Source organism: Ranitomeya imitator, chromosome 3 (assembly GCF_032444005.1).
Source record: "Ranitomeya imitator isolate aRanImi1 chromosome 3, aRanImi1.pri, whole genome shotgun sequence".
Classification (NCBI taxonomy): Eukaryota; Metazoa; Chordata; class Amphibia; order Anura; family Dendrobatidae; genus Ranitomeya; species Ranitomeya imitator.
The window spans coordinates 46,428,611-46,500,699 of record NC_091284.1 but is presented as its reverse complement, the minus strand read 5'-3'; positions in this window follow the sequence as shown (position 1 = coordinate 46,500,699).

Sequence of the window (72,089 nt, the reverse complement as noted above, 5' to 3'; positions counted from 1 at the left end):
CACAGCGGGGGAACAGCTGGCGGTGCTGAACACCACTAACACATTGGCTGGTGTTTATTTCTGTGCAGCTAGCATTTCCGGGCAAAAACTAGCGGTGTTTGAGCCCAGGGTCAGCAGGAGGAGTAGAGGAGCAGAGTGTTGGCCAAAGCCTAGTTGAACCAATTTCAAAGGTTACCTTTAACCCCCCCCTCAGGTGTTGCAAGGTACAAGAGCCACACCTTGAACAGCATTATTGATGCACAAGTCAAAGGTTGCTCTATTTAATTTTGCTCCTTGCACACGCTGAATTAAACACGTACACTATTTAGCCCATTATACTGTCAAACAGTAGTGGAGGCGTGACTACTAGTCTTTTTAAGGAGACGCAGCACAGGTGTACAAATTTACACCTAGGTGCTGTGCGCTGATTCCTTACCGTTGTTATTTGCAGTACAGGAAACTGCGCTCTTGTGTTATCCCTTGGCAATACCCTGTTAGTGCAGGCCGTCTCATGACCTCATTTCATGTTGGCCGGTGCGGTTAACGATGGCCATAAATCCCAGACCCACAGTGGCTTTTCCTAAAGTCACACTGCGGTGCTGGGATTCGTGGCCTTGTGCAGTAAATATGTTCGCCGCTCACACATGTCCTTACACCTGCTTCAGACTGGGCGGCCTCAGCTGATCCCTTATCGCATGCCGCGGCCATGAGGCCGCACAGTCAGAAGAAGGCGGAAGGAGGGGAGTGAAAACAGGGGAACATATGCACTGCTCGTGCCCATCAATCACACCCTCGCAGTCAAAATATATGAGACAACGGGGGGCGTTGTGTCGGGCAGGGGGGACGCACAGGCACAGCCAGCCAACCAATGATGTCAGGAGACGGGCAGCGCTAACAATGGGGGTGCTGCGTGTCATTAAAAAGGAAAGTCACACCTCAGGGACATTGTAATGGTCTGTAATGAGACACATTTTGTACTTGTTGAGTTCCACGTGTGCAAGGAGAAAAAGTCAGCCACCTTGTACAAATGCAGCAGTACTGCTGTACAAGGTGGCTGTTATACATAGAAACACCTGGGGGGGTGGGGGGCAGGCTCCCTTATATTTCAGTTCATGTTCCTGCGTGGCGTTTGCAGGAAACGTTGCAAGCTACACAGCAGGGGAACAGCTGGCGGTGCTGAACCCCACTAACACATTGGCTGGTGTTTTTCTCTGTGCAGCTAGCATGTCCGGGCAGAAACTGGCGTTGTTTTAGCCCAGGGTCAGCAGGAGGAGGAGAGGAGCAAAGTGTAGGCCGAAGCCTGCACTGGTGGCAGCTTTTGGTCAGTTGTGCCAGCGTGGCTTGTGCTGGACACGATGCCGACTACACAGCAGAGGAACAGCTGGCGGTGCTGAACCCCACTAACACATTGGCTGGTGTTTTTCTCTGTGCAGCTAGCATGTCCGGGCAGAAACTGGCGTTGTTTTAGCCCAGGGTCAGCAGGAGGAGGAGAGGAGCAAAGTGTAGGCCGAAGCCTGCACTGGTGGCAGCTTTTGGTCGGTTGTGCCAGCGTGGCTTGTGCTGGACACGATGCCGGCTACACAGCGGGGGAACAGCTGGCGGTGCTGAACACCACTAACACATTGGCTGGTGTTTTTCTCTGTGCAGCTAGCATTTCCGGGCAAAAACTAGCGGTGTTTGAGCCCAGGGTCAGCAGGAGGAGTAGAGGAGCAGAGTGTTGGCCAAAGCCTAGTTGAACCAATTTCAAAGGTTACCTTTAACCCCCCCCTCAGGTGTTGCAAGGTACAAGAGCCACACCTTGAACAGCATTATTGATGCACAAGTCAAAGGTTGCTCTATTTAATTTTGCTCCTTGCACACGCTGAATTAAACACGTACACTATTTAGCCCATTATACTGTCAAACAGTAGTGGAGGCGTGACTACTAGTCTTTTTAAGGAGACGCAGCACAGGTGTACAAATTTACACCTAGGTGCTGTGCGCTGATTCCTTACCGTTGTTATTTGCAGTACAGGAAACTGCGCTCTTGTGTTATCCCTTGGCAATACCCTGTTAGTGCAGGCCGTCTCATGACCTCATTTCATGTTGGCCGGTGCGGTTAACGATGGCCATAAATCCCAGACCCACAGTGGCTTTTCCTAAAGTCACACTGCGGTGCTGGGATTCGTGGCCTTGTGCAGTAAATATGTTCGCCGCTCACACATGTCCTTACACCTGCTTCAGACTGGGCGGCCTCAGCTGATCCCTTATCGCATGCCGCGGCCATGAGGCCGCACAGTCAGAAGAAGGCGGAAGGAGGGGAGTGAAAACAGGGGAACATATGCACTGCTCGTGCCCATCAATCACACCCTCGCAGTCAAAATATATGAGACAACGGGGGGCGTTGTGTCGGGCAGGGGGGACGCACAGGCACAGCCAGCCAACCAATGATGTCAGGAGACGGGCAGCGCTAACAATGGGGGTGCTGCGTGTCATTAAAAAGGAAAGTCACACCTCAGGGACATTGTAATGGTCTGTAATGAGACACATTTTGTACTTGTTGAGTTCCACGTGTGCAAGGAGAAAAAGTCAGCCACCTTGTACAAATGCAGCAGTACTGCTGTACAAGGTGGCTGTTATACATAGAAACACCTGGGGGGGTGGGGGGCAGGCTCCCTTATATTTCAGTTCATGTTCCTGCGTGGCGTTTGCAGGAAACGTTGCAAGCTACACAGCAGGGGAACAGCTGGCGGTGCTGAACCCCACTAACACATTGGCTGGTGTTTTTCTCTGTGCAGCTAGCATGTCCGGGCAGAAACTGGCGTTGTTTTAGCCCAGGGTCAGCAGGAGGAGGAGAGGAGCAAAGTGTAGGCCGAAGCCTGCACTGGTGGCAGCTTTTGGTCAGTTGTGCCAGCGTGGCTTGTGCTGGACACGATGCCGACTACACAGCAGAGGAACAGCTGGCGGTGCTGATCCCCACTAACACATTGGCTGGTGTTTTTCTCTGTGCAGCTAGCATGTCCGGGCAGAAACTGGCGTTGTTTTAGCCCAGGGTCAGCAGGAGGAGGAGAGGAGCAAAGTGTAGGCCGAAGCCTGCACTGGTGGCAGCTTTTGGTCGGTTGTGCCAGCGTGGCTTGTGCTGGACACGATGCCGGCTACACAGCGGGGGAACAGCTGGCGGTGCTGAACACCACTAACACATTGGCTGGTGTTTTTCTCTGTGCAGCTAGCATTTCCGGGCAAAAACTAGCGGTGTTTGAGCCCAGGGTCAGCAGGAGGAGTAGAGGAGCAGAGTGTTGGCCAAAGCCTAGTTGAACCAATTTCAAAGGTTACCTTTAACCCCCCCTCAGGTGTTACAAAGTACAAGAGCCACTCCTTCTGCAGCATTAATGCTGCACAAGTAAAAGGTTGCTCTATTAATTTTTCTACTTGCACAAGCTGAATGCAACACGTAAACTATTTAGCCCATTATACTGTTAATCAGTAGTGGAGGCGTGACTTGTCTTTTTAAAGAAAAGCAGCACAGGTGTCGAAAACAACACCTTTTTGCATGGGCGCAGCTTCCTGAGCGTTGTTAGTTGCTGTACAGGAGTCTGCGCTCTTGTGATCCTTTGGCCATGCGCTGTGAGCGCTTCCTGTCTTATGACCTCATTTCATGTTGGCCGTTGCGGTTAGCGATGGACATGAATCCCAGACCCACAGTGTGTTTTTAAAAAATCACACTGCGGTGCTGGGATTCGTGCCCTGGTGCACTAAATATGTTTGCCGCTCACACATGTCCTTACACCTGCTTCAGACTGGGCGGCCTCATCTGATCCCTTATCGCCTGCCGCGGCCATGAGGACACCCAGTCTGAAGAAGGCGGAAGGAGATGAGTGAACACAGGCAAACATATGCACTGCACATGCCCATCAATCACACCCTCGCTGTCCAAAAAAATAAGACACCGAGGGCCGTTGTTTCGAGCAGGGGAGATGCACAGGCGCAGCCAGCTAACCAATGATGTCAAAAGACGGGCAGCGCTAACAAGGGTGGTGCTGCGTGTCATTACAAAGGAAAGTCACACCTCAGGGACATTGTAATGGTCTCTAATGAGACACATTTTGTACGTGTTGAGTTCCACGTGGGCAAGGAGAAAAAGTCAGCCACCTTGTACAAATGCAGCAGTACTGCTGTACAAGGTGGCTGATATACATAGAAACACCTGTGGGTGGGGGGCAGGCTCCCTTCAATTTCAGTTCATGTGCCTGCGTGGCGTTTGCAGGTCACGTTGCAAGCTACACAGCAGGGGAACAGCTGGCGTTGCTGAACCCCACTGACACATTGACTGGTGTTTTTCTCTGTGCAGATTGCATGTCCGGGCAAAAACTAGCGGTGTTAGAGCCCAGGGTCAGCAGGAGGAGGAGGAGAGGAGCAAAGTGTAGGCCGAAGCCTGCACTGGTGGCAGCTTTTGGTCGGTTGTGCCAGCGTGGCTTGTGCTGGACACGATGCCGGCTACACAGCGGGGGAACAGCTGGCGGTGCTGAACCCCACTAACACATTGGCTGGTGTTTTTCTCTGTGCAGCTAGCATTTCCGGGCAAAAACTAGCGCTGTTTGAGCCCAGGGTCAGCAGGAGGAGTAGAGGAGCAGAGTGTAGGCCGAAGCCTAGTTGAACCAATTTCAAAGGTTACCTTTAACCCCCCCCTCAGGTGTTGCAAGGTACAAGAGCCACACCTTGTGCAGCATTAATGCTGCACAAGTAAAAGGTTGCTCTATTTGTTTTGCTCCTTGCACACGCTGACTAAAACACGTACACTATTTAGCCCATTATACTGTCAAACAGTTGTGGAGGCGTGACTTGTCTTTTTAACGAGACGCAGCACAGGTGTCAAAATTTGCACCTAGGTACTGGGCGCAGATTCCTGAGCGTTGTTATTTGCTGTACAGGAGTCTGCGCTATTGTGATCCCTTGGCCATGCGCTGTGAGCGCTTCCTGTCTTCTGACCTCATTTCATGTCGGCCGTTGCGGTTAGCGATGGACATGAATCCCAGACCCACAGTGTGTTTTCAAAAAATCACACTGCGTGGCTGGGATTCGTGGCCTTGTGCAGTAAATAGGTTTGCCGCTTACACATGTCCTTACACCTGCTCCAGACTGGGCGGCCTCAGCTGATCCCTTATCGCCTACCACGGCCAGGAGGCCGCACAGTCTGAAGAAGGCGGAAGGAGATGAGTTAAGACAGGCGAACATATGCACTGCTCGTGCCCATAAACCACACCCTCGCTGACAAAATAAATATGACAACGAGGGGCGTTGTTTCTAGCAGGGCGGATGCACAGGCGCAGCCAGCTAACCATGATGACAAAAGACGGGAAACGCTACCAAGGGGGGTGCTGCGTATCATTACAAAGGAAAGTCACACCTCAGGGACAGTGGAATGGTCTCAATGAGACACATTTTGTACGTGTTGAGTTCCACGTGGGCAAGGAGAAAAAGTCAGCCACCTTGTACAAATGCAGCAGTACTGCTGTACTAGGTGGCTGTTATACATAGAAACACCTGGGGGGGTGGGGCCAGGTTCCCTTTTAATTTCAGTTCCTGTGCCTGCATGGCGTTTGCAGGTCACGTTGCCGGCTACACAGCAGGGGAACAGCTGGCGTTGCTGAACCCCACTAACACATTGGCTGGTGTTTTTCTCTGTGCAGCTAGCACTTCCGGGCAAAAACTAGCGGTGTTTGAGCCCAGGGTCAGCAGGAGGAGGAGAGGAGCAGAGTGTAGGCCGAAGCCTGCACTGGTGGCAGCTTTTGTTCTGTTGTGCCAGCGTGGCTTGTGCTGGACACGTTGCCGACTACACAGCAGGGGAACAGCTGGCGGTGCTGAACCCCACTGACACATCACCTAGTGTTTTTTCTGTGTAGACAACACTTCCAGGTGGCAACTGACAGTGTTGAAACCCAGGGAATCAAAGAGGAGCAGAGTGTAGGCCGAAGCCTGCAGTGGAGCAAGTTGAAAGGGAACCTTTAACCCCCCCCCCCCCAGGCATTTGTTGCTGAAAGAGCCATCTTGTACAGCAGTAATACTGCACATGGAAAATGGTGGCTCCGAAAATTATGCTCCTTGCAAACGCTGAAGTACACACTCATATAATGTGTCCCCTCACACCGTCAAACCATCCCGGAAGTGGGACTTTCCTTTGTAATGTGACACAGCACAGCCGTCATTCCAACCCCCTTGGTGCCGGGCACCACCTCCTCAACGTTGTTTGGTTCTGTCACGGAGCCCGCACTGTAATGTTATCCCTTGGCCATGCACAGTTAGCGGTGCCCGTCTTCTGACATCATGTAGGTGTCAGGCTGGCAGTGCCTGTGCGTCCAAGCTGCCCGAGATCCAACCTTGCAGTGTCATCTAATGTAGTCCCACTGCGGGCCAGGGATCCATGGTCATGCGCAGTGCATATCATCGCCTCTCACTCACCTCCTTCCTGCTTCTTCAGACTGTGCGGCGTCACGGCCGTGGCATGCTATTAGGGATCAGCTGACGCCGCCTAGTCTGAAGAAGCGTGAAGAAGGGGAGTGAGAGGCTAGTATATGCACTGCGCATGGCCATGGATACCAGGCCCACTGTGGGATCACATTAGACGACACTGCGAGGTGTGATTTCGGGCAGCGTGGACGCACAGGCGCAGCCAGGACGACAACAAATGATGTCAGAGGACGGGCAGCGCAAACTGTGCATGGCCAAGGGATAACATAACAGCGCAGGGTCCATGACGGAATCAAACAACGCTAAGGAGGCAGCGCACGGTGCCAAGGGGGTAGCAATGACGGCTGTGCTGCGTCACATTACAAAGGAAAGTCCCACCTCCGGGACGGTTGGACGGTGTGAGGGGACACATTACATGAGTGTGTAGTTCAGCGTTTGCAAGGAGCATAATTTCAAGAGCGACCTTTCCCTTGTGCAGTATTAGTGCTGCACATGGTGGCTCTTTCAGTAACAAACGCCTAGGGGGGGGGGGACAGGTCCCCTTACATTTTAGTTGTGCCAGCGTGGCGTTCGCATGACACGTTGCCGGATACACAGCTGGGGATCAGCTGACGTTACTGAACCCCAATAACAGAGGAGCGACTGTTGACTGTGCACACAGCACTTCCAGGCACCAACTGGCGGTGTTAGAGCCCAGGGACAGCAGGAGGAGCAGATTGGAGGTATTGCCGCACACACAGCTGGGGATCAGCTGACGTTACTGAACCCCAATAACAGAGGAGCGACTGTTGACTGTGCACACAGCACTTCCAGGCACCAACTGGCGGTGTTAGAGCCCAGGGACAGCAGGAGGAGCAGAGGAACAGAGTGTAGGCCGAAGCCTGATTGGAGCAAGTTGAAAGGAAACCTTTAACCCCCCCCCCCCAAGACGTTTGTAGCTGAAAGAGCCATGTTGTGCAGCACTAAGGATGCAAAAGGAAAAGGTTGCTCTTTTAATTATGCTCCTTGCAAACACCGAAGTAAACACTAAAAATGTGTCCCTTTATACCGTTAAACCGTTCCGGAGGTGCGAATTTCCTTCGTAATGGGACACAGCACAGCTGTCATTCCTATCCCCTTGATGCCGTGCGCTGCCTCCTCAGCGTTGTTTTAAGCTGTCACGGAGCCTGCGCTGTTCTGTTAGCCCTTGGCCATGCCCAATTAGCGCTGCCTGTCTTCTGACATAATTTGGTGTCAGGCTGTCAGTGCCTGTGCGTCCACGCTGCTCCAGATCCCACCTCGCAGTCTCATCTAACGTAATCCCACTGCGGGCCTTGGAACCATGGGCATGCACAGTGCATAACCTCGACTCTCACTCCCCTCCTTCCCTCTTCTTCAGACTGTGCGGTGTCACGGCCGTGGCATGCTAGGGATCAGCTGACGGCGCACAGTCTAAAGAAGGCGGAGGGAAATGAGCGAGAGCCCGAGGGGAAGATATGCACTGCGCATGCCCATGGATCCCAGGCCCGCAGTGTGACTCAATCAGAAGACACTGCGAGGCGGGATCTCGGGCACCGCGGCCGCACAGGCGCAGCCAGCCTGACACCAAATTATGTCAGAAGACAGGCAGCGCAAATAGAGCATGCCCAAGGGATAACAGAACAGCGCAGGCTCCGTGACAGCTTAAAACAACGCTGAGGAGGCAGCGCATGGCACCAAGGGGGTTGGAATGACGGCTGTGCTGCGTCACATTACGAAGGAAAGTCCCAGCTCCGGGACGGTATAACGGTATCAGTGAACACATTTTATAAGTGTTAAGTTCTGCGTGTGCAAAGAGCTAAAAAAAAAGAGCTACCTTTTCCTTGTGCAGCATTACTGCTGCACAAGATGGCTCTTTCAGTAACAAACGACGGGGGGGGGGGGGACAGGTTCCCTTACATTTAGGTTGTTGTGCCAGCGTGGCGGTCGCAGGACACATTGCCGGCTACACAGCTGGGGATCAGCTGACGTTACTGAAACCCAATAACACTGGGTCGTATGTTTTTACTGTGCAGCCTGCACTTCTGAGCCGCAACTGGCGGTGTTGGAGCCCAGGAATAGCAGTTCAGGTGGTAGAAAGATGAACACAGCAGGAGACCTGGATGACACCCAATTACTTAATCAGGCAGAGGAGTGGCAAATTCCTGCGAGATCCAGGCCTGGTTCATTTTCAGGAAAGTAAGCCGGTCAACGTTATCGGAGGATAGTCGCATGCGACGGTCTGTTAGTACACCACCTGCGGCACTAAAGACACGTTCCGATAAGACACTAGCCGCAGGGCAAGCCAGCACCTCCAATGCATACTGGCATAGCTCTGGCCATGTATCCAGCTTAGAGACCCAAAACTTGAACGGGGAAGAGCCGTCTGGGAGTACAGTAAGAGGGCAAGCCATGTAGTCTGTCACCATCTGACGGAACCGTTGCCTCCTGCTGACTGGAGCCGCCGGTGATGGTGTAGACATTTGGGGCGGGCACACAAAAGTGTGCCAGAGTTGTGCCATACTGGGCTTGCCTTGGGCAGAGGCACTGCTTCTGCTCCCTCTTTGGGCAGAGCCTCCCCCACTGCCTCGACGCACTGAGCTGCTTTGTAAAGCACTAGCAGCACTCCTCTCAGTTGGACAGGAGAAGATGATGGAATTCACCAGTGTGTAGTGGTACTCCCGCAATTTACGCTCCCGGGTCAACGCAGGGATGAGGTTTTGGACGTTGTCCCGGTAGCGAGGATCGAGGAGGGTGAACACCCAATAATCAGGCATGTTGAGAATGTGGTCGATGCGGCGGTCGTTTCTCAGGCACTGCAGCATGAAATCCACCATGTGCTGCAGAGTGCCAACCGGCCCAGAAACGCTGTCCCCTGCTTGAGACATGATCTCTGCCCGCTCGTCATCACCCCACCCTCGCTGTACACACTGACCACTGGACAATTGTGTCGCTCCCTCCTCTGGACGGAGCTCTTCCTCCACCATTGACTCCTCCTCATCCTCCTCACAAATTGGCCCCTGCGTACCCCTTTGTGAGGAACCACGTGGCGCTGACTCTCCAGAAGCTGATGGAAAAGGTGACTCCTCATCCTCCACCTCTTCCACCACATCATCCCTTAACCCTTGCAAAGTTTGCTGAAGCAGGCAGATAAGGGGGACAGTCATGCTGACTAGTGCATCATCTGCACTTGCCATCCGCGTGGAATAATCAAAAGGACGCAAAACCTGGCAGACGTCCTTCATAGTGGCCCACTCTGTGGTTGTGAAGTCTGATCGGCGCTGACTGCGACTTCTTTGCGCCTGATGCAGCTGGTACTCCATAACTGCTTGCTGCTGCTCACACAACCGCTCCAACATATGTAACGTGGAATTCCACCGGGTAGGTAGGTCACATATGATGCGGTGTTCCGGAAGGCGGAATCGGCGCTGCAGAGCAGCAATGCGGGATCTGGCCAAGCTGGAACGCCGCAAGTGAGCACACTCTAGGCGGACCTTGTGCAGCAGGGCATCAAGATCCGGATAGTCCCTCAGAAAACTCTGCACAACCAAATTGAGCACATGTGCCAGACATGGGATGTGAGTGAGGTTGCCAAGGGCCAAAGCTGCCACCAGATTTCGGCCATTGTCACACACTACCATGCCTGGCTGGAGATTCGCTGGCAGTAACCACACATCGCTCTCCTGCTTTATGGCATTCCAGAGCTCCTGCGCTGTGTGGCTTCGATGCCCCAATGAAACTAGTTTCAAGACGGCCTGCTGACGTTTGGCCACGGCTGTGCTCATGTCGGTCATAGGTAAACGTTCACGGGTCCATGTGGGGGTGGACTGTGACGGATCCTGCAGAGAGGAATCAGAGGAACTGGTGTAAGAGGAGGAGTCGATGCGTACAGACTGGATTCCTGCAATCCTTGGAGTGGGCAGGACACGTCCTGCGCCACTCGCACGATCTGTACCTGGCTCAACAACATTAACCCAATGGGCAGTGAGGGAAACATATCGCCCCTGTCCATGCTGACTGGTCCACGCATCGGTGGTGAGGTGGACCTTGCTACTGACGGCGTTCAGTAGCGCATGTTTTATGTTTGCCTCAACATGCCTGTGCAGGGCAGGGACAGCCTGCCTGCTGAAGTAAAAGCGGCTGGGCACCTTGTACTGTGGGACTGCCAATGCCATCAAGTCACGGAAGCTGTCAGTCTCCACCAGCCTGAACGAGAGCATTTCCAGGGACAACAGTTTGGCAATGCCTGCATTCAGAGCCTGTGCTCGGGGGTGGTTGGCCGAGAATGCCCGCCTTTTCTCCCATGCCTGTACTACCGATGGCTGTAGAGTAGACTGGGAGTGTGAGGATGACTGGGAAGGTGGTGCTGTGGGTGGAATTACACAAGGTCTCTGGGAGGAAGCCAAACCAGCTGTGCGTGAGCTGGAGGAAGAGGCAACACGAGCTGAAGAGGTGGTAGCTGCCGCTGTTGGTTGGCCTACATCTTCAGTGTGTTTCTGTAACTCCACCGCGTGCCTGGTCCGCACATGTTTCCACATATTTGTGGTATTGAGGTTGCTGACATTTTTCCCTCTTTTTACTTTATGATGACACAGCTTGCATTTGACAAAACAAATGTCATCTGCAACTGTGTTAAAAAAGGACCAGGCACTGCAAGTCTTGGGAGCGCCCTTTTTGGCTTTGGAAAGAGACAGGCTCCTAACGGGTGCCAAAGTGGAGGCTACAGGCTCCGCAGTCTTCCCCCTCCCTCTCCCTCTTTGGCCCGTAAGAGGAAGCTCTTCCTCTGAGCTGCTCCCACCACCTTCCTGTTCCTCACGCCACGATGGGTCAAGGACCTCATCATCTCCACTACCCTCTGCCACCAACTGCTCCTCCTGGGTAGTCTCAGCAGCACAGTACGCACGAGAAAGCGGCACCTGAGTTTCATCATCAGATGCGTACTGCGCTGTGGTCACCGGAGGCACTGGCCCACCTGCCTCTTCAGAGTCAGAGAGAAAAAGGTGTTGGGCATCACTGCACACTGCCTCTTCTTCCATTTCTCCAATGCTGCTTGGCTGGCCCCCTGTTTCCAAGCCAAGAGATTCAGAGAACAGAAGTAGAGACGGCTCCTGTCCTGGGCTCTCTGACTGCCTGGCCAATTTGGCAGGTGGTGAAGAGACAGATGGCTGCTCTCCAGTGCTCTGTGCCTGAGAGGATGTGGCACTAACTGAAGTCGATGCCGAGGCGTTAGCTGCCATCCACCCGACAACGGCTTCAATTTGGTCTTCACGCAGCAGCGGTGCACGGCGCTCTCCGAAAAAGCTGCGCATGAAGGACTGTTCCCTGCTGAAACTGAGTGACGACGAGTCACCGGCGCCCGCAGCAGGCACAGAATCACCACGTCCTCTCCCTGCTCCTCTCCCTGCTCCGCGCCCACACCCACGTGCCTTACTCCCTGCCCTCTTCATCTTGGTTGACAGATAAAGATAAGCAGAAAAGTACTAAGGCCTTAGTGTGCTTATTCCTGTAATGCTCCTCCTAACAGGTGTAAGAAACACTAATGTTGTAAATTGTGGACTAAACTTTATTATTTTTCAAATGTGGCCTACACAAGTGTTAAGTTGTGTTTGGTGAACTTAACCTTTTTTTTGGTGCAGATCGGGCTACAGAGCTAGTTTAAATCACACGGAGACCGTGCAGACAGCCGTAAACGGCGCTGCAAGGCCAAAAAACCCTCCTCTAGGTTATCCTATATAGTGTTTTTCCACTATTTAGCTGGATACAAGTGGAAAGACACTAATAGGAATTTTTTTTTTCAAATTTTAAACTGGCTGCACTATTTGAAAAAAAGGAAATTGTTTTTCAAGGTATGAGGCAGTAACGCACCCTGAGCTGAATCCAACCGGCTATGGCTGCACACAGACTACAGGGCGAGCTGCGCTCACACAGAGACCGTGCAGACAGCCGTAAACGGCGCTGCAAGGCCCCAAAAAAAACCTCTAGGTTATCCTATGTAGTGTTTTTCCACAATTGAGCTGGAGACTGGTGGAAAGACACTAATAGGAATTTTTTTTTTTCTCAAATTTTAAACAGGCTGCACTATTTCAAAAAAAGGAAAATTTTTCTCAAGGTATGAGCCAGTAACGAACCCTGAGCTGAATCCAACCGGCTATGGCTGCACACAGACTACAGGGCGAGCTGGGCTCACACGGAGACCGTGCAGACAGCCGTAAACGGCGCTGCAAGGCCAAAAAACCCTCCTCTAGGTTATCCTATATAGTGTTTTTCCACTATTTAGCTGGATACGAGTGGAAAGACACTAATAGGAATTTTTTTTTTCAAATTTTAAACAGGCTGCACTATTTGAAAAAAAGGAAAATTTTTCTCAAGGTATGAGCCAGTAACGAACCCTGAGCTGAATCCAACCGGCTATGGCTGCACACAGACTACAGGGCGAGCTGGGCTCACACGGAGACCGTGCAGACAGCCGTAAACGGCGCTGCAAGGCCCAAAAAACCCCCTCTAGGTTATCCTATGTAGTGTTTTTCCACAATAGAGCTGGAGACTGGTGGAAAAACACTAATAGGAAATTTGAGAAAAAATGTGCAGCAGGCTGCACTAAGAGCAAAAAAGAACAACTGTGTGAGGCAGTGTGAACCCCCACTGAGCTGAATACAACCGGGTATATGGCTGCACACAGACTACAGAGTGAGCTGCACACACACACACACACAGAGACCTTGCAGAACGCTGTTAAAACAGCGCTGCAAGGCAAGAGCAAGGTGAACAGTGAAGAACACACAGCGTTTTGCTAAATTAGCCTTTGGAAAGGAAAATAAAGCAATTAGCAAGCTCAACTGGCCCTCAGTTAGAACACAGCGTCCTGTCCCTAACTGAAATCACAGCAGAGTGAGCGCAAAATGGCGGCAGCGCTTTTTTATAGTGCAGAGTGACATCATTTCAGCAGCCAATCCAAGTCTTGCCAGTACTTACATGCCCACCATGCTAAACAGGATGTGCCCACACTTTCATTCATTCCTCATTGGCTGCTGCGTTCAATTTGAATTCTGGGAACTTCCGATTCCGGTATCCGATACGCGGGAAGTATCGGAATTCAGTATCGGAATTCCGATACCGCAAATATCGGCCGATACCCGATACTTGCGGTATCGGAATGCTCAACACTACTGGTAACCCCATTATTGCTTGAAGTGATCTGTCCATCCCTAAGATCGATACACTATATGGACAAAAGTATAAGATACCTCCTCCACAATGCGACACATTTTATGACCTTCCATTTTAAATCCATAGACATTAATATTGAATTGGTTGTCCCTTTGCAAATATAATAGCTCCCACTCTTCTCGGATGTCTTTCTATAAGATTGGAAATGTGTGTGGGAATTTTTGCCCATTAATCAAGAAGAACATTTATCAAGTCAGAAACTGATGTTGGAGGAGAGGCCGGGATCACAGTCTCCATTCTAGTTCATCCAAAGGTGTTGGATGGGGCTGAGGTCAGAATTCTGTCCAGCCGGTCACGTTCTTCCACACTAAACTTCCCCATCTATGCCATTATGGACCCTGTGCACTGGACACAGTCATGGAGAACAGGAAAGAACTTTACCCAAACTGTTGTCACAAAGTTGGAAGCTACAATTGTCCACATTGTCTTAGAATGCTGAAGCAATAAGATATCCCTTAAATGGAATTAAGAGGCTGAGGCGGACTCGTGGTAAACAAGCCCATAGAATTATCCCTCATCCGCCAGCACAATGCAGTCAGGCAGGTAATGTTCTCCTGGAATCACCAAACCTAAACTCTTTCATCAGATGCCAGATACAGAAGTGTGGTCCGTCACTGCACAGAACACGGTTCCTCTAGTGTCCAGTGATGGTGGCTTTAGACCACTCCATCCAAACACTTGGGATTGTGTTTGGTGACATAAAGCTGCATGTAGCTGCTCGGCCTTGAAAATCCTTGTCATGAAGCTTCTAGTAAGGGCACAGTTTTAGTGTTGAAATTTTCAACTTTAAATAAGGTGGTTCCCAAACAGAATAGGTTCTTACTCTCCCTGGGTCAGGAGGAGGAAATCCGACTGTAGATCTGCTTGTGATTAATGTCATTAATGGGCATTATTGCCAGGATTTCACTGTTGCAGTCATGGTTTGGACTCTGCAGTTACAGGGTCAGCAGAGTGTTGGTGACTTTTCTGCTCTCGCTGCGGTTCCTTCCTTTTCTCAGTAATATCACTCACGGTTGATGGGGGAAGATTTGGGAAGGAAAAAATGCCATGAACTGACTTGTTGCACCAGTGTCTCCTATTGCAGGAGTGTGATGGTATCAGTGAGCTCTGCATCGCCGGCCGTTCTGTCAAGTGTTAGTAAAGGCTGACGGCCTTGCGTTGGCTGGATGTTACACATCAGGGGCCAAATGTTATACATCGGGGGCAATGGGGCTGAATGGTATTCACTGGGAGCAATGGGGCCTAATGTCATACACCGGCAGCCGGATGTTATATACCGGGGGCAATGGGGCTGAATGTTATACTTTGGGAGCATGGGACCTTATGTTATACACAAGGGGTGAGGGACCAGGTGTTATACAACCAGGGTCGAAGGGCTGGATGTTATACACCGAGGGGCCGGATGTTATGCACCAAAGACAATGGGGCCTACTGTTATAAACTGGGGTGAGGTGCTGGATTATATTCACTGGGGGCATTGGGGCCTAATGTTATACACAGCGGAGGCCAGATGTTATGCATCAGAAGCAATACGGCCTGATGTTATACATCGGGTGACGTAGGTGCCAGATGTTACACACCGGTGGGCATTGGGAGTGAATTAAATTAGATAATTAAGACATATGTCTCAATACATTTTTATATAATACAGCTAGATTTTTTTTGTTTTTCTGCCAAAGAAGGATGAAGAGATAAGAGTACAGTACACAATGTGTGTTGTGGAGGAGCTCCTGCTAATGTACCTGTAAACCTCCTCTTTATTCCCATATTACACTTGAGTGTAAGCTTTTACGTGCCCCACAGGCATTAAGTGTGATAAATGTTTGTAAACTGCAAATAACGAATAATAAGAAAGATTTTTGTTCAGAATCCTGGGGTTTAGTCATGGAAAAAGAATGTGGGGTTCTGGCCAAATATTGTATCTTCCTTGCACATGTTCCAATCATATACTGTAATCCTGACCTTCCACTGTGAATACGGGTTGAGGACACTGCGATCATGGAACGAGGCCAAACCGCATCATTTGTTCTCCCTCGCGTCACAACATGTCGAGGTTTTTAGTGCGGTTTTCGAATGAACTTGCCATAGTATCTCCCTGACAGCTATGCTGAACTTCCGTGATAGACTAGTCACTCAGTTCATGTCCTATACTATACTGCATAAACCCTCGACTTACGCTCTTCCTGAGAATGTGAGGTCAGACCTGTCACATCAAACCGAGAATGCTGAGCCAAAAACAGAACTGATGGGAATGGTGCCTGACCAGGTGCGGAGTGGACCATGCTTGTATTTGATTTTCTCAAGAGGACTACAAAAGTTTAAGAATTTAAGGTTGGCCATATACATTGGATATTACAATTGGAGCTTCCTTGTATGGATATTATACAGGTGACCCCAGAGTCAAGTGATCAGTTTTCCATGGATCATTTTCAGTCTGAATTCACATTTGGCCTTACTCCAACTTGCATATAAAATCAGCGAGTGCAATGCAGGAAAAACTTGCATTGCATTTGCACCAATGTTATTCAATGAGTCAATGCTCATCTACGAGTTTTTCCTCAGATGGAATCTGTATGAGAAAAATATCGGACGGGACTCCCCAATGTAAGTCAATGGGTGGAGAAATTTTTTTTACATATACATTTCCATTCTGTAGCTTACAACATTGTAAATGGTCGTGTAAATGATTGTGGAATGATAGTTGAAGAGAGCAAAATGCATTGCGCATGGATGTCATATGGCATTGTACACACATGACACTCGTCCTAATTTCCTGGCTGAAAATCGCAACGATTATTTGTACACAGATGTGAGCGAGGGTTTAGAATAAGAAAATCTAGTGATCTGAGTAACTTTGAATGGGGCATAGTTATCAGTAGGAATGAGCGGATCTGCCGAGATGTGAATCTGGAAAATTACGCAGATTTTACAGGGAAACTCAATTTGCAGTGAAATTATTCTCTGTGCATTGAATGTTCCTGGGATCTAGTTGGATATAAAATTGGTGTAAAAAAAGTAAATTCCCACCTTATGGCTCACCTGCCCCACCATCTCTGCAGCCCACTGACCAGTCTTCGTCCGTCTTCTCTCTTTTCCCCGTTGTGCACATACTCTTCGACCTCCTTTACTCTTGCCTTGGTTACCTGGCGTCTGCATGGAAAAGGCCTTTAAATGATGTCATTGTACGCTGTGCCCTCACTTGTCCACCCAGAAGATCTCTCCCAGTGCGAAGATTTTGAATTGAATGTGAGTGATGGGAGAATTGGAAAAAAAAAGGTGATGAAGGTTGGTCGGACATAATGCTAACACTGGCGCTGCAATTGAGACAAGCTATTCTGTCCACATGAGCCAATATCCAAGTGGAACCTATGCCACCATTAATTGTTATGGTTCTGATGGCCACAACAAGAACATCCAATGTTCTACTATGAGTTTCTCTAAGAAAGTGACCATTCAGTGTTTATGTTGCCTGTAATCCATATCCTTATTTATGTTCATTTCAGTCATGAATAGTGTTGAGCATTCCGATACTGCAAGTATCGGGTATCGGCCGATATTTGCTGTATCGAAATTCCGATACGGAGTTCCGATATTTTTGTGATATCGGAAATCAGAATCGGCGTGTGCGGTGCGTATGGTTCCCAGGGTCTGGAGGAGAGGAGACTCTCCTTCAGGCCCTGGGATCCATATTAATGTAAAAAATAAAGAAGAAAAATAAAAGATATGGATATACTCACCCCTCCGACGAACCCTGACTGTCACCGCTGCGAGCGTCTGCCTCCGTTCCTGAGACTTGCAGAGAGTGAAGGACCTTCGATGACGTCACGGTCACGTGAGCGGTCACCTGACCGCAACGTCATCGAAGGTCCTTCACTCTCTGCAGTTTCCTCTCCTTCAGACCCTGGGAACCATCCAGGATACCTTCTGATATTTGTGTCCCATTGACTTGTTGACTTGCATTGGTATCGGATATCTGTATCGGCGAGATCCAATATTTTGCCGGTATCGGCCGATACCATCCGATGCCGATACTTTCAAATATCGGAAGGTATCGCTCAACACTAGTCATGAAGTGTCCATCTATCAGCTTCATTCCAGAGATATGGACCTTTTTATTCAGTGCTAAGTCTTATCTGATCTGTTCATAAATCAGCTGAGAAAAGTTTAGAACAAGACCGTTTAAAGAGTTACAAACTGTTAGGGCTAGCGGAACGCACCAAATAATTAAATAGATATAATAAGGTGCGTTCGCAGCCCGGGGTCCACCGTGCAGAGATGCAACCTGCTGCTAAGTAATGACGGACTATATGGCGGTACAATGAGGATACACACATGGGTTAACTTCACCCTGTATGAAGAAAGCGATCCGTGTTAAGTCACAGGGTCACGGTACCGCACAGAGAGCGCAAGCAAGAAACCACAGAACTCTATCCCAGGACACAGGATTAGAGTTAGTGTAGACCTCTTGCGATCGACACCCCAATTGGGGTATCAGAGATAACTAATATGCACAGAAGTGCATGCTGTGTCACACTAGCGGATGCCACTAACCACCCAGACCTGGGTAAGGTAGGCGCTCTAAAAGCGCACGGCGCTGCACTGGCGGTCACAGCAGTTAGACGCTGTTTCGTGTGTTAAAGCTGTGAGTTCAGCCGGGCGCTAGATTGCAGCCATACACCTTACGCGAACAGTCATATACAAGGGATGGGTTTTTTAAGGAACGACTTGCACTCATCAACACACACACGATAACAATTGTATACTAGCGCATGGCCGTGCGGCCATGCAAACCTTTTATAGCTGCAGCAAGTACATGACCTTCCGAGAAGGACCAATGGGAGTCTGCCACAGAAGAAGAACACCTTTAGCACCTTCCTAGAGGACCAATGGGATTAGCTGCAGTATCTAAGCATGTGACCCCCGACCTCCAATGGGAGGTCATCCCGTGGGCATGCTCAGAAAGGGAAAATCTGGACTTAGTCCCAGAAAGACCTGCTCGCTGCTGAACATTGCTGGCTACAAGAACAGAGCCTGGAAGGGCAGCAGCAACCAGTCGTCCAGTATTATAATAATAATAATAATTTTTATTTATATAGCGCCAACATATTCCGCAGCGCTTTACAAATTATAGAGGGGACTTGTACAGACAATAGACATTACAGCATAACAGAAATACAGTTCAAAACAGATACCAGGAGGAATGAGGGCCCTGCTCGCAAGCTTACAAACTATGAGGAAAAGGGGAGACACGAGAGGTGGATGGTAACAATTGCTTTAGTTATTCGGACCGGCCATAGTGTAAGGCTCGGGTGTTCATGTAAAGCTGCATGAACCAGTTAACTGCCTAAGTATGTAGCAGTACAGACACAGTGGGCTATTAACTGCATAAAGTGAATGAGAACATGATGCGAGGAACCTGATAGTTTTTTTTTTTTTTTATAAATAGGCCACACAGGGATAGTTAGGTTAATGCATTGAGGCGGTAGGCCAGTCTGAACAAATGAGTTTTTAGGGTACGCTTAAAACTGTGGGGATTGGGGATTAATCGTATTAACCTAGGTAGTGCATTCCAAAGAATTGGCGCAGCACGTGTAAAGTCTTGGAGACGGGAGTGGGAGGTTCTGATTATTGAGGATGCTAACCTGAGGTCATTAGCGGAGCGGAGGGCACGGGTAGGGTGGTAGACTGAGACCAGGGAGGAGATGTAGGGTGGTGCTGAGCCATGGAGTGCTTTGTGGATGAGGGTAGTAGTTTTGTACTGGATTCTTGAGTGGATGTGTAACCAGTGTAATGACTGGCACAGGGTAGAGGCATCGGTGTAACGGTTGGTGAGGAATATGATCCTGGCAGCAGCATTCAGCACAGATTGGAGCGGGGAAAGTTTGGTAAGAGGGAGGCCGATTAGTAGAGAGTTACAATAGTCCAGACGAGAATGAATAAGTGAAACAGTCAGAGTTTTTGCAGAGTCAAAAGTAAGAAAAGGGCGAATTCTAGAAATGTTTTTGAGATGCAGGTAAGAAGAGCGAGCCAGTGATCGGATGTGGGGGGTAAATGAAAGGTCAGAATCAAGGATGACCCCAAGGCAGCGGGCATGTTGCTTTGGAGTAATGGTGGAACCGCACACGGAGATGGCAATGTCAGGCAAAGGTAGGTTAGTAGAGGGAGAGAACACGAGGAGTTCAGTTTTTGACAGGTTAAGTTTCAGATAGAGGGAGGACATGATGTTAGAGACAGCGGTAAGACAATCACTGGTGTTTTCTAAAAAGGTCGGTGTGATATCAGGAGAAGAAGTGTATAATTGGGTGTCGTCAGCATAGAGATGGTACTGGAAACCAAATCTACTGATTGTTTGTCCAATAGGGGCAGTATACAACGAGAAGAGGAGGGGGCCTAGGACTGATCCTTGAGGAACCCCAACAGTAAGGGGAAGGTGAGAGGAGGAGGAACCAGCAAAACATACAGTGAAGGATCGGTCAGAGAGATAGGAGGAGAACCAGGAGAGAATGGTGTCCTTGAGGCCGATGGAGCGGAGCATAGTGAGGAGGAGCTGATGATCCGCAGTATCGAAAGCTGCGGAGAGATCCAAGAGAATTATCATGGAGTAGTGACCATTAGATTTAGCTGTTAGTAGGTCATTAGAGACTTTAGTGAGGGCAGTTTCAGTAGAGTGTAAAGAGCGGCAGCCAGATTGAAGAGGGTCGAGAAGAGAGTTATCTGAGAGATAGCGGGTAAGACGGGAGTGGACCAGGCGTTCGAGGAGTTTAGAGATGAAGGGAAGATTAGAGACAGGTCTATAATTAGCGGCACAGTTTTGATCGAGGGATGGTTTTTTAAGTAATGGATGTATGATGGCATGCTTAAATGAGGAGGGAAAAATACCGGAAGTGAGGGAAAGGTTGAATATTTTTGTTAGGTGAGAGGTCATCCCGTGGGCATGCTCAGAAAGGGAAAATCTGGACTTAGTCCCAGAAAGACCTGCTCGCTGCTGAACATTGCTGGCTACGAGAACAGAGCCTGGAAGGGCAGCAGCAACCAGTCGTCCAGTATTAGCCTGAGCTAGACGCTAGGACCGACGTCTCCGCTGAGCAGACTCCACTGCGGCTGCAGAAGAATGGGAGACTGCAGCGGAGATGGTTCGAGATTTCCCCTGTGCAGAGGCGGGAACTCGACACCTAACACAAACTCTTCCAAAGGACTGTCAAAACCAGCTCACTGACAAACGCTCAGTTATCTCATTCTGCAGCCAATACAAAGGCTATAGAAGGCAACATTTTTAATGAAACCCAAATGCAATAATGATTTTTAGCCCTCCAAACACATGCATTTATAAAAAACAAAACTGTTCCCAAAGGTGGACAACCTGTTTCAGAACGCATAGGCACTTCTTTATACTTTACAATCATTTCTTTCTCAATATCAAAAATTGTCAATCTTGTGTAAATTAGTCCCATAGATGCACAAGGGGAGGTTACACTCTCTCGCACGCTTGACCGCCCACATTTACACTGGGAGTCAGCAAACTCTTGCTCTTAGGATTTCCATTAATTCCTATGGAAGGCAGTCCAATAACTACAGCATCTAATTAAAATATAAAAAGTTATTTTGATCTCTTTTAATATTACACCCAACATATCTATAAGATTTTTTAATAAGCATCTGCAAAATACAGTTCCTACTCTACGTCCCATGGTCGGCCTCAGAGTATGTCATCTGTACAGCATACAGAACTTTCCCTGAAATATTTACTATGGGAAGCAAAAGAGAGAAGAAATGTCTGCGCAGTGCTTAGACGTGGTGAAATATGGGAACTGAGATAAAATATGGCCTATGATGTCAACTGTTTTCTTAAAGAAATGTTCTTTTTGGCTCTCCTTCTTCCTCATGGCACAACATTAATTGAGTGATCGACTGCAAACACATTGACGTCACACAGTCCTAAAGAAAAAAGTTTCAGGCTCGCACTGTTCTTCAAAGCATGTTCTTTACGTATATGGGTACACGTTGTTAGGGCTAGCGGAACGCACCAAGTAATAGGGTGATAGACACGAGGTGCGTTCGCAGCACCGGGGTCCACCGTGCAGAGATACCTGCTGCAAGTAATGGCGGATGGACACTGAGCTCACACGTGGGTTAAACTTCACCCCGTGTGACATGAAATCGAGCTGTACACAGGGACTAAAACCCTAACTCAAAGTTGTGCTTGCTCTGGAACTCTTCTATGCTAACCGCACACATGGAGGAACCAAATGCTAAGCCAAGGCTAATTGCCCCCACTGACGCTAGCTGCCTGTCTGAGCGTACAGCCCCAAGGCTAATCAGACTCACACCACTTATATACAGTGTGTCAGAGTATCCACTGGCAACTGCCAAACACAAATGATACTTTCGCATGGCCGTGCAGCCATGCAAACCTTTTATAGCTGTAGCAGTTCAGGACCTTCCTAGTGGACCAATAGGAGCTACTACAGGACCTGAGCATGTGACCCCCAACCTCCAATAAGAGGTCTTCCCCTGGGCATGCTCAGGAGGGGAAAAGCAGGACTTAGTCCCAGGAGCGCCTGCCAAACAGCACTAGTTATAATGGCTGAACCTGGAAAGGCAGCAGTAACCAAACGTGCAGTATCTGTCCTGGGCGGGCACTGGGACTGACGTCTGTGCTGAGCATGCTCCACTGCGGCTGGGGAAGAGTGGGAGACCACAGCGGACATAGCTCGAAATTCCCCCTGTGCAGCTGCAGGAACACGACGCCTAACACACGTATGTCATATTTCTCTTAGTAATGCCAAATTCTATAGTTCTGTTTCTTTTGCTCAAAAATGCATGTTACATATTATTATAGTTGTGTACTACTAGTGCTAGTGCAGATCAATTCATGGGACCCAGTCCATAGGCTACATCAGTAGTCACTGAGAAAAAAAAAACACAAAAATTGAGCTAAACTAGAGTTGGTACACATGCAGAGGTTAAACGCATGTTCACAATGGCCACAAAACATTAAAACCTACAAGAGAAAAAAGTAAGCGAAACGCTGATGTAACTAAGTAAAAAAGCACAAAGGCATTTAAATAACACAGTTTTTAGTAATACTGTTTTTTGATCAAAAAATAGCACAAAAGCCATCCCACCTCGTCACGGTAACTCTGATCGGGACAGTCCTACACTGTCTAATATTAAAACCTTACCATGTGTCAATGTTGACCTCAGTGTGAATAAGGGCAGACAAAAAGGACTGGGCCCAACCGACTTTTTGTGTGTGAGAATGATATTACTGCAACGATCAGGACCCTGTGGCGCTGCACTCCCTCTGTCAGTTCTTGGCTACTGAGGTGCCAGGCCCTGTCTCTGTTACTCTTGTGTCCGCCACCCAGTGGGGCGTTGCACCCTGGTCTGTGTCCTGTGATTGCCACCCAGTGGGCCTTAGTACCCTGACTTGTGCCTTTGTGTAGCCACCCAGTGGGGCTTCATACCCTGGCCTATGTCTGCCACCCAATGGGGCATTGTACCCTGGCTTGTGTCCGTGTTTCTATGCCTTGGCCCATTCCTGACTCTGTCTTAGTCTAGTCCTGTTCCTATGTTTGTTTATATCCCTGTTTGGTTTGCTTTCTCTGCTGTGCATACACTGTGTCTTGCTTTGCTCTGCTTTCATCTCTGCTCTCTGCGACCTTGCATTGCTCCTTGCTCTGCACTCTCTGGCTTTGCTCTGCTTTCGGCTCTGCTCTCTGCGACCTTGCTTTGCTCCTTGCTCTGCATTTCATCACTTTGCTCTGCACTCTGTGGTTTTGCACTCAGCTCTGCACTCTGACTTTGCTCTGCTCTCAGCTCTGCACTCTGTGGCTTTGCTCTCAGCTCTGCTCTCTGTAGCTTTGCTCTGCACTCTGACTTTGCCCTGCTCTCAGCTCTGCACTCTGTGGCTTTTCTCCGCTCCTTGCGGTTCTACCTTGCTCTGCTTCTTGTGGTTCTTCCCTGCTCCACCTCCTGCATCTCTCCACTTGGCTCCGCCTCCTGCATCTCTGCTCTTGGCTTCGCCTTGTGCTCTTGGCTCTGCCTCCTGCATGTCCGCACTTGGCTCTGCCTCCTGCTCTTGGCTCTGTTTCCTGCGTTTCCGCACTTGGCTCCTGCTCTTGGCTCCGCCTCCTGCATTTCTGCACTTGGCTCCACCTCCTGCTCTTGGCTCTGCCTCCTATGTCTCTGCACTTGGCTCCGCCTCCAGCTCTTGGCTCCGCCTCCTGCATTTCCGTACTTGGCTCCACCTCCTGCTCTTGGCTCCACCTCCTGCATTTCTGTTCTTTGCTCTAGCTCCTGTGCTTTCGCTTTGCATCCGCTCTTGCGGTCTTTCTCTACCTATTCATAAGTCCTTCTGTCTGAACAGGTTCTTACCTGTTTTACATACCTGCCTGCAGACCGGTCCCTACCGGTTCTTCCAGTGTACCAGCCTTGTCCGCTAGTCCTGCTACAGCCAGCTGTACCTGCCTGCCAACCAGAGAGCCAGCCATGCCCGCCTGCTTGCCAGTGTCTCTGTTGTACCGATCTGCCTGCCTGTGTCCCAGCCGTGCCCACCTGTCTGCCAGAGTGCCAGCCGTGCCCGCCTGCCTGCCTATGTTCCGTTCTCCCAGTGGGATCAGCTGCCACAGCCAGACACCGCCCTGGAGTGGTACTTGATAGCTTCCTGCCGCACAAGCCTGACCTCACCATCAGAGGCTCCAGCGAACACCAAGGAAGCTACTCAGTTACGCCCCCAGTGGGGCCACACCCCCGCACGCCCACGCCAAGCAGTCTGGGCGCGAGGGTGACAACCTGTTTGTGCTTGACATTTTTATTAACACAAAAAAAGAAAGTCACATCATATTTCATAAGACAGAATTAAAAAAAAAACACAAAAATCTGTAATGATGAAGGTGAGGAATCTGTTGACTTCGTAAAAACATTAGTGAAACTTTTTTGCACTTTTGAATAACAACGAACTCCAAGAACTCTGCTGAGCCAGAGCGAGGACATTTTTTTTCACCCACTGCAGATTAAGAGATTTACTATATTTCACAAATCAACATATGCTTCTCATTTACTGAAATAGACCCAATCTGTGACGCAGGTAAAGTCATATTTTTTTCACTCAACAGACAGTAAATGAGACTTTCAGTTTTTGGTAAAAATGCCAATTTTCAGGGTTTTTTTTTACTATTATTTGGATTTGTCATTGGAGCGGTTTTAAGCATATTTTTTTTATTTCATTCGTCGTTGTAAGAACATTACCAGATTTGTAACATTTTAGAAATTTTATCATCTATGACTAAAAGCCTACATTGTTGAGCTTGTTTCACCAAACACCAAAGTAGACCCTATCTCCCAACTTGGAATCCCCCAATTAATGAGTGAGAACAGAGAGCAGATAAAGGGTTAATCACGTTTAAAGTAATCTCTAGCGTTGAGCAAAAAGATTTGTACGACCATAGTCCATGGGCCACTATGGTTGTCTATGGCTGCTAGACCAAAATCCTGTGAACTTCCACCTATGTGCCAGCATCGCTGTCACTTTTGATTAGAAGGCCAGTGCCACTTCATACATGTGTCACGCTGCAATGATGATGTTGTGTCAAGCCTACTAATCAGAAGAGCCACTGGGGTTCATGGCAGGTAGAAGAAGGTTTGTAGGACTCTGGTCTGGCAGCCACCAAGGCTACTAGACCAAGGTCCTTCAAATCTTTTTACTCAATTGTGGATATGTAATAACTAGTGTTGAGCGATACCTTCCGATATCGGAAAGTATCGGTATCGGTTGGGATCGGCCGATATTCAAAAAATATCGGATATCGCCGATATCGATACCCGATCCCAATGCAAGTCAATGGGACCAAAATATCGGAATTAAAATAAACCCTTTCTTTCCTTGTAGGTTCATTCTACATCAAGGAAAACAACTAAGAATAATGTAGGATGTATTGTGGGAGGTGGCGGAGACATTAAAGGCAATGAGGTTTAGCCCAATCAAATAGAATAGCATGTTTTTTTTTTTTTTTTAAGACGTTCGGAGTGAAAAAGATATTGAGTATGTAAATTTTTTTTTATTTTGTCAGATATTGATGTTTCACTATTCCATGCCCTTCCCCTTCTTTTTTTTCTTTTTTTTTTTTACTTTTCCCACACTTTCATCTTCATCATCATCAGCATCTTTGACATCAACTTCTTCTTCACCTTATTCATCTTCTTCTTCATCTTCTACCAATTTTTTTTTTTATTACATTCTTCATATTCATTTTATTCAACTATTATTATTCTTCCTATTCTACATATTCTTTTTATTCCACTGTTATTATTCTTCCTATTCTACTTCTTCATCATATTCTCATTTGTGACAGGCATTCCCGTAGTTGTTATCTATAAAAGTTGGAAGATTACACCTTCCGTTCTGCCAGTCACAAAAGTTACATTTGTCCGCGTTCAGTTTGGCCTGCAGCATCAGGCTTTATCCAGGGGCACCACGAGGAGGAACGGACTCACCCCCATACACTGCTTAGTCTTCTTCTGCATATAATTTAGATAATATCTTTTGCTCTGATATTAAGTCTTATGCTTAATGTTCTTCTGCTCTTTGTTCTGCAGCCTCTTGTTCTTCTGCTTCTCGGTCTTCCATGTCGTCGTCTCCAGGGTCGTCGTCTCCAGTGTCGTCATCTCCGCCGTCGTCGTCTCAGCCGTCGTCGTCTCCGCCGTCGTCGTCTCCGCCGTCGTCATCGGGGTGGTCTTCCGGGTCGTCGTCGTCGTCATCGGGGTGGTCTTCCGGGTCGTCGTCATTGGGGTGGTCTTCCGGGTCGTCGACTTTAGGGTCTTAAACTTGGAAATGTAGCAGAAGGTACAAGAAGGCTGAGAAAATGCCAAGAACCAGCTGATGGAACTGGAACTCGGATGGCTACCCGAAGGTTCAAGAGCCTATGGAACTACCGAGGACCAGCTGACGTTACTGGAACCCGGTTACTAAGCAGGAGGTACCCGTGCTAAAAAGCACTACCAAGGACCGCCTGGCGTTGGCGGAACTCGGATACCCAGAAGGAGGCACCTAAGCCAAAGGCTTTGCCCGGAACCAGCTGACGTTACTGGAACCAGGATGGGGAGCAGAAGGTACAAGAGCAAAAGACACTGCCGAGAACCAGCTGACGGTACTGGAACCCGGATGGGTAGCCGAAGGTCCAAGAGCCAATGGAACTACCGAGGACCAGCTGACGTTACTGGAACCCGGTTACTAAGCAGGAGGTACCCGTGCCTGAAAGCACTACCAAGGACCACCTGACGTTGGTGGAACTTGGATACCCAGAAGGAGGCACCTAAGCCAAAGGCTCTGCCCGGAACCAGCTGACGGTACTGGAACCAGGATGAGGAGCAGAAGGTACAAGAGCAAAAGACACTGCCGAGAACCAGCTGACAGTGCTGGAACCAGGTGGTGGACCCGAAGGCCCACAGGAGAGAACAGCTAGGCCGCGAGGCAGCCGCAGTTACCGAACCCCAACAGTCCTACAGGGGGAGCTGGGCCTACTGGCACTATAGAACCAGCCTTGACTACCAGTTCACGCAGCCCACATAGGAAGCTCCTAAACTGGAGGCACCCTGGAGTTGGCTAACCCGACCGCACCACGACGGGGCAAGCATAGGCGTCTCAGTGAGCTTGACACAACCCGGAAACAGCTGACGGTGCTGAAACCAGGTTTGGCACGAGGGAGTACCTGTGACAAGAACACTGCCGAGAACCAGCTAGCGGTGCTGGAACCCAGATGCGTTGCCCCAGTGTGCAAGAGCCAATGGCACGACCGAGGACCAGCTGGCGGTGCTGGAACCCGGTTACTAAGCTGTAGGTGCCCGCGCTTAAAAGCACTACCAAGGACCGCCTGACGTTGGCAGAACTCGGATACCCAGGAGGAGGCACCTAAGCCAAAGGCTCGGCCCGGAACCAGCTGACGGTGCTGGAACCAGGTGGTGGACCCCAAGGCCCACAGGAGAGGAGAGAACAGCTAGGCCGCGAGGCAGCCGCAGTTACCGAACCCCAACAGTCCTACAGGGGGAGCTGGGCCTACTGGCACTACAGAACCAGCCTTGACTACCAGTTCACGCAGCCCACATAGGAAGCTCCTAAACTGGAGGCACCCTGGAGTTGGCTAACCCGACTGCAACACGACGGGGCAAACATAGGCGTCTCAGCGAGTTTGACACACCCCGGAAACAGCTGACGGTGCTGAAACCAGGTTTGGCACGAGGGAGTACCTGTGACAAAAACACTGCCGAGAACCAGCTGGCGGTGCTGGAACCCAGATGCGTTGCCCCAGTGTGCAAGAGCCAATGGCACGACCGAGGACCAGCTGGCGGTGCTGGAACCCGGTTACTAAGCTGTAGGTGCCCGCGCTTAAAAGCACTACCAAGGACCGCCTGACGTTGGCGCAACTCGGATACCCAGGAGGAGGCACCTAAGCCAAAGGCTCGGCCTGGAACCAGCTGACGGTGCCGGAACCAGGTGGTGGACCCCAAGGCCCACAGGAGAGGAGAGAACAGCTAGGCCGCGAGGCAGCCGCAGTTACCGAACCCCAACAGTCCTACAGGGGGAGCTGGGCCTACTGGCACTACAGAACCAGCCTTGACTACCAGTTCACGCAGCCCACATAGGAAGCTCCTAAACTGGAGGCACCCTGGAGTTGGCTAACCCGACTGCAACACGACGGGGCAAACATAGGCGTCTCAGCGAGTTTGACACACCCCGGAAACAGCTGACGGTGCTGAAACCAGGTTTGGCACGAGGGAGTACCTGTGACAAAAACACTGCCGAGAACCAGCTGGCGGTGCTGGAACCCAGATGCGTTGCCCCAGTGTGCAAGAGCCAATGGCACGACCGAGGACCAGCTGGCGGTGCTGGAACCCGGTTACTAAGCTGTAGGTGCCCGCGCTTAAAAGCACTACCAAGGACCGCCTGACGTTGGCGGAACTCGGATACCCAGGAGGAGGCACCTAAGCCAAAGGCTCGGCCTGGAACCAGCTGACGGTGCCGGAACCAGGTGGTGGACCCCAAGGCCCACAGGAGAGGAGAGAACAGCTAGGCCGCGAGGCAGCCGCAGTTACCGAACCCCAACAGTCCTACAGGGGGAGCTGGGCCTACTGGCACTACAGAACCAGCCTTGACTACCAGTTCACGCAGCCCACATAGGAAGCTCCTAAACTGGAGGCACCCTGGAGTTGGCTAACCCGACCGCACCACGACGGGGCAAGCATAGGCGTCTCAGTGAGCTTGACACAACCCGGAAACAGCTGACGGTGCTGAAACCAGGCTTGGCACGAGGGAGTACCTGTGACAAGAACACTGCCGAGAACCAGCTGGCGGTGCTGGAACCCAGATGCGTTGCCCCAGTGTGCAAGAGCCAATGGCACGACCGAGGACCAGCTGGCGGTGCTGGAACCCGGTTACTAAGCTGTAGGTGCCCGCGCTTAAAAGCACTACCAAGGACCGCCTGACGTTGGCGGAACTCGGATACCCAGGAGGAGGCACCTAAGCCAAAGGCTCGGCCTGGAACCAGCTGACGGTGCCGGAACCAGGTGGTGGACCCCAAGGCCCACAGGAGAGGAGAGAACAGCTAGGCCGCGAGGCAGCCGCAGTTACCGAACCCCAACAGTCCTACAGGGGGAGCTGGGCCTACTGGCACTACAGAACCAGCCTTGACTACCAGTTCACGCAGCCCACATAGGAAGCTCCTAAACTGGAGGCACCCTGGAGTTGGCTAACCCGACCGCACCACGACGGGGCAAGCATAGGCGTCTCAGTGAGCTTGACACAACCCGGAAACAGCTGACGGTGCTGAAACCAGGCTTGGCACGAGGGAGTACCTGTGACAAGAACACTGCCGAGAACCAGCTGGCGGTGCTGGAACCCAGATGCGTTGCCCCAGTGTGCAAGAGCCAATGGCACGACCGAGGACCAGCTGGCGGTGCTGGAACCCGGTTACTAAGCTGTAGGTGCCCGCGCTTAAAAGCACTACCAAGGACCGCCTGACGTTGGCGGAACTCGGATACCCAGGAGGAGGCACCTAAGCCAAAGGCTCGGCCCGGAACCAGCTGACGGTGCTGGAACCAGGTGGTGGACCCCAAGGCCCACAGGAGAGGAGAGAACAGCTAGGCCGCGAGGCAGCCGCAGTTACCGAACCCCAACAGTCCTACAGGGGGAGCTGAGCCTACTGGCACTACAGAACCAGCCTTGACTACCAGTTCACGCAGCCCACATAGGAAGCTCCTAAACTGGAGGCACCCTGGAGTTGGCTAACCCGACTGCAACACGACGGGGCAAACATAGGCGTCTCAGCGAGTTTGACACACCCCGGAAACAGCTGACGGTGCTGAAACCAGGTTTGGCACGAGGGAGTACCTGTGACAAAAACACTGCCGAGAACCAGCTGGCGGTGCTGGAACCCAGATGCGTTGCCCCAGTGTGCAAGAGCCAATGGCACGACCGAGGACCAGCTGGCGGTGCTGGAACCCGGTTACTAAGCTGTAGGTGCCCGCGCTTAAAAGCACTACCAAGGACCGCCTGACGTTGGCGGAACTCGGATACCCAGGAGGAGGCACCTAAGCCAAAGGCTCGGCCCGGAACCAGCTGACGGTGCTGGAACCAGGTGGTGGACCCCAAGGCCCACAGGAGAGGAGAGAACAGCTAGGCCGCGAGGCAGCCGCAGTTACCGAACCCCAACAGTCCTACAGGGGGAGCTGGGCCTACTGGCACTACAGAACCAGCCTTGACTACCAGTTCACGCAGCCCACATAGGAAGCTCCTAAACTGGAGGCACCCTGGAGTTGGCTAACCCGACCGCACCACGACGGGGCAAGCATAGGCGTCTCAGCGAGCTTGACACAACCCGGAAACAGCTGACGGTGCTGAAACCAGGCTTGGCACGAGGGAGTACCTGTGACAAGAACACTGCCGAGAACCAGCTGGCGGTGCTGGAACCCAGATGCGTTGCCCCAGTGTGCAAGAGCCAATGGCACGACCGAGGACCAACTGGCGGTGCTGGAACCCGGTTACTAAGCTGTAGGTGCCCGCGCTTAAAAGCACTACCAAGGACCGCCTGACGTTGGCGGAACTCGGATACCCAGGAGGAGGCACCTAAGCCAAAGGCTCGGCCCGGAACCAGCTGACGGTGCTGGAACCAGGTGGTGGACCCCAAGGCCCACAGGAGAGGAGAGAACAGCTAGGCCGCGAGGCAGCCGCAGTTACCGAACCCCAACAGTCCTACAGGGAGAGCTGGGCCTACTGGCACTACAGAACCAGCCTTGACTACCAGTTCACGCAGCCCACATAGGAAGCTCCTAAACTGGAGGCACCCTGGAGTTGGCTAACCCGACCGCACCACGACGGGGCAAGCATAGGCGTCTCAGTGAGCTTGACACAACCCGGAAACAGCTGACGGTGCTGAAACCTGGCTTGGCACGAGGGAGTACCTGAGACAAGAACACTGCCGAGAACCAGCTGGCGGTGCTGGAACCCAGATGCGTTGCCTATTAGAGATTGTCTTCCTAGCGCCCAAACTAGCGGTGTTGGAGCTAAGGGTAAGCAGGGGGAGCAGAGTGTAGGCCGAAGCCTGCACTGGAGGCAGCTTTGTGTCTGCGTTGCGTTTGCAGGACACTTTGCCGGCTACACAGTGGGGGAAAAGCTGGCGTTGCTGAACCCCACTAACACAATGGCGTGTGTTTTTCTCTGTGCAGCTAGCACTTGCGGTCAAAAACTAGCGATGTTAGAGCCCGTGTTGAAGCAGGAGGAGGAGGAGAGGAGCAGAGTGTAGGCCGAAGCCTATTTGAACCAATTTCAAAGGAAACCTTTAACCCCCCCTCAGGTGTTACAAAGTACAAGAGACACACCTTGTGCAGTATTAATGCTGCACAAGTGAAAGGTTGCTCTATTAATTTGTCTACTTGCACACGCTGAATGAAAGACGTACACAATTTAGCCCATTCTACAGTCAAACTGTAGTGGATGCGTGACTTGGCTTTTTAAGGAGACGCAGCACAGGTGTCCCAAATAACGCCTTGGTGCTTGGCGCAGCTTCCTGAGCGTTGTTATTTGCTGTACAGGAGTCTGCGCTCTTGTGTTATCCCTTGGCAATGCCCTGTTAGAGCTGCCCGTCTTATGACCTCATTTCATGTTGGCCGGTGCGGTTAAAGATGGCCATAAATCCCAGACCCACAGTGCCTTTTCATAAAGTCACACTGCGGTGCTGTGATTCGTGGCCTTGAGCAGTAAATATTTTGGCCGCTCACACACGTCCTTACACCTGCTTCAGACTGGGCGGCCTCTGCTGATCCCTTCTCGCATGCCGCGGCCATGAGGCTGCACAGTCTGAAGAAGGCGGAAGGAGATGAGTTAAGACAGGTGAAGATATGCACTGCTCGTGCCCATCAATCACACCCTCGCAGTCAAAATAAGACAACGAGGAGCATTGTTTCAGGCAGGGCGGACGCACAGGCGCAACAAGCCAACCAATGATGTCAGAAGACGGGAAGCGCTACCAAGGGGGGTGCTGCGTATCATTAGAAAGGAAAGTCACACCTCAGGGACAGTGGAATGGTCTCAATGAGACACATTTTGTACGTTTTGAGTTCCACGTGGGCAAGGACAAAAAGTCAGCCACCTTGTACAAATGCAGCAGTACTGCTGTACAAGGTGGCTGTTATACATAGAAACACCTGGGGGTGGGGGGCAGGCTCCCTTCAATTTCAGTTCATGTGCCTGCGTGGCGTTTGCAGGACACGTTGCCAGCTACACAGCAGGGGAACAACTGGCGGTGCTGAACCCCACTAACACATTGGCTGGTGTTTTTCTCTGTGCAGCTAGCATGTCTGGGCAGAAACTGGCGTTGTTTGAGCCCAGGGTCAGCAGGAGGAGGAGAGGAGCAAAGTGTAGGCCGAAGCCTGCAATGGTGGCAGCTTTTGGTCAGTTGTGCCAGCGTGGCTTGTGCTGGACACGATGCCGACTACACAGCAGGGGAACAGCTGGCGGTGCTGAACCCCACTAACACATTGGCTGGTGTTTTTCTCTGTGCAGCTAGCATGTCCGGGCAGAAACTGGCGTTGTTTGAGCCCAGGGTCAGCAGGAGGAGGAGAGGAGCAAAGTGTAGGCCGAAGCCTGCACTGGTGGCAGCTTTTGGTCAGTTGTGCCAGCGTGGCTTGTGCTGGACACGTTGCCGACTACACAGCAGGGGAACAGCTGGCGTTGCTGAACCCCACTAACACATTGACTGGTGTTTTTCTCTGTGCAGCTAGCAGTTCCGGGCAAAAACTAGCGGTGTTTGAGCCCAGGGTCAGCAGGAGGAGTAGAGGAGCAGAGTGTAGGCCGAAGCCTAGTTGAACCAATTTCAAAGGTTACCTTTAACCCCCCCTCAGGTGTTGCAAGGTACAAGAGCCACACCTTGAACAGCATTAATGATGCACAAGTCAAAGGTTGCTCTATTTAATTTTGCTCCTTGCACACGCTGAATTAAACATGTACACTATTTAGCCCATTATACTGTAAAACAGTAGTGGAGGCGTGACTACTAGTCTTTTTAAGGAGACGCAGCACAGGTGTACAAATTTACACCTAGGTGCTGTGCGCAGATTCCTTACCGTTGTTATTTGCAGTACAGGAAACTGCGCTCTTGTGTTATCCCTTGGCAATACCCTGTTAGTGCAGGCCGTCTCATGACCTCATTTCATGTTGGCCGGTGCGGTTAACGATGGCCATAAATCCCAGACCCACAGTGGCTTTTCCTAAAGTCACACTGCGGTGCTGGGATTCGTGGCCTTGTGCAGTAAATATGTTCGCCGCTCACACATGTCCTTACACCTGCTTCAGACTGGGCGGCCTCAGCTGATCCCTTATCGCATGCCGCGGCCATGAGACCGCACAGTCAGAAGAAGGCGGAAGGAGGGGAGTGAAGACAGGGGAACATATGCACTGCTCGTGCCCATCAATCACACCCTCGCAGTCAAAATATATGAGACAACGGGGGGCGTTGTGTCGGGCAGGGGGGACGCACAGGCACAGCCAGCCAACCAATGATGTCAGGAGATGGGCAGCGCTAACAATGGGGGTGCTGCGTGTCATTAAAAAGGAAAGTCACACCTCAGGGACATTGTAATGGTCTGTAATGAGACACATTTTGTACTTGTTGAGTTCCACGTGTGCAAGGAGAAAAAGTCAGCCACCTTGTACAAATGCAGCAGTACTGCTGTACAAGGTGGCTGTTATACATAGAAACACCTGGGGGGGTGGGGGGCAGGCTCCCTTCAATTTCAGTTCATGTGCCTGCGTGGCGTTTGCAGGACACGTTGCCAGCTACACAGCAGGGACACAGCTGGCGGTGCTGAACCCCACTAACACATTGGCTGGTGTTTTTCTCTGTGCAGCTAGCATGTCCGGGCAGAAACTGGCGTTGTTTGAGCCCAGGGTCAGCAGGAGGAGGAGAGGAGCAAAGTGTAGGCCGAAGCCTGCACTGGTGGCAGCTTTTGGTCAGTTGTGCCAGCGTGGCGTGTGCTGGACACGATACCGGCTACACAGCGGGGGAACAGCTGGCGGTGCTGAACCCCACTAACACATTGGCTGGTGTTTTTCTCTGTGCAGCTAGCACTTCCGGGCAGAAACTGGCGGTGTTTGAGCCCAGGGTCAGCAGGAGGAGGAGAGGAGCAGAGTGTAGGCCGAAGCCTGCACTGGTGGCAGCTTTTGGTCAGTTGTGCCAGCGTGGCTTGTGCTGGACACGATGCCGACTACACAGCAGGGGAACAGCTGGCGGTGCTGAACCTCACAAACACATTGACTGGTGTTTTTCTCTGTGCAGCTAGCAGTTCCGGGCAAAAACTAGCGGTGTTTGAGCCCAGGGTCAGCAGGAGAGGAGCAGAGTGTAGGCCGAAGCCTAGTTGAACCAATTTCAAAGGTTACCTTTAACCCCCCTCAGGTGTTGCAAGGTACAAGAGCCACACCTTGTGCAGCATTAATGCTGCACAAGTAAAAGGTTGCTCTATTTGTTTTGCTCCTTGCACACGCTGACTAAAACACGTACACTATTTAGCCCATTATACTGTCAAACAGTTGTGGAGGCGTGACTTGTCTTTTTAAGGAGACGCAGCACAGGTGTCAAAATTTGCACCTAGGTACTGGGCGCAGATTCCTGAGCGTTGTTATTTGCTGTACAGGAGTCTGCGCTATTGTGATCCCTTGGCCATGCGCTGTGAGCGCTTCCTGTCTTCTGACCTCATTTCATGTCGGCCGTTGCGGTTAGCGATGGACATGAATCCCAGACCCACAGTGTGTTTTCAAAAAATCACACTGCGTGGCTGGGATTCATGGCCTTGTGCAGTAAATAGGTTTGCCGCTTACACATGTCCTTACACCTGCTCCAGACTGGGCGGCCTCAGCTGATCCCTTATCGCCTACCACGGCCAGGAGGCCGCACAGTCTGAAGAAGGCGGAAGGAGATGAGTTAAAACAGGCGAACATATGCACTGCTCGTGCCCATAAACCACACCCTCGCTGACAAAATAAATATGACAACGAGGGGCGTTGTTTCTAGCAGGGCGGATGCACAGGCGCAGCCAGCTAACCATGATGACAAAAGACGGGAAACGCTACCAAGGGGGGTGCTGCGTATCATTAGAAAGGAAAGTCACACCTCAGGGACAGTGGAATGGTCTCAATGAGACACATTTTGTACGTGTTGAGTTCCACGTGGGCAAGGAGAAAAAGTCAGCCACCTTGTACAAATGCAGCAGTACTGCTGTACTAGGTGGCTGTTATACATAGAAACACCTGGGGGGTGGGGCCAGGTTCCCTTTAATTTCAGTTCATGTGCCTGCGTGGCGTTTGCAGGTCACGTTGCCGGCTACACAGCAGGGGAACAGCTGGCGTTGCTGAACCCCACTAACACATTGGCTGGTGTTTTTCTCTGTGCAGCTAGCACTTCCGGGCAAAAACTAGCGGTGTTTGAGCCCAGGGTCAGCAGGAGGAGGAGAGGAGCAGAGTGTAGGCCGAAGCCTGCACTGGTGGTAGCTTTTGTTCTGTTGTGCCAGCGTGGCTTGTGCTGGACACGTTGCCGACTACACAGCAGGGGAACAGCTGGCGGTGCTGAACCCCAATGACACATCACCTAGTGTTTTTTCTGTGTAGACAACACTTCCAGGTGGCAACTGACAGTGTTGAAACACAGGGAATCAAAGAGGAGCAGAGTGTAGGCCGAAGCCTGCAGTGGAGCAAGTTGAAAGGGAACCTTTAACCCCCCCCCCCCCCCAGGCATTTGTTGCTGAAAGAGCCATCTTGTACAGCAGTAATACTGCACATGGAAAATGGTGGCTCCGAAAATTATGCTCCTTGCAAACGCTGAAGTACACACTCATATAATGTGTCCCCTCACACCGTCAAACCATCCCGGAAGTGGGACTTTCCTTTGTAATGTGACACAGCACAGCCGTCATTCCAACCCCCTTGGTGCCGGGCGCCACCTCCTCAACGTTGTTTGGTTCTGTCACGGAGCCCGCGCTGTAATGTTATCCCTTGGCCATGCACAGTTAGCGGTGCCCGTCTTCTGACATCATGTAGGTGTCAGGCTGGCAGTGCCTGTGCGTCCAAGCTGCCCGAGATCCAACCTTGCAGTGTCATCTAATGTAGTCCCACTGCGGGCCAGGGATCCATGGGCATGCGCAGTGCATATCATCGCCTCTCACTCACCTCCTTCCTGCTTCTTCAGACTGTGCGGCGTCACGGCCGTGGCATGCTATTAGGGATCAGCTGACGCCGCCTAGTCTGAAGAAGCGTGAAGAAGGGGAGTGAGAGGCTAGTATATGCACTGCGCATGGCCATGGATACCAGGCCCACTGTGGGATCACATTAGACGACACTGCGAGGTGTGATTTCGGGCAGCGTGGACGCACAGGCGCAGCCAGGACGACAACAAATGATGTCAGAGGACGGGCAGCGCAAACTGTGCATGGCCAAGGGATAACATAACAGAGCAGGGTCCATGACGGAATCAAACAACGCTAAGGAGGCAGCGCACGGTGCCAAGGGGGTAGCAATGACGGCTGTGCTGCGTCACATTACAAAGGAAAGTCCCACCTCCGGGACGGTTGGACGGTGTGAGGGGACACATTACATGAGTGTGTAGTTCAGCGTTTGCAAGGAGCATAATTTCAAGAGCGACCTTTCCCTTGTGCAGTATTAGTGCTGCACATGGTGGCTCTTTCAGTAACAAACGCCTAGGGGGGGGGGGACAGGTCCCCTTACATTTTAGTTGTGCCAGCGTGGCGGTCGCATGACACGTTGCCGGATACACAGCTGGGGATCAGCTGACGTTACTGAACCCCAATAACAGAGGAGCGACTGTTGACTGTGCACACAGCACTTCCAGGCACCAACTGGCGGTGTTAGAGCCCAGGGACAGCAGGAGGAGCAGATTGGAGGTATTGCCGCACACACAGCTGGGGATCAGCTGACGTTACTGAACCCCAATAACAGAGGAGCGACTGTTGACTGTGCACACAGCACTTCCAGGCACCAACTGGCGGTGTTAGAGCCCAGGGACAGCAGGAGGAGCAGATTGGAGGTATTGCCGCACACACAGCTGGGGATCAGCTGACGTTACTGAACCCCAATAACAGAGGAGCGACTGTTGACTGTGCACACAGCACTTCCAGGCACCAACTGGCGGTGTTAGAGCCCAGGGACAGCAGGAGGAGCAGAGGAACAGAGTGTAGGCCGAAGCCTGATTGGAGCAAGTTGAAAGGAAACCTTTAACCCCCCCCCCCCCCCCCGAGACGTTTGTAGCTGAAAGAGCCATCTTGTGCAGCACTAAGGATGCAAAAGGAAAAGGTTGCTCTTTTAATTATGCTCCTTGCAAACACCGAAGTAAACACTAAAGATGTGTCCCTTTATACCGTTAAACCGTCCCGGAGGTGCGAATTTCCTTCGTAATGGGACACAGCACAGCTGACATTCCTATCCCCTTGGTGCCGTGCGCTGCCTCCTCAGCGTTGTTTTAAGCTGTCACGGAGCCTGCGCTGTTCTGTTAGCCCTTGGCCATGCCCAATTAGCGCTGCCTGTCTTCTGACATAATTTGGTGTCAGGCTGTTACTGCCTGTGCGTCCACGCTGCTCCAGATCCCACCTCGCAGTCTCGTCCAACGTAATCCCACTGCGGGCCTTGGAACCATGGACATGCACAGTGCATATCCTTGACTCTCACTCCCCTCCTTCCCTCTTCTTCAGACTGTGCGGTGTCACGGCCGTGGCATGCTATTAGGGATCAGCTGACGGCGCACAGTCTAAAGAAGGCGGAGGGAAATGAGCGAGAGCCCGAGGGGAAGATATGCACTGCGCATGGCCATGGATCCCAGGCCCGCAGTGTGACTCAATCAGAAGACACAGCGAGGCGGGATCTCGGGCAGCGCGGCCGCACAGGCGCAGCCAGCCTGACACCAAATTATGTCAGAAGACAGGCAGCGCAAATAGGGCATGCCCAAGGGATAACAGAACAGCGCAGGCTCCGTGACAGCTTAAAACAACGCTGAGGAGGCAGCGCATGGCACCAAGGGGGTAGGAATGACGGCTGTGCTGCGTCACATTGCGAAGGAAAGTCCCAGCTCCGGGACAGTATAACGGTATCAGTGAACACATTTTATAAGTGTTAAGTTCTGCGTGTGCAAGGAGCTAAAAAAAAAGAGCTACCTTTTCCTTGTGCAGCATTACTGCTGCACAAGATGGCTCTTTCAGTAACAAACGACAGGGGGGGGGGACAGGTTCCCTTACATTTAGGTTGTTGTGCCAGCGTGGCGGTCGCAGGACACATTGCCGGCTACACAGCTGGGGATCAGCTGACGTTACTGAAACCCAATAACACTGGGTCGTATGTTTTTACTGTGCAGCCTGCACTTCTGAGCCGCAACTGGCGGTGTTGGAGCCCAGGAATAGCAGTTCAGGTGGTAGAAAGATGAACACAGCAGGAGACCTGGATGACACCCAATTACTTAATCAGGCAGAGGAGTGGCAAATTCCTGCGAGATCCAGGCCTGGTTCATTTTCAGGAAAGTAAGCCGGTCAACGTTATCGGAGGATAGTCGCATGCGACGGTCTGTTAGTACACCACCTGCGGCACTAAAGACACGTTCCGATAAGACACTAGCCGCAGGGCAAGCCAGCACCTCCAATGCATACTGGCTTAGCTCTGGCCATGTATCCAGCTTAGAGACCCAAAACTTGAACGGGGAAGAGCCGTCTGGGAGTACAGTAAGAGGGCAAGCCATGTAGTCTGTCACCATCTGACGGAACCGTTGCCTCCTGCTGACTGGAGCCGCCGGTGATGGTGTAGACATTTGGGGCAGGCACACAAAAGTGTGCCAGAGTTGTGCCATACTGGGCTTGCCTTGGGCAGAGGCACTGCTTCAGCTCCCTCTTTGGGCAGAGCCTCCCCCACTGCCTCGACGCACTGAGCTGCTTTGTAAAGCACTAGCAGCACTCCTCTCAGTTGGACAGGAGAAGATGATGGAATTCACCAGTGTGTCGTGGTACTCCCGCAATTTACGCTCCCGGGTCAACGCAGGGATGAGGTTTTGGACGTTGTCCCGGTAGCGAGGATCGAGGAGGGTGAACACCCAATAATCAGGCATGTTGAGAATGTGGTCGATGCGGCGGTCGTTTCTCAGGCACTGCAGCATGAAATCCACCATGTGCTGCAGAGTGCGAACTGGCCCAGAAACGCTGTCCCCTGCTTGAGACATGATCTCTGCCCGCTCGTCATCACCCCACCCTCGCTGTACACACTGACCACTGGACAATTGTGTCGCTCCCTCCTCTGGACGGAGCTCTTCCTCCTCCATTGACTCCTCCTCATCCTCCTCACAAATTGGCCCCTGCGTACCCCTTTGTGAGGAACCACGTGGCGCTGACTCTCCAGAAGTTGATGGAAAAGGTGACTCCTCATCCTCCACCTCTTCCACCACATCATCCCTTAACCCTTGCAAAGTTTGCTGAAGCAGGCAGATAAGGGGGACAGTCATGCTGACTAGTGCATCATCTGCACTTGCCATCCGCGTGGAATAATCAAAAGGACGCAAAACCTGGCAGACGTCCTTCATAGTGGCCCACTCTGTGGTTGTGAAGTCTGATCGGCGCTGACTGCGACTTCTTTGCGCCTGATGCAGCTGGTACTCCATAACTGCTTGCTGCTGCTTACACAACCGCTCCAACATATGTAACGTGGAATTCCACCGGGTAGGTAGGTCACATATGATGCGGTGTTCCGGAAGGCGGAATCGGCGCTGCAGAGCAGCAAAGCGGGATCTGGCCAAGCTGGAACGCCGCAAGTGAGCACACTCTAGGCGGACCTTGTGCAGCAGGGCATCAAGATCCGGATAGTCCCTCAGAAAACTCTGCACAACCAAATTGAGCACATGTGCCAGACATGGGATGTGAGTGAGGTTGCCAAGGGCCAAAGCTGCCACCAGATTTCGGCCATTGTCACACACTACCATGCCTGGCTGGAGATTCGCTGGCAGTAACCACACATCGCTCTCCTGCTTGATGGCATTCCAGAGCTCCTGCGCTGTGTGGCTTCGATGCCCCAATGAAACTAGTTTCAAGACGGCCTGCTGACGTTTGGCCACGGCTGTGCTCATGTCGGTCATAGGTAAACGTTCACGGGTCCATGTGGAGGTGGACTGTGACGGATCCTGCAGAGAGGAATCAGAGGAACTGGTGTAAGAGGAGGAGTCGATGCGTACAGACTGGATTCCTGCAATCCTTGGAGTGGGCAGGACACGTCCTGCGCCACTCGCACGATCTGTACCTGGCTCAACAACATTAACCCAATGGGCAGTGAGGGAAACATATCGCCCCTGTCCATGCTGACTGGTCCACGCATCGGTGGTGAGGTGGACCTTGCTACTGACGGCGTTCAGTAGCGCATGTTTTATGTTTGCCTCAACATGCCTGTGCAGGGCAGGGACAGCCTGCCTGCTGAAGTAAAAGCGGCTGGGCACCTTGTACTGTGGGACTGCCAATGCCATCAAGTCACGGAAGCTGTCAGTCTCCACCAGCCTGAACGAGAGCATTTCCAGGGACAACAGTTTGGCAATGCCTGCATTCAGAGCCTGTGCTCGGGGGTGGTTGGCCGAGAATGCCCGCCTTTTCTCCCATGCCTGGACTACCGATGGCTGTAGAGTAGACTGGGAGTGTGAGGATGACTTGGAAGGTGGTGCTGTGGGTGGAATTACACTAGGTCTCTGGACAACAGTGGAGGAAGAGGCAACACGAGATGAAGAGGTGGTAGCTGCCGCTGTTGGTTGGCCTACGTCTTCACTGTGTTTCTGTAACTCCACCGCGTGCCTGTTCCGCACATGTTTCCACATATTTGTGGTATTGAGGTTGCTGACACTTTTACCTCTTTTTACTTTCTGATGAAACAGCTTGCATTTGACAAAACAAATGTCATCTGCAACTGTGTCAAAAAAGGACCAGGCACTGCAAGTCTTGGGAGCGCCCTTTTTGGCTTTGGAAAGAGACAGGCTCCTAACGGGTGCCAAAGTGGAGGCTACAGGCTCCGCAGTCTTCCCCCTCCCTCTCCCTCTTTGGCCCGTAAGGGGAAGCTCTTCCTCAGAGCTGCTCCCACCACCTTCCTATTCCTCACGCCACGATGGGTCAAGGACCTCATCATCTCCACTACCCTCTGCCACCAACTGCTCCTCCTGGGTAGTCTCGGCAGCACAGTACACATCAGAAAGCGGCACCTGAGTTTCATCATCAGATGCGTACTGCGCTGTGGTCACCGGAGGCACTGGCCCACCTGCCTCTTCAGAGTCAGAGAGATAAAGCTTTTGGGCATCACTGCACACTGCCTCTTCTTCCATTTCTCCAATGCTGCTTGGCTGGCCCCCTGTTTCCAAGCCAAGAGATTCAGAGAACAGAAGTAGAGACGGCTCCTGTCCTGGGCTCTCTGACTGCCTGGCCAATTTGGCAGGTGGTGAAGAGACAGATGGCTGCTCTCCAGTGCTCTGTGCCTGAGAGGATGTGGCACTAACTGAAGTCGATGCCGAGGCGTTAGCTGCCATCCACCCGACAACGGCTTCAATTTGGTCTTCACGTAGCAGCGGTGCACGGCGCTCTCCGACAAAGCTGCGCATGAAGGACTGTTCCCTGCTGAAACTGAGTGACGACGAGTCACCGGCGCCCACAGCAGGCACAGAATCACCACGTCCTCTCCCTGCTCCTCTCCCTGCTCCGCGCCCACGCCCACGTGCCTTACTCCCTGCCCTCTTCATCTTGGTTGACAGATAAAGATAAGCAGAAAAGTACTAAGGCCTTAGTGTGCTTATTCCTGAAATGCTCCTCCTAACAGGTGTAAGAAACACTAATGTTGTAAATTGTGGACTAAACTTTATTATTTTTCAAATGTGGCCTACACAAGTGTTAAGTTGTGTTTGGTGAACTTAACTTTTTTTTTGGTGCAGATCGGGCTACAGAGCTAGTTTAAATCACACGGAGACCGTGCAGACAGCCGTAAACGGCGCTGCAAGGCCCAAAAACCCTCCTCTCGGTTATCCTATATAGTGTTTTTCCACTATTTAGCTGGATACGAGTGGAAAGACACTAATAGGAATTTTTTTTTTCAAATTTTAAACTGGCTGCACTATTTGAAAAAAAGGAAATTGTTTTTCAAGGTATGAGGCAGTAACGCACCCTGAGCTGAATCCAACCGGCTATGGCTGCACACAGACTACAGGGCGAGCTGCGCTCACACAGAGACCGTGCAGACAGCCGTAAACGGCGCTGCAAGGCCAACAAACCCTCCTCTAGGTTATCCTATATAGTGTTTTTCCACTATTTAGCTGGATACGAGTGAAAAGACACTAATAGGAATTTTTTTTTTCAAATTTTAAACAGGCTGCACTATTTGAAAAAAAGTAAAATTTTTCTCAAGGTATGAGGCAGTAACGAACCCTGAGCTGAATCTAACCGGCTATGGCTGCACACAGACTACAGGGCGAGCTGGGCTCACACGGAGACCGTGCAGACAGCCGTAAACGGCGCTGCAAGGCCAAAAAAACCTCCTCTAGGTTATCCTATATAGTGTTTTTCCACTATTTAGCTGGATACGAGTGGAAAGACACTAATAGGAATTTTTTTTTTTCAAATTTTAAACTGGCTGCACTATTTGAAAAAAAGGAAATTGTTTTTCAAGGTATGAGGCAGTAACGCACCCTGAGCTGAATCCAACCGGCTATGGCTGCACACAGACTACAGGGCGAGCTGCGCTCACACAGAGACCGTGCAGACAGCCGTAAACGGCGCTGCAAGGCCAAAAAACCCTCCTCTAGGTTATCCTATATAGTGTTTTTCCACTATTTAGCTGGATACGAGTGGAAAGACACTAATAGGAATTTTTGTTTTTCAATTTTTAAACAGGCTGCACTATTTGAAAAAAAGTAAAATTTTTCTCTAGGTATGAGCCAGTAACGAACCCTGAGCTGAATCCAACCGGCTATGGCTGCACACAGACTACAGGGCGAGCTGGGCTCACACGGAGACCGTGCAGACAGCCGTAAACGGCGCTGCAAGGCCAAAAAACCCTCCTCTAGGTTATCCTATATAGTGTTTTTCCACTATTTAGCTGGATACGAGTGGAAAGACACTAATAGGAATTTTTTTTTTTCAAATTTTAAACAGGCTGCACTATTTGAAAAAAAGTAAAATTTTTCTCAAGGTATGAGCCAGTAACGAACCCTGAGCTGAATCCAACCGGCTATGGCTGCACACAGACTACAGGGCGAGCTGGGCTCACACGGAGACCGTGCAGACAGCCGTAAACGGCGCTGCAAGGCCCAAAAACCCCCCTCTAGGTTATCCTATGTAGTGTTTTTCCACAATAGAGCTGGAGACTGGTGGAAAAACACTAATAGGAAAATTGAGAAAAAATGCGCAGCAGGCTGCACTAAGAGCAAAAAAGAACAACTGTGTGAGGCAGTGTGAACCCCCCCTGAGCTGAATACAACCGGGTATATGGCTGCACACAGACTACAGAGTGAGCTGCACACACACACACACACAGAGACCTTGCAGAACGCTGTTAAAACAGCGCTGCAAGGCAAGAGCAAGGTGAACAGTGAAGAACACACAGCGTTTTGCTAAATTAGCCTTTGGAAAGGAAAATAAAGCAATTAGCTAGCTCGACTGGCCCTCAGTTAGAACACAGCGTCCTGTCCCTAACTGAAATCACAGCAGAGTGAGCGCAAAATGGCGGCAGCGTTTTTTATAGTGCAGAGTGACATCATTTCAGCAGCCAATCCAAGCCTTGCCAGTACTTACATGCCCACCATGCTAAACAGGATGTGCCCACACTTCCAATCATTCCTCATTGGCTGCTGCGTTCAGTTTGAATTCTGGGAACTTCCGATTCCGGTATCCGATACGCGGGAAGTATCGGAATTCGGTATCGGAATTCCGATACCGCAAATATCGGCCGATACCCGATACTTGCGGTATCGGAATGCTCAACACTAGTAATAACTTGATGATGAATCCCAAGAATGGGGCTCTGAAATTCACAGTTTGAATGGATGTCTTTGAGACAGCCAGAGATAGGTAAATACACAGAGCATCACATTTTCCAACAATCCCATAATCAATGAATGAAATGGTGGCTCTCCATTCCAGTGGAACATTTTAAATCCCCATACTATTTTCCAGTCACTGGGATCCCCACCAATCCCAAGAATGTGGCTCAAGAATAGACATCATCATCTGGGGGACTACAGGAGGTAGCCAGCTATTGAGCTTGGCTTTCTCAGGAAATACACAATGAATGTTGTGGTTGAATTCCATTATGGTGCTTTCAGAATTTCATACTTGGGATCTAAGCTCTGTGGCAGACAACAACCTTTATAACATGAGGTAGCACCTGCTAAATGTGCCCTTGAACTTAGATGACTATGTGTTTCTACAGTAAACTAAGTCAGTTTAGTAGATTAGTAGGTCGTTTGGATGATCTAACCATAATGTAGACCATAAAATTCAGTGATTGCTTTGTATACTTGCATTTTAGGTCAATGCGATACAAACTAATATGAAGGTAATTTACAATCACTATAAGTGCCATATTTTTCTAACTTGTCATCTGCAGGAGCGCACCACTTCTTGGTGGCCTGGCTTCCTGTATGCCGATGACAGTGTTCTCCTAAAGATTGACTGATCAGACAAGAAGATGGTTGGGCAGAACTGTGCATGCTCCGATGCTGCAGAGACATCTATCGCTCACTGGATCATAGGCTCCAACGATCCAATAAGATTAGGCCAATGGTTACAGTGCTCTATTGGAAATAGCCAGTAAGCATTGCACATTCTCGACCATGTTTCTAGATTGCAGTGGCGGTCGGTAACCTAAACAAGGAGAATTAAGCGATGAGATGAAAAATGCCTCTATTCTTGAGAACGGAGAGAAATTTTAATACGATTAAGATTGCAAACGTGCTTCTCTTTACAAGCACTTTGCAATTTCAACTATTATTGATGATGAGATAACCCTTTTAATTGCCTTCATCAAAGAATGGTGCTCACTGAACACAATTCTCAAGCACGGTGGTAGGTGGTGCTCTTTCTTCACTCTAAACACCTAGGAATGGTATAACATACCAAGAAAACATGATAATGTGAACATCTGGCAAACAGACAAAAAGAAGAGTCTCAGATTTGTGAACTTTAGACGGAAGGAGAGAAGGGAACGACTGTGTTACACGTTCATACATAATCGTAGCATACAGTGGCACCATTGAAGAGAAGGGGCATCATCATATCTCAGTGGTGGATTTTGATACTGCACGTAGAGTAGATTCCTGCACAGGTTCTTACTAGCCAGTAGCATAGTTGATGAGGCTGGGGCCTCACATGATCTGCCTCTATAATATGTCTCTTTAATATGTACACTTTAAGAAGCAGAAACCATCTTTATTTTGCTAAGATATAATAAATAACCTGGCTAGAGTTGGTGTAAACCAATTTTCAGGCCCAGTCCAATCTCCAGGTCAGAAATCTATGGCCACTGGATGGAAGGCAAGCCTCTTTTGATTAGCTGGCGTGGCTTGATGTCATTATTATGCCATAATGTACATGTGACGTTTCACAAGGTCAGCTAATCAAAAGAGGTAGGAGACTGATCTCAAAGGCTCCTGTCGACCGTTGTTCCCGACCTGGCAATTGGACTGGGTTCTACAATTCTATTTTCTCTAACTCTATTAACCCCGTATAAACACGTTGCATGTCATGTCCAGCCGTGTTCATTGTTATCAACATTAGTGTTGAAGCTCTGCCTCCAACTTCACCTAATAATACCCCTTACCCAGGAACATGCACGTTTTGGTGGAGGTTACATAAACCCCTGCTTTTGTTCTGGACTCTAGGCTCAATACATGGCAAGTAGCAGCTGTGTTGCCTTGATTGGAGCCATCTTAGACCCCCTAGATGTTGCGGTCAATAACAACTGCAGACTTTGTCACTTATCTCTTTCTTACGATCCTCACTCCGGTGTGATTACAGAGTTACATGGGTTACATTGGCAGCTATGGAGTTTACACAGAACATTAAACACTGCAAAACAGAATATTCAAGATATGCACAATTATCAGATGCAAAGAATTCTGTGCCACTCACTGGTTTTCAGCAGATTCTTCTTTGCTGATTGACAGCCGGATCTCCGCTGCCTAGGAACAGCTCCATTGTTGACATGGAGTAGGTGAAACGCCGGCAGGTGCGGTCATTGACTGCTCTGTGCCATCGCCCGGTAGGATAGGCAAGTAGCTAGCAACTATATGCCAACCAATTTTGAGGCCCATAGTTAAAAACACAAGTCCCAAATAACCCCTTTAACTGTTTGGTGCAGATCTGGGAAGAAGCACATCAACGTGACAACCTGAAGACATAATGTATTTCAGATTGGCGTTGCTAATTTATCATGCTTAAATGGCAGAATTTTACAATAGAAATATCTATTATTTTTCCAACACAACAGGGCTCTATGGTTCAAGATGTTCCTATCCATATTTCCTGTACTGTGGAAAAACGTGACACGGGATTGATAAGAATTTAGTGGAAAGTGTAAGGTGCCAAAGAAAAATCACATTGTCTAGTGGAGAAGGAAAATGTGATCAGATATTTTCTTATCCTTCATGTAAAAGAAGACAAAGGGAGTAGACAAATCTAATAGAGGTGCTATATATCCATTCTCCCATCATCATTGACCAAACATGTGAAATAATTAAAGGAAATTTCTGTTTTAGCAAGTAAAATTAATATTTTTGTACAAAAAAAGTTTTTCCAATATACTTTCTGCATCATTTACCATCGTGCTTTCATTCAATAACTTTTTGTATATTTTTTTTTTTTAATTTTATTCTTCAGTTTCACTAGGGCACTTGAACCTGTGATCGCTTGTTCTATATAATGCAATACTACTGTGATTGTAATATAATTTATTGCATTATATGGTTAAATTGACCTTTGCCTATCAAACTCTGCCATAGTCTGAGTATAACAGGAAGACTAATGCGGCAGCCTTTATCAGACCCCATCGGTTCCACGGCATTGCTGGGAGGTGGTGGTGCATGCACCAGCGATCATGTCATTAAAATGCCGCTATCAGGGATTGGAAATTACATTTAACTTTATATATAGCAGAAATCAGAGCTCGACGTCTGCCTGGTATAGGGCAGGCTCAACCTACGAGATCTAAAAATAGGACTATTAAATACTACTAGATCCTACATTGGGAAATGGTTAAAGGAGACCTGTCAGCATGTCTGATTTTTGAAAGGATCCGTTTTTTATTATCTAGTATAAATGTCGCTGTTTTCCTGAATCCGACGCTGTTTCTCTTTTGTTCAGGTGCTTCTCCATTCCTGAGATATTGCTGTCTTCCCTGTGTTTTTTAAGACAACTGGTCTTGGTGTCCAACACTTCTGTGGGAGTATACTTGAAGGCCACGCATATTTGGATGAAAAGAGTAGATTTATGTATAGGGACGAGGGGGGCCATATCTCGGGAATGGAGAGGAGCAGGAACAAAAAAAAACAACACAGCCAGGTTCAGGAGAACAACGGCATTTACAGTATGTAAAAAAGCTGTATATTTTTGACCAGCGAGAGGTCCTCTTTAACCCCTTCCCGACCTTTGACGCATACGCTGCGTCATGAAAGTCGGTGCCATTCCGACCCATGACGCAGCATATGCGTCATGGAAAGATCGCGTCCCTGCAGGCCGGGTGAAAGGGTTAACTCCCATTTCACCCGATCTGCAGGGACAGGGGGAGTGGTAGTTTAGCCCAGGGGGGGTGGCTTCACCCCCTCGTGGCTACGATCGCTCTGATTGGCTGTTGAAAGTGAAACTGCCAATCAGAGCGATTTGTAATATTTCACCTAAAAAACTGGTGAAATATTACAATCCAGCCATGGCCGATGCTGCAATATCATCGGCCATGGCTGGAAACACTTATGTGCACCCACCCCACCGATCGCCCCCCCAGCCCCCCGATCTGTGGTCCGCTCCCCTCCGTCCTGTGCTCCGCTCCCCCGTCCTCCTGTCCGCTTCCCCGTGCACCAATCACACCCCCCGCGCTCCAATCAAACCCCCCCGCACTCCGATCCCCCCCCCGCACACAGCGACCCCCCCGTGCTCCGATCCACCCCCCCGCACAGCGATCCCTCACCCCGTGCTCCAATCCTTCCCCGTGCTCCAATCCTCCCTCCCGTGTTCCGATCCACACCCCCCCATGATCCGATCCACCCCCCCGTGCTCCGACGCCCCCCGTGCCCTGATCTCCCCCCCCTTATACTTACCTGGCCGCCCGAGGTCCGTCCGTCTTCTTTCCTGGGCGCCGCCATCTTCCAAAATGGCGGGCGCATGTGCAGTGCGCCCGCCGAATCTGCCGGCCGGCAGATTCGTTCCAGAGTGAATTTTGATCACTGAGATATAACCTATCTCAGTGATCAAAATAAAAAAAATAGTAAATGACCCCCCCCCTTTGTCACCCCCATAGATAGGGACAATAAAAAAAATAAAGAATTTTTTTTTTTTTCACTAAGGTTGGGGTAAGAACTAGGGTTAGGGTTAGGGGTAGGGTTAGGGGTAGGGTTAGGGTTAGGGGTAGGGTTAGGGGTAGGGTTAGGGCTAGGGGTAGGGTTAGGGCTAGGGGTAGGGTTAGGGGTAGGGTTAGGGCTAGGGGTAGGGTTAGGGGTAGGGTTAGGGGTAGGGTTAGGGTTAGGGGTAGGGGTAGGGTTAGGGGTAGGGTTAGGGTTAGGGTTTCGGTATGTGCACACGTATTCTGGTCCTATGCGGATTTTTCCGCAGCGGATTTGAAAAATCCACAGTGCTAAACCGCTGCCAATTTATCGTGGATTTACCGCGGTTTTTCTGCGCATTTCACTGCGGTTTTACAACTGCGATTTTCTATTGGAGCAGTTGTAAAACCGCTGCGGAATCCGCAGAAAGAAGTGACATGCTGCGGAATGTAAACCGCTGCGTTTCCGTGCAGTTTTTCCGCAGCATGTGTACAGCGATTTTTGGTTCCCATAGGTTCACATTGAACTGTAAACTCATGGGAAACTGCTGCGGATCCGCAGCGTTTTCCGCAGCGTGTGCACATACCTTTAGAATTAGGCTATGTGCACACGGTGTGGATTGGCCGCTGCGGATCCGCAGCAGTGTTCCATCAGGTTTACAGTACCATGTAAACATATGGAAAACCAAATCCGCTGTGCCCATGGTGCAGAAAATACCGCGCGGGAACGCTGCGTTGTATTTTCCGCAGCATGACAATTCTTTGTGCGGATTCCGCAGCGTTTTACACCTGTTCCTCAATAGGAATCCACAGGTGAAATCCGCACAAAAAACACTGGAAATCCACGGTAAATCCACAGGTAAAACGCAGTGCCTTTTACCCGCGGATTTTTCAAAAATGATGCTGAAAAATCTCATACGAATCCGCAACGTTGGCACATAGCCTTAGAGTTGGGTTGGAATTAGGGTTGTGGTTAGGGTTAGGGGTGTGTTGGGGTTAGGGTTGTGGTTAGGGGTGTGTTGGGGTTAGGGTTGTGATTAGGGTTACGGCTACAGTTGGGATAAGGGTTAGGGGTGTGTTGGAGGTAGAATTGAGGGGTTTCCACTGTTTAGGCACTTCAGGGGGTCTCCAAACGCAACATGGCGCCACCATTGATTCCAGCCAATCTTGTATTCAAAAATTCAAATGGTGCTCCCTCACTTCCGAACCCCGACGTGTGCCCAAACAGTGGTTTACCCCCACATATGGGGTACCAGCATACTCAGGACAAACTGCGCAACAATTACTGGGGTCCAATTTCTCCTGTTACCCTTGAGAAAATAAAAAATTGCTTGCTAAAACATCATTTTTGAGGAAAGAAAAATGATTTTTTATTTTCACGGCTCTGCGTTGTAAACGTCTGTGAAGCACTTGGGGGTTCAAAGTGCTCACCACATATCTAGATAAGTTCCTTGGGGGGTCTAGTTTCCAAAATGGGGTCACTTGTGGGGGGTTTCTACTGTTTAGGCACACCAGGGGCTCTGCAAACGCAACGTGATGCCCGCAGACCATTCCATCAAAGTCTGCATTTCAAAAGTCACTACTTCCCTTCTGAGCCCCCACGTGTGCCCAAACAGTGGTTTACCCCCACATATGGGGTATCAGCGTACTCAGGAGAAACTGGACAACAACTTTTGTGGTCCAATTTCTCCTGTAACCCTTGGGAAAATAAAAAATTCTGGGCTAAAAAATTATTTTTGAGGAAAGAAAACGTATTTATTATTTTCACTGCTCTGTGTTATGAACTTCTGTGAAGCACTTGGGGGTTCAAAGTGCTCACCTCACATCTAGATAAGTTCCTTTCGGGGTCTAGTTTCCAAAATGGGGTCACTTGTGGGGGGTTTCTACTGTTTAGCCACATCAGGGGCTCTGCAAACGCAACGTGACGCCCACAGAGCATTCCATCAAAGTCTGCATTTCAAAACGTCACTACTTCATTTCCGAGCCCCAGCATGTGCCTAAACAGTGGTTAACCCCCACATATGGGGTATCAGCGTACTCAGGAGAAACTGGACAACAACTTTTGGGGTCAAATTTCTCCTGTTACCCTTGGGAAAATAAAAAATTGCGGGCTAAAATTCATTTTTGAGAAAATAATTATTTTTTTTTATTTTCATGGCTCTGCGTTATAAACTTCTGTGAAGCACTTGAGGGTTCAAAGTGCTCACTACACATCTAGATTAGTTCCTTTGGGGGTCTAGTTTCCAAAATGGGGTAATTTGTGGGGGATCTCCAATGTTTAGGCACACAGGGGCTCTCCAAACGCGACATGGTGTCCGCTAATGATTGTAGATAATTTTCCATTTAAAAAGCCAAATGGCGTGCCTTCCCTTCTGAGCCCTGCCGTGCGCCCAAACAGTGGTTTACACCCACATATGGGGTATCTGCATACTCAGGACAAACTGGACAACAACATTTGTGGTCCAATTTCTCCTATTACCATTGGCAAAATAGGAAATTCCAGGCTAAAAAATCATTTTTGAGAAAAGAAAAATTATTTTTTATTTTCATGGCTCTGCATTATAAACTTCTGTGAAGCACCTGGGGGTTTAAAGTGCTCAGTATGCATCTAGATAAGTTCCTTGGGGGGTCTAGTTTCCAAAATGGGGTCACTTGTGGGGGAGCTCCATTGCATAGGCACACAGGGGCTCTCCAAATGCGACATGGTGTCCGCTAACAATTGGAGCTAATTTTCCATTCAAAAAGTTAAAAGGCGCGCCTTCCCTTCCGAGCCCTGCCGTGTGCCCAATCAGTGGTTTACCCCCACATATGAGGTATCGGCGTACTCGGGAGAAATTGCTCAACAAATTTTAGGATCCATTTTATCCTATTGCCCATGTGAAAATGAAAAAATTGAGGCGAAAATAAATTTTTTGTGAAAAAAAAGTACTTTTTCATTTTTACGTATCAATTTGTGAAGCACCTGAGGGTTTAAAGTGCTCACTAGGCATCTAGATAAGTTCCTTGGGGGGTCCAGTTTCCAAAATGGGGTCACTTGTGGGGGAGCTCCAATGTTTAAGCACACAGGGTCTCTCCAAACGCGACATGGTGTCCGCTAACGATGGAGATAATTTTTCATTCAAAAAGTCAAATGGCGCTCCTTCCCTTCCGAGCCTTACCATGTGCCCAAACAGTGGTTTACCCCCACATGTGAAGTATCGGTGTACTCAGGAGAAATTGCCAAACAAATTTTAGGATCCATTTTATCCTGTTGTCCATGTGAAAATGAAAAAATTGAGGCTAAAAGAATTTTTTTGTGAAAAAAAAGTACTTTTTCATTTTTACGGATCAATTTGTGAAGCACCTGGGGGTTTAAAGGGCTCACTATGCATCTAGATAAGTTCCTTGGGGCGTCTAGTTTCCAAAATGGGGTCACTTGTGGGGGAGCTCCAATTTTTAGGCACACGGGGGCTCTCCAAATGTGACATGGTGTCCGCTAAAGAGTGCAGCCAATTTTTCATTCAAAAAGTCAAATGGCGCTCCTTCCCTTCCAAGCCCTGCTGTGCGCCCAAACAGTGGTTTACCCCCACATATGAGGTATCAGCGTACTCAGGACAAATTGGACAACAACGTACGTGGTTCAGTTTCTCCTTTTACCATTGGGAAAATAAAAAAATTGTTGCTGAAAAATCATTTTTGTGACTAAAAAGTTAAATGTTCATTTTTTCCTTCCATGTTGCTTCTGCTGCTGTGAAGCACCTGAAGGGTTAATAAACTTCTTGAATGTGGTTTTGTGCACCTTGAGGGGTGCAGTTTTTAGAATGGTGTCACTTTTGGGTATTTTCAGCCATATAGACCCCTCAAACTGACTTCAAATGTGAGGTGGTCCCTAAAAAAAATGGTTTTGTAAATTTCGTTGTAAAAATGAGAAATCGCTGGTCAAATTTTAACCCTTATAACTTCCTAGCAAAAAAAAATTTTGTTTCCAAAATTGTGCTGATGTAAAGTAGACGTGTGGGAAATGTTATTTATTAACTATTTTGTGTCACATAACTCTCTGGTTTAACAGAATAAAAATTCAAAATGTGAAAATTGCGAAATTTTCAAAATTTTCGCCAAATTTCCGTTTTTATCACAAATAAACACAGAATTTATTGACCTAAATTTACCACTAACATGAAGCCCAATATGTCACGAAAAAACAATCTCAGAACCGCTAGGATCCATTGAAGCGTTCCTGAGTTATTACCTCATGAAGGGACACTGGTCAGAATTGCAAAAAACGGCAAGGTCTTTAAGGTCAAAATAGGCTGGGTCATGAAGGGGTTAAGTAGTGGTCATCTCTCCTGACATGCCTGATATATTCATTGCTGGTATTCTCCAATAAAAAAAAATTCTGGATCAACATTTTTAGAACTTTGCTTTGTGCCATTCTTCTGCTATTTTTCCTGAAAATATATTAATTAGTGGTAAGTGAATCTGCCATAATTCCAATCCGGAGGTTTGCTAGGACATTCTATTTGTGTTGATGTTATCGTGGCATCATTGCTTGGTTGGTGGTGGGTCGGCAGTATAGATGAGTGGCGAGGGTTTTTTTTTTCACTTCTTTTTATTGCCCTCTACATATCAGCAAAATTGCATCAAACTGAGTTGTTTATACCTAATATTAGTGATCTGTAATGGGGCGTAACCGTTCTCGTTCTCAATAGAATGTAGGAAGTCTGACACTCTCAGGACTTTTTGACCAGGTAAATAGTAACACTCCATTGTTAATTCATGCAAGCTTTTCCCGGGGGATTAATAGAGATATTACACAATGCAAAAGTCTCAGAAAAGATGGTCTAGAATTGTTATTTTGTAAGGATTTCTCACGAGAATACAAACAAGGTGATATAAAACTTTGCTTGAAGCACATCCTGAATCATATGCAGACTGTTATCATGAACATGTTTATCTACCTTGGAAGGACTTTTAGCACCTTAGGACATGAACCGATTCCAGAAATCTGTTGTGGTATATAATTAGTTACATTGTGCAATGGATGAGTCAACAGCAGATTTATAGAAAATTCATATACAGCAGTGAGTTCCTTCATCAAAGACCCCTGCGTCCCCCTTAAATCAACCATTACATGACCAGTACAATAAGAAGACTGGATATCAGGGTTACCCAATCCCTTTTCAGTCTTATTTATTTTTTTATGTAATGCACCGTGTAAACGTTTTAGGCAGCTGTGGAAAAAATGCTGCAATGTAAGAAACAGAAACAGCTGTGTAGGGCGCTTAAAAAGCTGGGCTAGGAACAGTCAACCTATCAGGACTCAAACCCAGCAGCTCTTGTGCACCAAGTGGCAGCTCTTCCATCTGAGCTGTTGAGCTCACTGGACAGTTCTTTGCTAACCCAGATACTAGTATCTGTGTTGTTTCTGATTGGCTCCACCCTGAGTTTCTGATTGGCTCCACCCTGATTTAATACCTCACTTAAACCTGGCATTGCAATTCCTTCCATGCGAGATTATTGATCTACAGGCCTTTATTCAAGCTTCCTTTCACCTGCTCCTTCATTCCAAGATACTGCTGCTTCCATGTACCAACTCCCAGTTATTCCTTACTATGCTACCTGCTAATCCTTTAACTGCATTGCTTCTCCTGTGTACCGACCCCTGTGTATTCCTGACTACCCTACCTACTGATCTTTTAACTACATTGTTTCTGTAATGGGCTGAGTGGTGGAACCACTGTTCCAAAACCTAAGGAAGACATGGAAGGGCGTGACTAGGAATCTCACCCAATCTGACCATGGAAATGCAGCATCTAACCATGCCGTGGTCCGTGGAGAAGTTAGGTGATCCAGGTGGTACTCCAGGACTGACATTGGGTGGTCACCTCTGCGCATGATCAGATTGAGATCTTGGATAACATCTCGTTGCCAAGATCTCAATCTGAGCATGCACCACCCCGCCATTTTCCCGGAGGCCAACTATAAATGTGCGGGAGCTGCTAGGCTTTCACAAAATGCTGGCGGAGCCCCCCACACCACAGAACACCGCCGAACTAGCTGCACCCGTCTGGGATGGAAGTCATATCACCAGGCCACCGAACACCCCCTGTGCCCACGCTCCAACAGCACTGCCGATCCCCCCACCCGGTAAGCTGAATACAGACTGTAAGACGGACCCCCATTTGACACATTAATTTTTCTGTCCTATTTTCCTTTTGAAAATTTGGGGTACGTCTTATGGTCTGGTGCGTCTTATAGTCGAAAAAATACTCTATATAACACTCCAAAAAAGCATTCCAATTTTTTTCTGGATTTAATTAGTCATTCATAGAGTACTATCTGCTTTGTTTTACATTTCCATAGTATATATCACTCCCAATAAGCATTCAAAAAAAGTTTCTGGATTGAATTTGTCATTCATAGACTATTGCATTCTTTGTTTTACACCTTGGTATATAAACCTCCAAAAAAAGTTCAACATTTTGGGGGGGTTTGAATTAGTAATCCATACAGTGTAACATGATTAGTGGGCAAAAAGGCAACAAAGATGGCAGAATCCTGCCAGTGATGGGAGGAATATCGGAGCTGGACCAACTTGTAGCGACAGCAGGGTGGCAGGAGCCTATGGTAAGGAACCTCCAAATTGGTAAGCCTATGGTAAGGAACCTCCAAATTCCAAACCCATGCTGCAGTCATCACGGCTGGTGTTTTTGCTGACTGAGATGGGAGAGTCAGAATAAAGCAAGTGGTGAGTGGACTGCAGGGCCTAGGCTAATTGGTAGAAAGAAGATGTCAAGCCAAGATCAGATCTGGGGACATGCTAGTGCAGCCTGCTAGCTGCAAGGTACAGTTGGCATCCTGGGGTGAGGTCTTTACATACAACCAGCAGCAGAGATGGCGTTCCATAGAAGAGTTGAAGAGTTTGGGACACATCATCACATCTTGTTCAACCAGCAGGCATTAGAGATGGAACACTTGCCTCAAAGGATGCAAAAGCTGGTGACTGTAACCAGGATCATGTTCCTCAAAAGGGAGGGGCAGCATCGCTGATATATGTTGGGTGTGATCAGAGAAGAAATGGAGCAGAATGGGCCTCGGAGAGGCTCCTTGAGGCCACCACTGCCCAAGAGATTGTACTGTCCTTGGGGTTCCTCATCTCCTATGCAGGAACAGGCAATGGTGCAGGTGACACAGGGGGCTGTTGCCCTATTCTAGATGTCGGGTGCTCAGACACTACCAGAAGCTGGGTCACTTTCAACCCAGGAACATGGGAATCGGGCTCCAGGAAGCAGGTGGAGGCAATCCCCATAGCCTTTTGAGGAAGGAGAAGAAGAAGCGGACACCTGAGGAAGAATAATGTATTACCCTCCTTATAATTTTTTCCTGGCTTTGCATTTTGTGCAAAGGCTTTATGAATGTAGTAGTACATCATCTATACTTTCAAAGTATTTGAAAGAGGCCTGACAGTTTATGAGTGTAGGAGTGCATCCACTACACTAAATATTTGAATGAGGCCCACAAAAGTTGTTTCCTTCAAGGGTCTATGGATGTCTTTTACCCTCCTTATTATTTTTTTCCTGGCTTTGTACTATGTGCAAAGCCTTTATGAATGTAGAAGTGCCACAATATTGCTCACAATATTTGAATTAGGTACTAAAATGGGTGCTATCAAGAGTGTATGAATGACCCTGCTTGTAATTTTTGACAGGCTTTGCTGATCTCTAGTTTCACTTCCTACAGTACTTGCCTTTTTTCGCTAAAAACACAGCAAAACCAACATTACTATTGCTCATCATGTTGGGAAGGGGTTAAATCAGGTTTTTATGCTAAATGGATTTTTTAAATAGCTTTTTTATGTCACTATCTATATTAAAGAAAAAAGTCTTATGTGACGCCCCTGAGGTCCAGTGGCCCTGAGTTACTGCACCTCATTCTGAGGTGTGGTACTCTGCTCTCGGTTAAGGAGGGGGCACTACCCAGGACCCACACACTTACATCCAACACCAGACCTCTCAAGGCTAGGAGGAACTAGGTAGAGAGTGTGGGTGGAGAAAGCAGAGAAGGGGAGTAGTCAAGGAGTGATGTGCAGTGGTCTGTGAGACCAGAGAGACAGTCTGCTGTGGGGACCAAAAGAGCCAGGAGCTCGTCCCCAGACTACAGGAAGGAAGAGAGTAAAGAAGAAGAGAGAGAGTGACTCCAGAGGGAGGAAGAAGGGGTCTTAAGGGCACAGGTAGTGAAGAATCCACCCGTGGGGCCCATATCCACACCGACCATAGTCAGGTGGAGGGATCAGGTCGCAGTTAAGGGACCAGCCCTAGTCTAGTGGAGAAACTAAGGACTCAGCTAGCTAACCGGAGGTTGCAGCATCTGTACGTGTCACCCACATTAACACATATTCGCTGAAAAAGCAGCCACATAGGACCCAGGGGACTAGAGAGAAGTTGCCCGACAAAATCCGGAGCTGCTGGCTTGGGACAGTGTGTGTAAAGGCTCAGCGTAGGAGGGGTGAGAAACAGCGCAGTGAGACAGCCAGGAAAGGAAATAAGAGGAGTCCTGGAGAAGTGTACCCCAAATCATCTGGGGGTTGGCTGGACCACAGACCCGGAGGACACAGCACAAGGCTGGAGAGAGTAATCTGCAGAATTGTGGGTAAAGCATTGAAAACTGCACCCAGCTGTGTCCTCTGAATTATTCCTGCATCACTTGCCCTGCACTACATCTACTACCACCACCATCATCACAGTTAACACCTATATCTGCCCTAGGGACTAGCTCTGCCCATGGAGAGCTGAAACATCTTAGCTGCGTCATCAGCTGCCCCAGTGGATCTGAACTGCAGCGTAAACCATATTGACTGAGTACCATGGGTGGCGTCACGAACAATTCCCCCTCATAAACTTTATTCCCCTTTAATTACGATGACACTATTATTGGACGCCCAGAGCCACGGACCGGGTCACTGCTGCCGTGACACATCCCTTTGAGAACCGGCCCAGTTCCGAGTATACCCACGGCCCTGGTGGGTGCTCCACTTCCAATTTTCCCATTGGTCTCTAGTAGTGATGAGCGAGTGTGCTCATTACTAGAGTTTTCCAAGCATGCTCAGGTGATCAACCTGAACACATGGAGGGATTGCCTGTTTGTTAGGGAATCCCCACATGTGTTCAGGCTGTCTAGCAGCCACAAATCATGCAGCTGCAGAGACAAAAACAATCTACGAGCACGCCCAAGATACTCCGAGATAACCCGAGCATGCTCGGAAAAGTCGAATATTGAGCACACTCGCTCATCACTAGTTACTAGGTCTAATACTAGACCCCTACTTCCTGTTCCTCATATGTATATCAGAAAAAAAAGGCTGACTTATACCCTATATGTGCAGAAGCATTATCTGAGCATGCTCTAATCTGGGGAAATATCATTTTATATGGAGGAGAAGTCGGTGAGCTATGACATTATCTTTTATAAGTGGTTGATTCTGTGTTATCTGTTCTATATAGCAGTGCTGTCAGTCATTGTGCAAGAGGAGAAGGCGAGCTCTGACACCAGCTAGAATGGTGGATCCTGTGTTATCTACTGTACATAGAGGAGTTATCAGTTATTGTACAGGGAGAGGAGAAGGTGAGCTGTGACGCCAACTAGAATGGTAGATCCTGTGCTTTAGGCCGAGATCATACTTGCGAGTAACTCGCACGAATCTCGCATCTCAATACCCAGCAGCACTGCCACCAGCACTCAGACCAAAGCGTTCAGCTGCAGAGAAATACATGAAGCCACCCACTCCGGTCCCATGTGCCGGCGGCAGTGCGCGTATTGAGATGCGAGACTCGTGCGAGTTTCTCGTAAGTGTGATCCAGGCCATCAACTGAATATAGACGAGTTATCAGTTATTGTAAAGGGAGAGGAGAAGGTGAGCTTTGACACCAAATAGAATACTGGATCCTGTGTTATCTACTGTATATAGAGGTGTTATCAGTCATTGTACAGGAGGAGGAGGTGAGCTGTGACATCACCTATTGTGTATGGTGGATCCTGTGTTATCTACTGTATATAGAGGTGTTATCAGTCATTGTACAGGAGGAGGAGGTGAGCTGTGACATCACCTATTGTGTATGGTGGATCCTGTGTTATCTACTGTATATAGAGGTGTTATCAGTTATTGTACAGGGAGAGGAGAAGGTGAGCTGTAACACTAACTAGAATGGTGGATCCTGTGTTATCTGCTGTATATAGAGGTGTTATCAGTCATTGTACAGGAGAAAGAGGTGAGCTGTGACATCACCTATTGTGTATGGTGGATCCTGTGTTATCTACTGTATATAGAGGTGTTATCAGTCATTGTACAGGAGGAGGAGGTGAGCTGTGACATCACCTATTGTGTATGGTGGATCCTGTGTTATCTACTGTATATAGAGGTGTTATCAGTTATTGTACAGGGAGAGGAGAAGGTGAGCTGTAACACTAACTAGAATGGTGGATCCTGTGTTATCTGCTGTATATAGAGGTGTTATCAGTCATTGTACAGGAGGAGGAGGTGAGCTGTGATATCACCTATTGTGAATGGTGGATCCTGTGTTATCTGCTGTATATAGAGGTGTTATCAGTCATTGTACAGGAGGAGGTGAGCTTTGACATCACCAATTGTAAATGGTAGATCCTGTGTTATCTACTGTATATAGAGATATAGATGTGATATATGATAATGAGACTACTGAAAAGTCCTAACACAGAACACTTCAGCTTATACAATCTACAGCTTGAAATCTATCTCTACCTCCTTGTCCCGCTATTCCACTGTATCGGTATGTCACAATGCTTTGCCTCCTTCCATCGCTATGCATATATGAATCTGTTTATTGAATATTTGCAATAAGGGGCAAACTAAACATCACTTGGATCCCCAACACTAAGAGCACTGTGCTTCATTTAATGCTGTGACCTCTTTATTCTGCTGATTCCTACATCAATCAGATATTCATCGCCTATCACACATTCATTGTTCATTAATGTAAATTCCTATAAGTCCAATTTTCGAAATTTATGCTATGCAATTTGCAAGATCGTGTATCGTCTCCACCTTCAAACTTCTGATTGTTGCACCTCTCATTTTTGAGGTAAGAGATTTATACTGGAGCTTATTCAACTTGCATTAAACAAGGAGTAAAACAAACAAGAAGACCAAAGTGAAAATGAAAACCTAAGCATGCGTTTGGCTTATTTTTTCCAAGATAGAAAAATGTTGACGAGCAACATTCATATTATTTAACATAATAATAATTTAAAGCCATGTATAAGAAAAAAGAGCAAAGGCACTCACCATTATGAAAATCCCAATTTTTAATAAATCTTCATATAAAATCCCATGGTCGGGGGAGTGAAATACGGAGCTTCTGTGAGCAGGAGACAACGACGGTCATTTCGCGCTGTGCTTGCGCTTCAACAGGTTTTTTGTATGCCTTTCTCTGGCCATCTCACTACACTGGCTTTCCTCTTCTCCTGCCCAGTGCCTTACCCACATTGTCTCAAGCCAGCAGCCACGTACCTAGTCGCGCGACGTTCTCTGAGTCCCCTGGATTCTATACGGCTGCTTTTTTGGCAAAGCATGGGTGGATGTGGCTGTGCTTCTTGCAAAAGCCACAGCCTCCGGTTTCTTAGCTTAACTTGAAGTATGCCACTAAGTTGGGACCGGTCCCCTTGCCTGCGACCTGGTCCCTCCACGTTGGATGCGGGCCCCACGGGTGGCTTCTGCACTACCCATGCCCCTAGGACCCCCTCTTCCTCTCTGGAGCTTCCTTCTGTCTCTCTCACACTTCTCTGTTCCATCTGTCAGGATCTGCAGACCCCACATCTGCTCAACTCCACTTCTCTCTCAATCTGCTCCCTAGCTCCCTCTGACTGGGAGCTCTTTCTCAGCACATCTTACTTCATCGTTTTCCCCCCTAATTAGCTGCTCCCCTACTCTACCTACCCCACCCACTCCCCAACACCCTTTCCTATCCAGCCTGGGATGAGGTCTTCCTCCCTAAGGGTACGCCTAGGTGCCCCGACTGAACTGGTGTGTGTTGGATGTGAGTGTTAGAGTCCTGGGTAGTGCTCCTTCCTTACCTAAGAGTGGGATACCACACCTCTGAGTGAGATGCAGTACCTCTGTGGCAACTGGACCCCAAGAGTGCCACAGAAGTATGTGCAGGAGTAATCCAATTATATGCGATTATTCGGGTACTGAGCAAAAGTTATACCTTCCATTATCAAAGTCCTACCGACAACTATGTCTACAAATAAAATACAAAGCAAATACATTTAAATGGAATTGAATTCTACTCAAATTTTACAATAATCCGCATTGTTCGCCTCTCTGGCCCCTCTGCTACTCACCGCCATCCATGAAGACACAAAAGAGAATAGTAAAACCAAAAACACTCAGTTTGAAAAAATGTTGCAGTAATCCGCAAGTGCTAGTAAAAGATGTAAAAAACAGGGTATTTGGTTGATACGTTTTTTGCAAAAAATGTATACTAAGCTGCTCTACCAATCTTCACGGTATACCCATATCAGAGCAGTCCTAACTAATGTATGCAATCCCTATCTGATGTATTTAAAAACCTGATCATCTGTATATAACCTGTGTGAACAGGGTTCAGAGAGGAAAAATCCGCCATCCATCTAGTCCAAGCCGCAGCTTCTGATCCGCCTCCGCTCATGCTTAGTTATGGGCATGCCTCATTTGCCACATTTTTCTTTTTTTAAACAAATGTATTAGAGATAAGCGGATCGATCTATGGAGGATCAAGTTTGATTTGAATTTCCTGAAATTCGCAGTTCCGTACAAATTCTAACACTTTGCAGTTAAATTCACAATTTGAAAAATTGTTAAAAGAAAATGAATATCTTACTGCTCACCCCTCCGGCTGGCCTGGAGCGCCCTCAAAGCGTAATAAGAAACACTCAATTCAATACAACAAATATGTCGCAAATCAAGTTTATGGGGACAATTCGGTAAAGACGGCAAATTTGAAACTTCAGTGATCCACTAATCATTATAATTTATCCCATCTGTATCTGACAGTACAGAAACATGATCTGATCATACCACATCTCCTGGGCAGAGGAAGAAGCAAAAGAGTATACAGGCAGGACAGCAGGAGATCGCAAATGATTCTTTCTTTGAAGTAAGACATTGTTTAAAAATAGGCAAGGACATGCTTTATCTCACAAAAATAATCAGCTGTGATCCTGTGTTATAATGTCTGTATACTCTTTTATTGCGTCCTCCTCTGCCCAGGAGATGTGGTATGATCAGATCATGTGTCTGTACTGTCAGACACAGGCATTACACAGTACATAGCATCCAATGGGTATTGTTTATCCTTGTGGAGTGTGACATGATAAGCATGCTGAGTTGAGGAGACTTAAAGCCGCAATGCTCCTCTGGGAAATATGCAAATTGTCTCTTCAGAGAGGAAGAGGACTAGAACTCTAGTGCCACCTATTGGAAGTAGCAATCCTAACAGTCAATGTCGACCCTTTAACGAGCCTTGTCACATGTCTTAGGATAATAGCCAAACCAGAATCTCAATGTGCAGACACTGTGTTTCGGGGCACTACCCCTCATCAGTGCAAAGTGGAGATCTGGGATCAATTTGTACATCATCCCTGAAAGATGATGGCCGTAACTTATATCAGCCAAAACTGATGACAGGTTCCGTTTAAGTCTGATCTTGTGTGATATATTTGCACGTGGTTTAATTGCATTTATTCATGCTGTTTGAAACACTAACCAGGTACTATCTAAAATGAACAGATATCAGTGTTGGGATTTTGTAATGTAGCTGTGCCCACTAGTGAATGTATATAACTTCTTTTTACTTGAATACCTGGTGAAGTCTTGATAGTATAGCCCAAAACGCGTTGGATGGTCATGCAGGTTCCTCGACAAGATCAGCTTGACACTCATGGAACGCGTGGTACGTCACTAAATGTCATGCTCTCAGTGGAGTTGTGCTTGCTCACTGCTCACCAAATGAACAATATATGAAGGTGAGAGTTTGTTCTCATTCCTATTTTCAATTTTATCCAAAACACTACATCAGGTAACACCTTGTTCCTTTGCAGCTCTTTTCTGTTAATGAAGCACTTTCCAATTTTGTCCTCACCATGTAAGTTGTGCAACGTAGAATATATTGTAAATTACGTTCGATAATCCTCAAATCCTGGAGTTCCAGTAAATATCGGTCAATAGAAATGTTATTTCATTTACTATGATTATGTATCTGTTTATTAATTCAATGGAATTACTAAGAAGAACATTTCTAAAACAATCCACAGCGAGGAGATTGGAACAAAACAAAATCCTCTAAACTGCATGCTCGCAAACGCCAGAAGCCTGACAAACAAGATGGAAGAACTAGAAGCAGAAATATCTACAGGTAACTTTGACATAGTGGGAATAACCGAGACATGGTTAGATGAAAGCTATGACTGGGCAGTTAACTTACAGGGTTACAGTCTGTTTAGAAAGGATCGTAAAAATCGGAGAGGAGGAGGGGTTTGTCTCTATGTAAAGTCTTGTCTAAAGTCCACTTTAAGGGAGGATATTAGCGAAGGAAATGAGGATGTCGAGTCCATATGGGTCGAAATTCATGGAGGGAAAAATGGTAACAAAATTCTCATTGGGGTCTGTTACAAACCCCCAAATATAACAGAAACCATGGAAAGTCTACTTCTAAAGCAGATAGATGAAGCTGCAACCCATAATGAGGTCCTGGTTATGGGGGACTTTAACTACCCGGATATTAACTGGGAAAGTGAAACCTGTGAAACCCATAAAGGCAACAGGTTTCTGCTAATAACCAAGAAAAATTATCTTTCACAATTGGTGCAGAATCCAACCAGAGGAGCAGCACTTTTAGACCTAATACTATCTAATAGACCTGACAGAATAACAAATCTGCAGGTGGTTGGGCATCTAGGAAATAGCGACCACAATATTGTACAGTTTCACCTGTCTTTCACTAGGGGGACTTGTCAGGGAGTCACAAAAACACTGAACTTTAGGAAGGCAAAGTTTGACCAGCTTAGAGATGCCCTTAATCTGGTAGACTGGGACAATATCCTCAGAAATAAGAATACAAATAATAAATGGGAAATGTTTAAGAACATCCTAAATAGGCACTGTAAGCGGTTTATACCTTGTGGGAATAAAAGGACTAGAAATAGGAAAAACCCAATGTGGCTAAACAAAGAAGTAAGACAGGCAATTAACAGTAAAAAGAAAGCATTTGCACTACTAAAGCAGGATGGCACCATTGAAGCTCTAAAAAACTATAGGGAGAAAAATACTTTATCTAAAAAACTAATTAAAGCTGCCAAAAAGGAAACAGAGAAGCACATTGCTAAGGAGAGTAAAACTAATCCCAAACTGTTCTTCAACTATATCAATAGTAAAAGAATAAAAACTGAAAATGTAGGCCCCTTAAAATATAGTGAGGAAAGAATGGTTGTAGATGACGAGGAAAAAGCTAACATATTAAACACCTTCTTCTCCACGGTATTCACGGTGGAAAATGAAATGCTAGGTGAAATCCCAAGAAACAATGAAAACCCTATATTAAGGGTCACCAATCTAACCCACGAAGAGGTGTGAAACCGGCTAAATAAGATCAAAATAGATAAATCTCCGGGTCCGGATGGCATACACCCACGAGTACTAAGAGAACTAAGTAATGTAATAGATAAACCATTATTTCTTATTTTTAGGGACTCTATAGCGACGGGGTCTGTTCCGCAGGACTGGCGCATAGCAAATGTGGTGCCAATATTCAAAAAGGGCTCTAAAAGTGAACCTGGAAATTATAGGCCAGTAAGTCTAACCTCTATTGTTGGTAAAATATTTGAAGGGTTTCTGAGGGATGTTACTCTGGATTATCTCAATGAGAATAACTGTTTAACTCCATATCAGCATGGGTTTATGAGAAATCGCTCCTGTCAAACCAATCTAATCAGTTTTTATGAAGAGGTAAGCTATAGGCTGGACCACGGTGAGTCATTAGACGTGGTATATCTCGATTTTTCCAAAGCGTTTGATACCGTGCCGCACAAGAGGTTGGTACACAAAATGAGAATGCTTGGCCTGGGGGAAAATGTGTGTAAATGGGTTAGTAACTGGCTTAGTGATAGAAAGCAGAGGGTGGTTATAAATGGTATAGTCTCTAACTGGGTCGCTGTGACCAGTGGGGTACCGCAGGGGTCGGTATTGGGACCTGTTCTCTTCAACATATTCATTAATGATCTGGTAGAAGGTTTACACAGTAAAATATCGATATTTGCAGATGATACAAAACTATGTAAAGCAGTTAATACAAGAGAAGATAGTATTCTGCTACAGATGGATCTGGATAAGTTGGAAACTTGGGCTGAAAGGTGGCAGATGAGGTTTAACAATGATAAATGTAAGGTTATACACATGGGAAGAAGGAATCAATATCACCATTACACACTGAATGGGAAACCACTGGGTAAATCTGACAGGGAGAAGGACTTGGGGATCCTAGTTAATGATAAACTTACCTGGAGCAGCCAGTGCCAGGCAGCAGCTGCCAAGGCAAACAGGATCATGGGGTGCATTAAAAGAGGTCTGGATACACATGATGAGAGCATTATACTGCCTCTGTACAAATCCCTAGTTAGACCGCACATGGAGTACTGTGTCCAGTTTTGGGCACCGGTGCTCAGGAAGGATATAATGGAACTAGAGAGAGTACAAAGGAGGGCAACAAAATTAATAAAGGGGATGGGAGAACTACAATACCCAGATAGATTAGCGAAATTAGGATTATTTAGTCTAGAAAAAAGATGACTGAGGGGCGATCTAATAACCATGTATAAGTATATAAGGGGACAATACAAATATCTCGCTGAGGATCTGTTTATACCAAGGAAGGTGACGGGCACAAGGGGGCATTCTTTGCGTCTGGAGGAGAGAAGGTTTTTCCACCAACATAGAAGAGGATTCTTTACTGTTAGGGCAGTGAGAATCTGGAATTGCTTGCCTGAGGAGGTGGTGATGGCGAACTCAGTCGAGGGGTTCAAGAGAGGCCTGGATGTCTTCCTGGAGCAGAACAATATTGTATCATACAATTATTAGGTTCTGTAGAAGGACGTAGATCTGGGGATTTATTATGATGGAATATAGGCTGAACTGGATGGACAAATGTCTTTTTTCGGCCTTACTAACTATGTTACTATGTTACTATGTTACTAAATTAGAATATGTTGGATTTTCAGGAATGATTGTACTCAGTTCCCAGCCAAGCTTTATCAGTGCCAAACAGTAGGAAACAACTATTCCGAATTTCCTTTTGAAATTGAGGAAACACCTATTAACAATTACAGATGGCGTCAGGTCCATTTATCAAGTGACAAAAGCTGTGATGGGGCCGTGTCGAATATCCTATTACTCATAAATGTCCAAATCCCAGCTTTCTGTAGTCTTAGCTCCACCTAATCTATTGCAGCTCCTTTTGTTAATTTGATGGGAGCAGGATCTTGGCCACACCATAGATTACATCAGTTCCAGCATACCTACAATTTAATTGATAATTCCATAATGTTAACTCATGCCAATGAAGGAGAGGCTCAGGTCAGCTTATGATGGTGGCTCTATTCTAGATATACTTTATGAAAAGATTTTGTAATTTTTTTTTCGTTGTTGAGTTTCCAGTTATATTTCAGTCACTTCATTGTTTTCCTAAAAACTAATTTATATGACATTGATTGAACTCCATTAAATTAGTTAAACCATCAGTATTACGATTCAATGATCACAGTTCTTTCAAATCGTACTACAAAGAAATACAGGAAAATTTGTATTATATCTGGTCAGGGAAATAAGCTTATTTCCATACTATGCAGCCCCCTTCGCTCCTCCACCATCTTCTGAACTTTGAAAAAAACACCAAGAGCCTACTGGATCAATAACAAGATTGACACCCAGATTGATGAGGGATCATAATACAACTACTGTTGAAGTCGATGGAGAGGAAGGAGAAGGGAGAAGCAGAGAGAGAAAGAGAGAGGCATAGACTCATATAGACCATTGACTTTCTTTCTAGTAAGTGTTTTATCTTACCCGAGGTCTGGATTCTCAGCTACACTACTCAGTACACGCAGTTCCCGACTTGCAAACATCGGACTCACGAGCACTAGTTAAGAACGTCGGATGTTCAAAATAAACTAACATTCACCTCACTGCTGAATTCTCCAACCACTGTTTCATCCTCTTCTTACCGTGATCGTCACTATAGGCCGGAACTGCCCGCTGCATCCCGGCCGGAGCTCACTGCGTATAATAAGGTGCATTATCATAGCAGCTTTTTGATGCATAGTCAGCTCTAGCATGAAATCAGTAGTCCTGGCCTATAGTGAAGAGGAAGCAGATGCAGCACACCTAACAACGTAAATAAGAGGACCGGACAGTGAGCAGCAAAGAGACCAGAGAGGGGTGTACTAATTAAACAAACAACTAATACTCATCTCTCAAATCCTCCCCCTGATCACCATCCAGTCCTATTCTTTCTGCCATTATGAACAGCATCTCAGAGACTTCCAACAGAGTCCAGGCCCCAGAGGTCACTGCGTGTCATAAGACCTCCTAGATGTGACTAGAAGATGCTGGAGGTGCGGTGCACGAGGGTGAAAAGAAGAGGACCAGATGGTGAACTCCAAGCAGTGAGATGGCCACAGCGGTCAGCGGTGAGGTGAGTATAAGGTGTTTTTCCCAGCCCTATTCCAACCTACATAGTCGCGTTACAAATAAACCTACAGAACACATCTACTTTGTAATCCGGGGACTGCCTGCACTGCTATACAATGTCCTTCCTGCTACTGCTGCTTGTGAACATGTGCTAATTAGACACAAGGGAGCAGAAGTTACTCGTGTCTATGTGTGCAGTGTATGGGAAAAACACCAAATTCTGGACATTTAAATCTCACCACAAGAAATGTCCTAAACAGCCAGAAATTCCCAACAATGCCTAATTTTAAATATGGCTTCCCCAGCTTTGCATGTTCATTTACAAAACTGTCCCATCAAGTTTGGGATTGTTGGAAAGCATGCTATTGGAGAGGGACACTTTCATTTTTTTTTGTCTTGAATTTTTTTTCTTGTTCTCTTCTGAAATTTCTATATCTAGACAACATGAATAGCAAATTTACAAGTAACTTGACTTTTCTGTCTGAAGTCATTCTCCTGCTTTGAGAGCTTTTGATTTACTTTGTTTATAGATCTTTTTTAAGAGTACAGTCCAGCAGAGGGTGGCTGAACATGCACAATACTAACATTCTAGGAGCTAGCTTCTGAGATCCAGCCCATTCATTTCTATTGAGGAATTCAACAGTGCTGCTCACCTCCACCTCCATATCACCTTACTGATCCAGAGTTACTGTTATCAGTTCTGCAAAATCACAAGCCCGAGGCCTCCACTTGTTGGCTGCTTGAACAATTTGTCTAACCACTTCCCACTTTCCCCAGGAGCCGCTGAGAAGTGAGATTGTTCAATAGCGCACTTAGGGTGGTTTCACATTTGCGTCTCTTTGCGCAGCATATCACCCGCACAGATCCGCATGCATCATGCGTACATATCTTTAACATGGCGTACGCAGGGACATGCATTTGTATGTGTTCGCATGCGTCTGCGTACGCATGCGTCATTTCTCGGTGTGCGGCGGGTTCCGGAGAATGCAACATGCTGCATTTTTTGAGGTGTCAATTATGTGCAGTCATCCGCGCAAGACTCTGCACTGAAGCACAAGACTCTGTACGGAAGCACAATACTGGTTGTCTCCTGGTGCTGCCATCTGTCTCTGGTGCTGCCATCTGTCTCTGGTGCTGCCATCTGTCTCTTGTGCTGGCGTATCTCCTGGTGCTGCCATCTGTCTCTGGTGCTGGTGTCTCTCCTGGAGCTGCCATCTGTCTCTGGTGCTGGTGTCTCTCCTGGTGCTGCTGGCCTGGTGAGGACAACACTGGCTATGTAACTATAGAACCTTTGAAAATGTCTGTCTCTCTTAAATTTTCTTTCTGTTCCTTTAGACTGGTTTTCTCCTGGTGCTGCCATCTGTCTCTGGTGCTGGCATCTCTCCTGGTGCTGCCATCTGTCCCTGGCCTGTGCTGACTGCTGTGCTGTTGGACTACTGCCTGTAATGTAAGTATTGGTGTCCATTTTTATTTTTTTTCCAACATATTGTGTGGCTCTTAACAACTTTAATTTTTCTTCTCTATTCTTTTCTCTAGTGTTTCACTTGACTGGTCCCAGCCAGTGGCGGATTATAATGAGGTCAATCTGGGCGGTAGCCCAGGGCCCAGTGGTGTACCACCACCGCAGACACCATTACTTTCGCTGCTATAGCCCCGAACGGGACTCCTACACCCCTCCAGGGATTTATGCCCTCCGCTCTGTTCCTACAATTAAAAGTAAGGTTTGAGAAAGACCCTGTGGGTCGAAATGTTGCCTACCTTGAAACACTGCGGTGATACCTTTATTTTGGTGTTTGTAATAAAGAAAACCACATTTTTCAGCCAAACTAAAATTCTGAAAACCTCTTCTTTGAGTGCGACTGTTGTTGTGTATGACTATATTCTGGAGTATCCCTCTATGTTCAGTCTGCACCACCATTAGCGAGAGTGCACGTCTTGTTCTTTAATACCTGAGTCCTGGAATGGTCAGAGTGTTGGATTGTTGGCGGATGGACTGGAGTCCTGTAAGCACTTGGTTAGATCATGGACTGATGGCCTGTGTGTTGGAAGTGCCTGTGATTGGACTTCCTAGAAGCACATGGAAAGGCTGCATCCACAGAGCCTGAGACGGTTTCTGTGTTGGGGAAGCTACAGTTCCTACTGTCGGTCTGGACTATCCGAGGGCCCTGGGCACAAGGACAGTGACCCCAGTGAGGCAGTTTCCCTGTAAACCAGCACTGGCAGAAATCAGTGTGTAGAGCCGGAGCTCCTGTAAGGTAACTCCAGGTAACAAGGGGTTACGGGCAGACATAGATCTGCCATTGGAACAGACTATTGGTGGTTAATGTGTTCCGTTGATATAAACGTTGAACTGTTTGTGTTATGGTTTATGACGTTTAATAAACCGGAATAGACTGTTTTTGTGGAAAAAAAACATGCCTGTGTGCGTTATTCCTGTGCAAAGCGAGTGTCCCCCAAGACCCGAAGTAAGGGAAACGCTACACAAGGTTAAGAAAATACAAATACCACAAGAACCTTGCTTTCCTGAGGCTTGCGTTTGCTACACGAACGTAAATATACATATATTTTTTTTCTATGTTGCTTTTAAAATGTTTGATTTTCTTTTCCACACAGAACCTGGTGCAGCACAACACAATTTGGATCATCCTCTGTTGAAGCGGCCCCTCATCAACCCTGCCCACTCCAGCACCCCTGCCAACTCCAGCACCCATGCTTACTCCAGCACTCATGCCCACTCCAGTACCATGGCCAATGACTTCAACAGAGGCTATCACTCCCACTGGGACAACAAAAAAAGGGGACAAAAAAACATCATTTTAGGACCAGGACGAAGATCGAGAGACAGAAATCTCTCCCAAAATTGGACCCACCACCTCCACCCTCACCTACAAATGTTTCCCTATCTTGCTTCCCCAATGTGTCCACTCCCATTCCTGATCCAATCCTTCAACTTGTTTCCCCTTCCCCTGTAACCCCTTCCTTACCTACCACCCAATCCTCACAGCTCCACACCCCCAAGGTCCACCCTATTTCACCCTTTGATACACCCCGACCCTAAACCCAATCACCACCCTGAACCTTGCCACCCTTTTTCTGTTATGATTGTTAATAAAATTTGTATTTTTTTATCAAAAATATCTTGCGTTTCCTTTGATTGTTGCGCCGCCGCCGCAAACACATACCTGTGTCTATTGTATTTTTGAGGGAACTTGTAAATTTTAATGGAACGTATTTTAATATAACAGGTACATTTGAATAAACCAGGTAAATTTTAATATAACGGGTACATTTTAAAATTTCACGTACATTTTAACATAACATGTACATTTTAACATAACGTACACTTTAAAATTACAGATATATTTTACAATTACAGGTAAATTTTACTTAGCTGCTTAAACCATTGTGTCTTGCCATTCCACACGTCCATTAGACACAAAGTAATCAGCAAACGTACCTCTAATCTGGGCAACTTCCACAGTAGTCCTCAGATGGTGACTTTGGTAATCATGCCATGTAACTGGTTCCTCAGCTTCTAAGTTGGGCCGTTCTTTTACCATGATGTAGTTGTGTAGAAGAACACATGATTTCACAGACTCATCAATAGTTCAAATGTTTAGATTAATGGACGTTCGCAATATGCGCCATTTACATACCAGCAATCCAAAGGCACACTCCACAGTTCTTCGTGCCCTTGTCAGTCGGTAGTTTTAATTTTTTTTTTGTGTGATTTAAGTCCCGGCTTGAATATGGTTTTAGTAAGTTGGCACACATTTGGAAGGCCTCATCCCCAACCACAACAAACGGCATTTGTGGTCCTTCAGTATTGGGAAGAGATTGTGGCTGTGGGAAATTAAAACCATTACCATATATGTACGAGTTTGTGAGTCATTTCCTCGTCCAAATGAGCCAATGTCTACGGCGACAAATCTACACTGAGCATCGACATTAACCATTAGAACAATGGAATAGTATTTTTCATAATTGAAGTACTCAGTTCCACTACCAGAAGGTTTCATAATCCTAATGTCTTTGCCGGCCACAGCCCCAAAGCAGTTAGGAAAATTGCACATTTCCTGGAATTTGGTAGCATTTTCCAACCAGATTTCAGCTGTAGGTTGGGGGAGGAATTCTGGATGCAGAACTTCATCTAAAGCATGGCAGGTGTCTCCAATAATCCCAGACAGTGTGGAGACTCCAATCCTGGATTGAAAATGGAGGGATGATAATGTCTCTCCTGTAGCCAGGAATCTGTGGAACAGAAAATGAGAAAAAAAAGTCAGTACATGGCTTTTTGAAAAAAATGGAATAAAAAAATTAGCATGGAAAAAAATCAGTACATGGCTTTTATTACAATAATACTAAGGGCAGGTGTTTGTTTTTCAAAATTACGTACCTCAGGGTGACCAACAGCCATTTTTCAGCAGGAATTGTTTAACAGAGCTGTGTGTCCTGCTTGGCGATTGATCCTTGGACACGTTGCAACAAGCTCTGTTCTGTCATCCTCGTATAGTCTAAAAACTTCTGAGGGTTTTGCCGCAGCTCTGTGCATAAGGAGTGGTATGCTCCACGACTCTCTCGGAGCTCAAGGATGGGGTGTTGCCAATATCGACGACATCTTCACGGTCTTTCTCTTCTTTG